General features: G+C 38.4%; 2 long non-coding RNA genes across 2 annotated transcripts; both read left to right on the top strand.

Moving 5' to 3' along the window:
* The first annotated feature begins 8,987 nt into the window (after nt 1-8,987).
* On the top strand, nt 8,988-26,611 carry LOC114710515. The gene is made up of 4 exons (XR_005092449.1): nt 8,988-9,576; nt 15,260-15,355; nt 19,849-22,156; nt 24,246-26,611. It is a non-coding gene; the product is annotated as an uncharacterized LOC114710515 (long non-coding RNA).
* An 8,871-nt stretch (nt 26,612-35,482) lies between these two features.
* On the top strand, nt 35,483-41,127 carry LOC119088740. Its single transcript, XR_005092448.1, has 3 exons — nt 35,483-36,755; nt 38,784-38,993; nt 40,682-41,127. It is a non-coding gene; the product is annotated as an uncharacterized LOC119088740 (long non-coding RNA).
* The last annotated feature ends 21,956 nt before the right edge of the window (nt 41,128-63,083 follow it).

The following is a 63,083-nucleotide window of genomic DNA, read 5'->3' as shown; positions in this document are numbered from 1 at the left end:
GGATGAGTGATTTGAATCTCCACAGTGAATCTAAGCATATCATGGCAGTCGGGATTTAGTGAGAAGCTGTGGTGATCCCCACCAGCTGCTATTGTTGGAGTGTGGGTGCCAGGGATGTGACAATGAGAACTGGCACCTTTGTGAATAAAACAGAACATAGGCAGGTGAGATAAGGGTAAAGGGAACTTCTGTTAAACTTTTCACCCGGTTCTCTCCCAGGACCCAGATGGTGGAAGAAGAGAACTCACCTTCACAAGCATGCTGTGGCTGTGGCTGTGGCTGTGGCTGTGGCTGTGGCTGTGGCTGTGGCTGTGGCTGTGGCTGTGGCTGTGGCTGTGGCTGTGGCTGTGGATGAGGCTTTGGCTGTGGCTGTGGATGAAGCTGTGGCTGTGACTGTGGATAAGGCTGTGGATGAGGCTGTGGCTGTGGATGAGGCTGTGGCTGTGGCTGTGGATGAGGCTGTGGCTGTGGCTGTGGATGAGGCTGAGGCTGTGGATGAGGCTGAGGCTGTGACTGTGGCATGAATATATGTGCATTAGTACAACACACACACACACACACACACACACACACACTTTAAAATTTTTGAATAAAAAGAGAACATTATAAATCAAATGGGTTAGTTGTTCAAAATGTAAACCCATTGAAATAAACTAGTGAGAAGCAAAGCAGGTGAACACTGGCTCCCTGACTCTTTTCTTCACTGGTGGAGAAGTGTAATTCTGGCAAGAAGAGACATGACTGGGGACTGTGGGACCAAGATGGTGGTTCATTCACCACCCCAAAAGATATTCATGTGGAGCTTAGTAGCATAACATGCTTGAAATTTGTCCAGAATAGTGTGATAGATGGCAACTTAGATGCCAGCCATAGGCATGGACAGTCAACTGTAACTAGTGTTTAGCCCATTAAAAATTACTGTTTGAACCATTATTGCATAATACCTGGCCATTTTATGGCATAGAATTTCTTTGATACCCTTGCTCAAATATTGTCCCATAAGAAAATATTCCTGACATATACTATTTGCTAAAGTCTAGATTAGATTGAGTAAAATGTTCATTTGAGAAAACATAAGGTGTGTTGTGATTGAGAGCATTGGATGGCATAGAAAACCAAAATCATAGGAAAGGGTTTTGTTTCTAAACAGAAATAATAGAAATAATAATGTCCATCATTGCTCTTGCTGCCAATTATGAGTAGGGTAATGCTCAGTTCTCTACTGATCATTTCAAAAGAACACAAAGTAATGGCAACACTATTCACATGTGATTAGGAAACAGGCCTTTCACAAACAGTATCTTTTTCATTCTCCCTGCACAGCTAAGCTATGAGCTAGTGTTAATTAGAAACATCATTCTATGGTATGCAGATGGCAAATGATTCTGCACAGAAGAACCAGGTGCTGTAACTTGCCCTTAAGTGTCCGGGTATGTAGGTTATTATTGCTAATATAATAACTGGCATATAAACAAATGTTCTTGGCCTCATTTCTTCAAAAATATAGAATCCACTCTTCCAACCTCATTTTATAGAATCAGACATGAAAGCATAAGGAGACAGGAGCCCATTACTTGTGTTACTCAAAATCATTACAACACACTTGGAAATCATGACAAGAAAACTGAGAAAAATTCTGGAATTGGCTGCAGTTTTATGGTGTTGGAACATTCTTTTTAAGAGAGGAAGCTAACTTTCTGTCACTGGCCTCTTGCTTCCAGTGTGCCTGTTACAAGACTAAGTTTTCTTAATGTCTTAAATTTAGTCCGAGCAGCAAATAATTCACCATTAGCCAGGTGCAGGGGAATGTGCTAACTACAACTTTATCAATACCAGATGTGATGTCTGTGATAGCACCAGACCTTTACCTGGAGAGGTGGAGGAGCACATTCTGATTGAGATACAAATGTAGAAAGCTGCCTTCTCTAGAAATGTGGTGAGTCTCTGTCAATGAAGGAGACCAGAGTGAAGAATTCAGCAGCAAGTGGTCATGGTCTCGGACAGCAGAGAAGGACATCTACCGGGGATTTCTGTGACTTGACAGTTAGTCACCAAGTGTGTAAACTCCATCTCCATTGCGTTTGACACTCATTCAAAGACTAGTTTAGTCCCAAATAGCTTTAATAAGAGCAAGAGAGAGAATCATTCTGGCAGAACTATGTTGTGAACAAAGACAAGAATGGTTGGCCAGACCCAAGAAGCAAAGTAGAAATGACTTGGTTAAGCCAAGGAAAAAGATCAGTGCTAACAGGGGTGAGGGTGACCTTCTGGAGGAGAAAGCTTGAGTTTATTATGTCAAGTCTTCTTTCTACCTTCTGGGCCAGATAGGACCTACAAGTTAGATCAAGAAGGATGGGCACAACCCGGTAACACTTTATCAAGAGAGGAATGATTCAGAAGTTTAACAGTATGTTCCAGCACACACTGCTGGTGGGAAGAGAAAAGTTGTCACCAGCTGACTACCAGAAGGAAACGTGTATCCAGCCGACCGACATTTCTCAGACTATTCAAGTTTTACTTCTTAGGAAGTTTTAATGTCAAACAAGGTCTCCAATAGTTTTCTCAGCACCTACTTTGTCCAAACCAAATTTCTTTAGAAATAAATGGTAATTAAAAGGAAACATAAGTGTAAGGATCCTCATTGTATAGAAACCATGAGCTAGGCCAGGCAGTGGTGGTGCACGCCTTTAATCCCAGCACTTGGGAGGCAGAAGCAGGCAGATCTCTGTGAGTTCGAGGCCAGTCTGGTCTACAGAGAGAGATCCAGGAAAGAAAGAAAAAGAAAGAAAGAAAGAAAGAAAGAAAGAAAGAAAGAAAGAAAGAAAGAAAGAAAGAAGAGAAGAGAGGGAGGGAGGGAGGGAGGGAGGGAGGGAGAAGAGAGAAGAGAGAGAGAGAGAGAGAGAGAGAGAGAGAGAGAGAAAGAAGAAAGAAGAAAGAAAGAAAGGAAGAAAGAAGAAAGAAAGCAGGAGCTAATCAAGCCACGAGCTAATCAGAGACATTACATTTGTAAGCTAAAAGTGTCTGTTATGAGAGACCATTGTGATAACCCAGCTCCATGGTAGAACTTGCCACCATGTCTGATGACTTAAGTTCATTCCCTGGGGTGTGAATGGTGAAATGAGAGAGAACAAATTCCCATCTCTTTCTCTCTCTCTCTCTCTCTTCTCTCTCTCTCTCTCTCACACACACACACAAAAAAAAAAAAAAAAACACACACACACACACACACACACACGCATGTACAAGCAGATAAATAAATAAATGAAAAAGATTTTTTAAATCTCTTACCACCACAAATAATGTTTGCAATTCTGTTACCATGACAACAATCTAATTTAAGATTTGAGAACCACCCCAATGCTTATGTATAATATGCTGTAAACTGTATTTGCTTTTATCTTTTTATTATTATTATTATTATTATTATTATTATTATTATGTGTGTGTGTCTGTGTCTGTGTGTGTCTGTGTGTGTACATGCTAAGGTGCAGGCAGAGGTCAAATGAAAACTTGCAGGAGTCAATGCTTTCTTTTCATCATGTGGGTTTGTGGATGAAACTCAGGTTGTCAGGTCTGGCATCAAGTGTCTTGTCACACTGAGTCATCCCTGGAGCCATATTTTAATACAGCAGTGCTTAACAGTTGCTAAACTATTGTAAAAATAAACAAATAAATAATAATAAATAAATGTAAAGAAAATCAAAAGGAAGAAGCCAGGAGAATTTTAAGACTGGATCAAGGAGCTGTACAGGGAATTTATATGGCTAGCAAAAGACATCTCAGTAGGTAAATTACCATTGGCAGGTCAGGTAACCACCCTGTGCACTCATCTCAGAAAGACAAGCATCCTAAGGGAAGTCCTATTCCAAACCATCACTCTCCAGTCTCAGATTTTCTCCTAGCCACCAAGTGTGTCCGTTGTTTCAACATTTGAGGACAGTAGGTGTAGACCTCTCTGTTTACTGCTTACAATGTTCTCAGTGGTCCAGCATTCATCCAGCAATGGATGTTGCCACAGAACCAGGTGTAGACCTCTCTGTTTACTGCTTACAATGTTCTCAGTGGTCCAGCATTCATCCAGCAATGGATGTTGCCACAGAAGCCCAGGTGTAGACCTCTCTGTTTACTGCTTACAATGTTCTCAGTGGTCCAGCATTCATCCAGCAATGGATGTTGCCACAGAAGCCCAGGTGTAGACCTCTCTGTTTACTGCTTAAAATGTTCTCAGAGGTTCAGCATTTATCTCGCAATGGATGGTGTCACGGAAGCCCATCAACTGTAGTGACTAGAAAAGGAAGTTTCATGGGTGGTTTCATGAGCCATTCAAATGATTCAACAATGGATTCTTATCCAAGGCAAATGGGGATAACATGACCACAGGGCTGGGATTAGTGTCTTCAGTAAAAGTCTGAGGAAGAACTGATTAAAGAATTCATTTATTTAAGAAGTAAAGCTGGAAAGAACTAGTCTCTAAGATCTAAGCCATGATATATCCATATGTTTTACTGACTGGCCAAAGAACAATCACAAAGAGGTTTCAGGGCAGCAAAAATTAATTTCTGCAGATAGAGAAACACAGGGAGTTGAAATGACAACCCAGAGTTGATCTTGAAAACCTTCAGTAATATAATGTGATACATAAGGGAAAATCAGCTGCCACATAAAAGACAATGCATTCATCCATCAAGCAGAAAGCCATGAAGTTCCTGGCATGTGTTCAATGCAGTCTCACGGTCATGGTGTTTACAGTTTCATTTTGGGGCATCTTCTGATGTTTAGGAAAGTGAATATATTGCACTCAGGCTAAGGCTATGAGACACTATCACTGCTAAACTAAGACAGAAACTTGAGTTCACTTTCATCTCTTCTCCTGTAAGAATAGTTCACCAAGATCGGACTCAGCATGTTATACATAGAGATTCTCAGGTCCACAGCTTGCACTGCCATGTCTAATTAAGAAGGACACATACCAAATGGACCAAGAATCTATTCCACTCTGATTACAGTTAGCAAACAATAACAGAGTTTCAGGAAGGAAAATACATTTTATAGACATTTGATCTTTATTCATAATAGGTAAATTTATTGAAAAGAAAGAGGAAACCAGGTACAAAATTTGAGAAGTACATAATTTTACTCTATTATAAAATTTCAGAGAAAAATACTTATATAAAATATCATTAAAATTAACTGGTGACTGATCTTATTCATCTATTTTAAATCATAATTTGCTGACCAAAGGAGAACACTAGTATGGACACTTATTTTTGTCTGTTGCTTGTTTACTTATTGAGATATGAGATATTAAAATCAGGGCTTTGCCCAACCCATATAGTTTATGCTTTTTTTAAGATTTTGAATTTGGATGTATATATATTCATTATGTTTCATATTTTTAGTGTAAATTTGTATGTTTGGAGACCTAACATTTCTCTAACTTTGAGATAACCTAAATTAACATATGATTTATATGTGTTGATTCAGTGTTATCTGAAGTATTAACTATTGTTCAGCATGCTAATCTTGATCACAAACTTTGCTTGTGCATATAAACAAAGAGGATTTATTTTTCACCAGGCCTACATCCAAAGGTAGTATGGCAGTTTACAACAAGCTTCCAAGTTTTGATTCATGCAGAGCTAAAAAAGATGGACTGGGGTCTCAGAACAGATGTTCGATGTATGACGACAGAGCAATGTGTGTGACTAAAATAACTGAATAATAACACACCAATCATCAAAGTCAAATACATTCAATGGTCACCTTGCTGTTCATCACATACTCATTTCAAAGATGCTAATATTGCTCAAACTAGCCTTGGATGTAATCTTTTCTGTCTTCAGAAGCTCCTCCCACTCTTTTGAGCATTTTTATAGTGATAAAAATCTTTGTCAAACAGAGGTAAATCTGATATGGGGAAATATAAAATTTGGTGGACACAGATATTTTGGCTCTAGATGTCAAAAGTATATATGATTACAAAATAGAAATATTATTGAGTAGCTAGTAAACTGACTTTGAAAGCAATTTCAAACTGTTTTGACAACTTTCTTTGAACAATAAAATAAACTCAATAAAACGCACATAGCTTCTCAGAATAGTGACTTTAAAAGCTCACAGAAGTGGGTCAATAATCTGTAAAAGAGACAAAGAAAAGGTGTTGATGACTAGTTTTACTATTAGATTCCTTAGTGGGACCCAGGACTTGAATATATAGAGCTAAAAAGGCTATTTAACTGCTCAAATGCTTCCTTTAAGCAAAAGGCTGCATCTCAGAATTGCCCTAGTGGATGTTTCCAATTTATCTGTGCTGGATGAGGATATTAATACACACACTTTGTAAATATATGTTGATCGCGAAGCAGAAGATCTTACTGGGTCAAAAGAAAGCCTTTAGCTTCTACTCACATAGTTCTTAGCTGTTCTGATGAAACTGCAGAGCCCACTCATAGCTTATTTCCATCCCAGTGAATCTTGCTGCTCATCCAAATATTTTCATCTGGAGACTCCAAAGAGTGAGTAAAACAATCTTCAAATAAAAATGAAACAGACTATTTAATAGTCTTCCCTAGAAATTAAATTTTCTTAAATATTTCAAGGAATAGAATACAGAGAAAAGACAAGTTTGGGAAAGATAACCTTCACGAAGAGAGCTCTATGTTGGGCATTCATTAACTTCAGAAATGACAATTGAAATTTATCACCAAGATTTCTTCCACAAATGAACATTATTATGAATCAAAAACATCTGAAAAGACATGAGTAAAATGTTGTCATCAACTAAAAGAAAATCCAATGTTTATCTCATTTAACAAAAATTTATTTTTGCAACAGTATTACTTCAAATTAAGTGAGAATTAGCTCTCCCCACACTCCAATAACTCAAATATGACAAATATCACTGGGAAAATCATATTTAATCCAACAGAAGCTATTTGTGAACCAGATGCTAATAACATTTAGAGATTTATGATTTTATTATTCAATTTGCAGCAATTATTCAATTTTAATTTGATGTCAGATGCACAGAAGTCTTGGAGGTGATGTTTTCCTAAGAGAGGAGAGCAATGCTTTATAAATACAGTTGCTAGACTCCTACAAGTTGGCCTTTGAAAACAATTAGTGAAATAGAGAAAACCTATTTTCTAGCACTTGGATCAATGAGTCACAGAAGCAGAAATAAACTTCGTATGGCCACGGAAAGAGAAAGAAACGTTATAAAACAGGATGGTCTCTATGTTCGCTTCAGTTTAAAATAGCTGAGTAAAATAGGGATCAGTTTTCTTTTTTTTTCACTGTAGTTCTAATTCAGGCTGGAATAATTTTATGGTATGTTTCAAAGTGAAAAATAAGTTACAGTTTAGGCAGAGTGGCTAGCTGATATGATGTAAGCATACGGATTTAAGCTAGAGAACAGAAGTGGCCAACAGACCTGTTTTGTATTGTATGTAATTTGATCACAAAAGTCTATCCAACACAATGACAAGGCAGAATTAAATTTCAATATTAAGGACGGTAATAGGGACTGAAATTTCCATTATCATTTAATGCTGAAACCAAAATAATTTCCGACGTCACTGAAATTTTTAAACACAATAGTTGAAAATGTATTCAGTTGGGATCTCTCCACGTACACAGTAGCACGAGTACAGGGCACATCCTAAATAAAGTTGATAACTCTCACAAGCAGAGAGGGGACTGAAAGGACTCCTTAAATTGAATTATTTTTATTTAGTGCTCCCAATAAACACAGAAAAATTAAATTTAAAACAATTTTGAAGCAGAAAAATAGGACATGTATTTTAAGGGCATTTAGTTGAAAAACATTCATTTCACGTTAAATTCTTGGTTTATTTTACATTGTAGTTATTTGCCAGAGACAGAACAGTCTAAAAGGGCAATATGATGAGGGATTTAAAAATATATGGTTCTTTTAAAAAGTAGCTGCTGAGTTTCTTTTAGAAACACAAGCCAAAAGAGGAACCAAGTAAATCAGGATGGGTATAACATAAAAGACATTTGAAAGTATTAAACAGAGGGACAATAAGATTAGTAATGCATTTGACACCTAAGTATGTGTAACCTGTATCAAGTAACTTAGGAAAACTTGAGAGATTTTGAACTGGCTGTCAGCATATTAGAAATATATGCAAAGAGTCATACTTTAAAAAATAATTACCATCTAACACATGGCTTGGCAACTGTTGAATATAATAATTGGATAACCTGATTGTAAAGTGGTACCCTTAACTTTAAATGCTTAGTTTTCCATTAGAGTATAGTATTAGGGAGATGTGGTCATCAAAACAGGAAAGTAAGATTTATAAATCATATTATTAATGTCAAAGTTTTAAAGCTGCTGAAGATACGTCATGCTTAACTTCAAAAGTTACACTCACAATTTCAGGAAACCTCATGGTGGAAAATATCGATAAGCAGTAAGATAGTTTTCACTAAGTCCTATGTAATTAAATAATAAAATCTAATACACAAATGCAATTAAAACTTAGTTGAGGAAAATAATATGATGAAAGGAAAGTTTGCCTAAAACAAACTAGTTTTGTACTTTTCTTACTTTCTGTGATTACTGAACTGAACTTAAAAACTTTGATTTTCTATGTATATTTGGGAGAAATTCTGAGATGGATCTTAAGTAAATACAATAAAACTTCAGTGTTTTATAACTTTTCTAGGAAATATTTTCATTAAAAAGGTAGTTACTAATATTTTTTCCACAAAGTGAAAGTCAGTTCACTGAGTTATATTTGATGTTTAAAGTTCTATTTTTATTTCATATAATCTTTATTTCTGTAGTCTCTAGTATAATTAGAGTCACTGCAGATAATAACTGCTGTTTCTTAAGTGCCATGATGCTACTCCCGAAACGATTTTTTGGACTGAATATTATTTATCTTTGGTATTAAACTAATAATGACAATATCTGGCTTTTCACTTAAGGTGGTTTTCAGTTGTGACAGTGCCTTTTTAATTGTCTTGTTTCGGTTTGGTATTTGTTAGCCATGAAATAATGACAATTTCTTGCACAAAAGGTGTTATTTTTTCCCCACCTGAGTATTTTTCTCTCCTTTCCTTTCTTGCCTCTCCTTCCCCCTTTCCCTCATCTGCCAGTTTTTATCTTCTTTGCTTTGGAGAGGAATATAAAATTATTGAATCAAATAGCTACCCAGAGGGAAGGGGCAAATATTCTTACCTGCAGTCAAGAAAAATGAAAACCTTTATCACAAGCAGTCTATTTAAAGTAAACAGTTTTAATCTGGGCAAGGCCTGTCGACAGGGAGCAGAAGTTACAGCCTGGCACAGAAGTTTAATTCTTGTTTGGAAATTTGGGGGGAGAGTGTTTTTCTAAAATGCAGTCTGCTGGCTTATTATTTTTTTAAGGGCTGACAGTTAATTAGCACCAAGGCTTATTACAGAAGTCTCCTCTGAAGCAGACAGATTCAAGTTCTACTGAAGTGATTGTCATCAAGGGGTTGTTTGCCGTGGTGCTCACAGATGGCAGGAAAGACAGCCCAGGAACGCAAACAGCCTGATAATCAAGATAGCCTTAAAATATGGGTAAGTTTTCAACTCTGATTCTGGCAGCAATCGCTTTTCAAATATCTTGGGTTGTTATGTCCAAGTGGTTTACTTTAAAGCAGTCTTGTCATCAAAGGGGTCCCAGAGTCAAGAATAATTATGATAATTACCTAGAATTGCACCCCCCCAAATAATCATCATAATACTGAATCTTAACCAAGTACAATATTGTTTGTGCAATACACTGCTACATTCAAAACGATGAAGTGCTAGACAGCTAAGACCTATTCTTGACTGACAAAGCAACTATAATTGTATGACTTTCTGGGATAATGGTTTAAACAAAAGTAAATAGTAAAAAAAAAAAAAAAGCGCCCCCCCCCCAAAAAAAAAGGATTGGAAAGCTTAGCTGTGTTTAGTGCCCATTGATGACAGCAGTGTTCTCTGATCCATGCTGCTATTGTTGGGTTTAGTTTAGCCCCTCTCAATCAATATCTAACAGGGCATGATTTAATAAGGTTTTATAATCTCCAAAAGTGGGGGGGTAGGGTGGTTGTGGTATTGTCATTCATCAAAGGGGGCCTTTCAGGTTTCTTTGCTTTCACCTGCTGGGACCCATTTGGTCTCTTTCAAAGAGAATGCAACGACAAAATGAATGGGAAATGCTGGAATAAGAGTCCCTTATTCTGCCCAATAGTATAATCAATGGGTACTTGTAATCCCCATTGTACTGCACAGAGGTAGTTGTAAGACAATTAAATCTCGCTTCTCAGGCAAATGATGTTGGTAGTTAACCTGAAACAGCCAACAATATTGAAGGGAATGAATGCATTTGAACCAATGATGTAATGGGATCCCGCCTGGCCAGCAAAGCATGTGCGCAGATTGACATGTGCATGCATGCATGTGTGTGCTGATCACGGTTGCTCCATGTGCACAGCGGTCATGATTCATAGTCCTTTAAACATGATATGGTAAATGGAAACAGTTTTAAACAGTTTCACAGTCTATCTTTTAAATTTCTATTTTCAATAATGTGAAAAATATTATTTTTGTAATATTATACACTTTAAAATGTAGTTTTATAAACAGAAAACATTTACATAGTTAACATCAGTTTGATGTGACAACCAGTTTCGTTTTAATTTTATTTGCATCAGCTAAATTCAATTTCTCTTTCCCTCCATGCAGTTACTGCTTAAATGTCAAAAGGAACCTTGTATTCTGAAGAGATGCTCATTTTGGCCTGCATTATTTGTCTACTTCCAATTGTATGGACTTCATATTTTATCTCCAGCATTACCTATCAAGAAATCTTGTGGTTTAGCCTTTTTAGGAGAAAATAAAAATATGGACCATGATAAAATTGCATAGCACAAACTCTAAAAGATTTGTGAAGAAAATTATCCCATTATTGAGAAATGCAGTGACTATTGAAAAATATCAAATGTAAAATAAAAGATGTAGATATTGCTGTATCAGATATGAAAAGATGAATTTAGTTCAGAATCATTTAAAATATATGTATTTAATCTTTAAAATACATTTAATTTCTCTCATATTTATGTTGAAGATGCTATGTCCATATCCTATTGCCAAAGTTGTCTCAGGGGCCCCAGTTGGCCTTTGTTTACAGGAACAGAAAAGTCATTCCTAGAACAAAGTCCCCATGTGTCACCACACAAACACATGATAAGCGTACTCTTATATGCGGAGGTACATATTTCCTTCTCTAAAAGGGTTTTGATGCTGATCTGTTAATTTAAGATATCTGTAACCCCAAAATATTTTGACCTAGAAACTGAAATGTCACTGATGCATATGTGGACAGATGTGTATGTGCATTTCACTGCCTTATGTAGACATGTAGCTAACTTATATGTAAATAGAATAAGCTCACTATATATACTATTCCATATAATTCCCTCAGTAATCTGGAAACACTGAAAAGCTAGCTCTCAATGAACTAGAAATGTTGCCTCATATGGCTTCTAAGTGGTATTATTTGGTATTTCTAGGTCCCTGTAGATTATTTTTAAGCTGTGTGTGTGTGTGTGTGTGTGTGTGTGTGTGCTCCAACCAGAGAGAAATAAAGAAATCCCCGAGAAAAATAAGATTGACCTGAATAAAACGATGTATTCGTGCATAATGCTGCTTTTAGTGAGTAGTAAAGTGCCTGGCTCCTCTGGATACTTCCAAATGAGTCCAGCTAATTGGGGAAACCCAAGCCAATGGCCATTTGAAAGACTGGAGGTCAGGTGTTTTATTGCAGGGATAGTATTCAAAAACATGACTGTCAGGGGTGAACGAAGAATTATGTCAAGAGCATTCAGCATTACTGCCACTAAAGAGAGAGAAGGGGAAAACATTGTGAAGAAAAACATGTCATTTTCTAAATGAGTGAGGGGAGGGGGGCAATAATGTGGCCTTCAGCTGTTGGTTTATTAGGTTTCCATTCTCATGATCCACATCTGCCTTAGGCAGAAGGAGTTTGACTTTTAATACAGTTGCACTCAACTACATTGCTTTCTTGTGGGATGAAGACCATGCAGATGAGGTTTATTCTTTGAGATTGTTTGTTTCTCTATCTCCTGGGCTATTTTCCTGGTTCTATAGCAAATCTGAGCATTGTTGCCTGATTCGCCATGGAACAGTGAACATTGCTTTTCCTAGCCAAATCATCCAGTGTTAAGTGCTATGTGATACAGATCAATAGGGCACCTACAGCTATACAAAAAGGGCAATGTTGTTTCTATTAACCATTCTCAATAAGAGTGTGGCCTAGTGGTTAAAGGATTAAATTGGGTATTGAGGTTTTTTTTTTTTTTTTTTTTTTTTTTTTTTTAATGTCTTGAATTCTATTTCCACCTAAGCCACTGGACTCTCGATGATGCTGTTAGATTTCTTTTTCTTTCATTTTGCTTCTCCAGAATGCACTCATGAGTTGTGTATTTATGGCATACCTCTCATGTGATCATTCAATCAATAGTGAAATCTGGAAGACTGATAAGAGAATTGGAAACACATTGGATGACATCTAAATTATGTTGTGTCAACTATTCAGTTAATTGCTCTTACTGTAGTTCACATATTGTTTATATTTCATACTGTTCTTCCATCATGATTTCTGAGTCTGAGCCCATTTGTCACACTTTACATTCATATGTGCGTGAGCACACTCGCACGCATGCACTCACGCACTTACACATGCATGAAACCTAGGCAAGGGGTTCTCTTTCCTTCCAGAACACAGCATATTTTGTTTAATGTGAGTCTCCTGTGTGGGGTGTTTTCTAACTGTAAGGCAGGATACAGCCTAAGGAAAGTGGGTGGGGCTTGTTGTCATTACCAGTGCCAGGGGCAAATGGTCCTTCCTAAGCACTAGCCACACACATTAACCTTTCTCTGCAGGTTGGAGAGCAAGCCTGTGTGAGCATATTTGTATGAGCTTACATGTGAACATATGTCCATGTGGGAGAAAGGAAAAGAAATGGCAGCATAGAAAAAAATCACAGAGTTGAATTATTATTATCTCAAGCTGGCTTTCAAGGCTAGGCCAGTCCTTCAGACCATGTATTCTGCCAGATTTCTGTGTTCCAGTTGGTATCTCCTCCTCTCCTCCCCTCTCCTTCCCTCTTTCTTCCTTCCTGTTCCTTTCTGGAGAATGTTACACATTTATAAACCATCACTCAACATGTAATTAGAAAAGCAAAAAGCCTCCTGTGTTTGGAAAACCAAGTAGTGGGGAGGCCGGTACTCTCCTCCAGTGTTTGCGGCCTGCTCAGACACTGGTCTCCACAGGAGCAGAAAGGCAGTCCTGTGTAGCCGCTGGACTGCAGAGGAAGGGCATGTGTGTGCGCTCTCAGCTTGACTTGGTGACCACTCAGTGTGACCGGGATGGTAATGAAATGCCTGGGCAGTGCATTGTGAGGGGACATTTTGTGAGGAAATTTGAAAAGCAAGATTCACATATTGAGGAGCTGATTTTATTAATTTTGGGGGGAAATGACAAGTTTCTGTGAAGGAATTGAATGATGTCACCAACAAAAAGTTAGGATTCCTTCCCTAAGTCAATGATGACATTTTTTTAAAAACGGTTCCTTCTGTGTTTCACACCCTACAGAGGTAAGTATTTCAGTTATCCGAAACAGTCATCAGCATTTCCCATTGCACAAATGTTTTCTATGGCCTCCTTAAAAAATGTATTCTTGGTTTCCTCCAACTGCAGATTCTTATTATAAAAATGTAGTTCAAATTTATGGTGCTCCAGATAACAAAAGGGTAATGTATGGGTTTGTTTTTGTTTTTGAAGAAGAAGAAGCACATTGGTTTTATTAATAGCTCCAAAATTATTGTTAGGTCCCTGCTAGTGAAACTTAACGATCTATAGTGATTTCCTCGGGTCTCCTTCATGGGCTATGACAAAGACCAAGGGTCAGGAGCTTGGGAGTTTATGTCTGTGCAGTCATGACTGTGCTATTTAATATTTACTATTTAACATAATGGAGGTGACTGATATTCACTTTGAAAATTTAATTATTGAAGTGTTTAGAGTAAACTAATTGCTTGCTCAAAAAGCCAAACCCATTTTAGAGAGAGAAAAAAAGCATGTTTCAGAAAAGCAAAATAAGACATATTTTGAAAACCAAACTTTTTTTAATCAACGTAGAGCCTGGTAAATAGATTTTTTAAGAATGTATTTGTATAATCGCCTGTTAACGTTACAGAATATGAATTGATAAATAAGGATATGATGCATTACCAGTCCTTTCAGATACTAGTTAAGTCTGCTCAATGTTCCTACAAAGGGACTTGAACTTTTCTGCATTTAAATATAAAAGCACTTACAATATTGCTTTCACATATTTATATTTGATTGTGTTGCATAAAAATAATATCAGAATTATATCCAACTCTGAATGCCAAAAGAATAAACCAAAATATTAGTCTGCGTCATTGTATCTACTTCTCATCTGCCACAAACACTTAGAAGTGTCCCTATTTTCTAACTTGGGAAATATTTATAATCATTAATTCACATAGGAGTTAAAAAAAACTTCTTTGTTTGGTTTTGCTTTGCAGGGCTGAGATTGAACCAAGAGCCAGAGCTTGCTAAGCAAGGAATTTACCACTGTGCTACATCCCCAGCCAGAGTTTAAGTAGTTTTTGAGATGTTTTCCAAAAGGTCTCTGTTAGAATAATTGTGGTCCATTGTGGATCTATCCCTCTCAAACCCCACAAGAATCTGTTGTTTTTCTGCAAGGGCTCAGACAGAACCGTGTTCGTGCTTCTGCGGGGTTCACGCTCTCCCAGTGCATGACCAGGCAGAGTGACTTCTGCTCATCACCATCTTAGATGTTAAATACTGAGAAGCAAGGCCAAACAAGCAGAAACCCACGGTCTTTTTAAGGAAGCTACAACCACATGTTAAGACGTTGTCTTAGTGTGCTAGAGTATCAGTCTTGTTTTATGTCTCTCAAGTTAACACCGTCAGGAGGGGACGCTCAGTTGGGCATGCATAGGGGTCCTGATTTGTGTCTCATCCTAGCTGTCTTCCATCAATCATGTTGGTATGTTACATGTTACAACAGTCATTGGAATTGGGGGGTTATACCCAGAGTAAAGACAGTGTTATTATCAAATATGAGAAAAATTGAAGATGTAAATTATTAGCCATGCCATATGTTAGCACCACAAATGAACTGATATTTTCTCAATCCAGAGCCATACAGAGTGGAAAATACACATAACGCTGCCTGTAAAGCAAGTTTTGCCACCATGGTGCCCTCTGATTTCCTAACATCTGTATTTTAAAAAGGTACGATTACATCATTGGATCTTTGTTTTACTAAATGTTTTAATTAGATGCCTTGATAGAATCTCCAGTTTTAGTAGATTTATGGATCAGAGCTAAGAAAATATTTCAGATGATACATCTTACTCTTGGACACTCTACAGGCTATACAAGGAATGAAAGCCTTTCAAGGGTGGGTAACAGAATAATATTTTAGAAATCCTTGAGATTTTGAACTGGTATGATTTCATATCTATTGAACTGTAAAGTCCACTAGACATATAGACGTAACTATATCAGCAGCACATGAAATAAATTATGCACTTCAGCTTGCCAACGTATAATACCATTTTTGACCATATGTAAATCTTCTATGAGATTTTTAAAGGAATATTAAAAATATCCCTCATCTACAACAGATTTGTCATTCACACACTGCTGAGCATGGAGGCCTATTTTTCTCCTTTTGCCATTATTTTAAATTAAGGGACTCACCCAAAGATCAAAACACCCTTTTACAATGGACATTTTGTGAAGGCAAACAGTGTTAACATCTGAAGGGATATGGTAATTGTTCCTGTTGTGGAGGTACAGGGAGCGATATGCTTCATAGGTATCTTGGGAAACAGGAAACACACCACATATATAAAAAGAAAAAAAGTATCTGCAGGTGTGGAGGGGCAAATCAGAAAATGCCTAGTGACCAAACAAAAACTTTAAACATTGCACTTGAGAAGTACGAACAAAGACATGCTTTGCCTGGCTGGTAGAGGATGTTCAGAGGGGATTGTCTCCTTTGTGAGAACAGCTTTAAGTCCAGCATTTCACGTTACAGCTCTTAATGAGAGGCCCCCACAACATGAAATAAAGACAAAAAAAAAAAAAAAGAGAATTTTTGATGAAAAGAAAAATCAAGAAAAAGAAAGATGACTGAGAGTACGCAAACTTTGTCTGCAGGTGTTTGAGCGCAGGCACAGCGCTGGGGAGACTTTTCTGTCCACCCATTAAGGAAGGCTACATAACAAATAGCACACTATCCCCCAAAGAGAGGAGAGTAAAGTTCTCAGAAAACCCCAGCAAACACCGACATGATTTTTACTATTCCAAATTTAATCCGACATTTTCTGAATGTGCTTGGAGGGAGGGCAGAATACTCCCTTTGTGTCCTGGAAAAGTGTCATGCGACACAGAAAGATCTTTCTCAAAGAAAAGGCATCTTACGGGACTAACACTGAGCTCCCAGCTTGAGAGAATAAACCCCTCAATGCCCCGCTGGGCAAGGCGGCTGCAGGTCCAGTACGGTGCTTTCATGCCATCTAGTGGCCGTCTGCGAAGTCTCGCCCAGACCCGCGCATCTCAGGGAGCAACCCGGGTTCGGATTTAGATGGTGTCTGGGGCAACGGTAGAGAGGAATAGCCACCTCGACTCAAAAAATGTAGAAACATCATGCTTATTTTGCTGGAAAAACATGAATACTTTTAGAATAAAGTATCTCCTCAGTTTCAGTAGCCTGACTTGAAGTGCTGGGTACCACGTTAGTTTGGGTGGAATTAGTCTTCCTCTGGCCCTCTCTTCCCTTCTTTCAGCCTTTCCCCTCTCTTCTCCTTCCTCAACCCTTCGCAAGTTTCCTTCTGTTTTCTATTTTCTTAGTTTGCACTCCCACTTCTTTCACAAATTCATGTTTTGATTTTCCGTTTTCTGAAAGACTTAAAACGTGGCTTGTTCCCCACACCTTTGTTTTCTTTTGGTATTTTGAGGCTTTCCTCTAAATGCACCATCTCCCCAGGACCCATGGGATGGGATTGTAAGAGGCCAGAGCGTCAAAGAACGGACTTCCTGCTTCCTGGAAGCACACAGAACCTAAGTCGGTTATGTTCTGGATTCTCTTCTTACGTCGGCCTGCGGGCGTGCTTCCCTGTGAGCAGCACTCGGAGTATCGACCTGAAATTGTTTAAAAGCTAAAGTAGTTTTTTTCACTTTGCAAAATAGCTTTAAAGGGTCGTTATGCACCACGTATACAGAGGCGTGCCGCTGATTCTTCGTCTAATAAGTCAGCTTCAACTAGTGTCACACACTGAATTTTTTTTACTAGTTGAGATTTATTTCAAAAGCTTAGGAATCCTTTTTTATTTCATTGATTCATACATTTTTGATACTATATTATTGTTTCTAAGAATATGGCTTTCTTGGACAACTACTTCTATGTTTCATTGAGATGTCTTTTAAGGAGACAAAAAGTTGATTTTTAATTTTTTAAAATAGACCTCTGCATGATTTCGGTCAGCGATTTTATGTCACTGGATAGAGGAGATAATATTGGGAAAAGCTTCAGCTTTTTTTTTTTTCCCATGAAACAGGAATTTTGAAGGCTTCCTGGCATAAAACCCCTACAGATTTTATTGTGGTTGGAGATCAGTAAGAAATGCAAGCTGGAGGGGTACTCAAATGCTCATCCAGGCTTTGAATTTTAAAAAGTTTACTTAAAAGGACTTAATAAACAAACACAGTACTTCAAATATTTCAAGTAATATTGCAACAGGAAATAATTGTAGTGGTTCTTTTCCCTCACTTTTGGCATATTTATATCATATATATCATATGTCATAGACACATGATATATATATAGTAGAACATTCTATTTCAGTGGTTCCATTATAAATAAAAATTTGAAACACGATGTGAACATTGGTCTGATGCATTTGTCTTAGTTGTATTCTTTTTGAAAATTTATATTTTCAACATGTTACTTAGACAAAGGCACACATATTTTAAAATATGGATGCTTTTCAAAAACTGTTTCTTTGATTATCAAACTTTGCACCAAATTTTAGTATAAATATGCATAAATATGCCAAATCTAAATTTTCACCTTTTAAATAACTATAGAAGAAAAAATATGCCATGTAGAATGCCGTTTTCCTCTTTTTATCTACTTCTTGAATGGCAACATAACAATCTTAACCACAAAATGCTTACTGATTATATCTACATCTATCTATCTGTCTGTCTGTCTATCCATCCATCTATCTCTCTATCATCTATCTATCTATCTACATTCAGGAAATGTTGACCTAGTATATCTATATATTCTACTATTTCAAAGTGGTTGATTTTTTTTTAGCTTACCTTTAATTATAACTTTCTCATGGAAATTGAGAATATAATATATTCTGTTTACATATAATATATCTGAGTATAATTAAAAACTATTCATTTTTAATATTTTCTAATAATTGGTACATTATTGGTACTTCTGTTTTATTTCCATATATAAAAAGAACTTACTTCTAACATCAGAAAAACAGCAAGAGATTGAGGAGGAATGTGGGGGGTAGTGGGGTGAGTGATGTCTGTGTGTATGAAAATGTCACAACGAGATGCATTATTTTGTACACTTAAAATTAATTAAAATTGTAAAGTCTATTCCTATGTAATAACTACTGACTTAATGTAAGCATATTTCAGATCTAGCATGTTTTCTCTCCATTTTGGAGAGAATAATATTACAATAATTATATGTAAACCAAACATAGTGAAGTTCTTAAAATAATAACTTAAAAAAAACTTGGAAAGTCAGAAACTTCTTTGTTGAATACAATAGTAGTGTGTTTTTTTTTTTTTTTCCAAGTGGGTTTATATGAACTAAAAGGAAAAATAGTTTCAAGAGCCTTGAAATTTTATCCACATAAAATGCTACTTTCTGATAAAGACAAATTCAGGACAACTATACATATTCATTGATTAGAGAAAAAGCAGCAGAACTTGGGGAGGTTCCCATGCAGAGCAAAAGGCATATGGGCGTCACATCCGTCGCTCGCTGTCTGGAACAGGGCTGAATTTTGATTAGACCAGGAGGCTATAATTGGAGTGATAATCTCTTACACTGTTTTTAATTGTAATCAGTGCAGATGTTTGCAGCTTTCTGGAGTAAAAAATAGTGATAGAGAATACGTATAACTGATAATTCTTAAAGCAATAACTTTCTCCACTTGGCTCATTTTAAAAGGTGTATTTGATACTCAGAATTATTGAAAAGCCAGTAATTCACAAGTATTAAAAAGCAAATGAAAATCAACCATTTATGACAGCTGAAGTGTATACATTTCAAAAGTGCTAAGCTGACATGTAATTCTCTATTTCCCTTTTGTGTTCTTTCTGAATGAAGTGAAATCAACAATCTTATTCTACCAGAGTGGGGAAATGGATACTTTGAACAATGTCTGAAATATTTTTGATAAAGAAACTATTGAATAATTTAATCTTGCTTTTTCACAGATGAGATTTTTTAGTTCATTTTTTAGGTGCTAGACTTAAATCCAGATGAAAACAATTTTATGCAATTGTTACATTTTATATCTCTTGCTTTTTATCCCACTTACAGCAGGCTTATATACAGAAAATAGATAGATGATTGATAGAATTTTTTAATATGGATACAGATTTGTGATTTTTTTATTTTTAATTTGTAGTTTTAAATGTCATTAATTGACTTTTGGCATTCACATTATACACTCCAGGGAGGACTTCCTGTATTTTATGGAAGAATGATTTGCAGTTTCATAAACACAAATCAAGAGTGGCCTTTCCTCCCTTTCTTGAGTAGGAGTGTGTTGGCTGTGCAGAAGTCTCCAAATAAATGACCTTGGTTCGGTGTACTTCAGTTCAAGCTTCACTGAGAGGTAGGCCTTCCGGACCTGGGCCCTTCTCCCCTTTCCTGGGCTGTGTCCCTTTTTAGGCTTCACAGCAAGGCTGCAGCAGTACCTCATTCTCTCTGCTCTGCAGTGAAGCTGACAGTATAGAACTGTGCTACACCCAGCAGCATCCGCTGTCTTACAACAAAACACATCCTCGGGACACAACAAGGCACGGTAGAAAAACAGCAAGGATTCAGAATCAGCAGATTAATTTTCTCTAAGAATCCTAGGGCAAAGTCTCTACATTTTTTCTTTGTATAAACATAGTAATTTAAATTATCGCAAACATTTGTTTATACATACGTACACATACATTTGTTTATATACACACACATACTCACATATATATATATATACTATATCCACACACATTTATATGTAGTGGCAGTTAAGACTCTCAATTGGTCAATGTCTAAATTAATTAATTATTGCTAATTATTAATACTAATGGTGAAGAAATTTGGGAAATAACTCTCTTTTTACGGTTCTAGATCTCAGATTCCTAATAAAGATATTTGGGTTGCATGGGGAACTGATTCATTGGTAGATTGTTTATGAATTTTACAAGGGAAGTTACAATTGTCAGAGGACTGATTATGATTATTTTAATAATAATAGCTACTGCTTAATGCTACCTATTCTCGCTCAAGTTTTGTTATTACGGATCTTTAGAACAAATCCATAAAGTATGAACAATGTATGCTTTACATGGAAAGAAACTGAGACTGATAAGATCTGGACAACTTGCCCATGTCACTTTCCCTGGTTACTCGGCTATCAAATGACAAAATAAATGTGGATCTGTGTCTTCCTGCTTTCTTCACACATCTCTTCTCCATGTCTTGTTGATCACTAATAGTAATCAAAATTTACTCTGTGCTCTCTACTTGAGATGTTTGATTATTGAGCCTGTGATTTTCCTAAATGCTTCTTCTGTTGAATTGTTAACAGTGATATACTTATGACATTTAACCAGGTATCTCAATAAAACACAAGTTTTGGTTAAAATAAGACTGACAATTCTGACAAACCAGATCAAATACAATATTAAAACAGACTCAAATGGACGCTTTCGGTAAGTTTTATTTTTGCCCTACTCTGGATGATTATTCCATTTTCAGAACTGTGAGACCCTCCAAGTCCGTGCTCTCGTTCACATCTGTCATTTACCTTGTTTACCTGAATGTTCTTGGACATCCCTTACTTTCTTCTTCCTGTCTCCAAAACAAGATACAATGGGCTGGCAGAGCTTGTTTATTTCTGCCTTGTCTGGCCTCAGACTTTCTTCAAGGTCTAATACAATGCTGGCATTCACCTCCCAAGTCTGGGATCCTGGGCCTCACTTGACTTGGTCCTATCCTGTGTTAGCACTGCTCAGCATGAATTCCTACACACCAGTCTTCACAAACAGCTTCTTTCACTTGCATGCTCCTTATCTTCACTCAGATCTGAAGGCTTTGAAGTGGAAGCTTTCTGTTTCTTTGTGTGTTTCTATAGTACCCTTCCATATCTACTAACATTACATAAAGTCCTTTCAGGGCATTTAGTGGATTCTCCTAAACCAGAGATCCCCTGTTCAAGAGGGAAGAATGAACCAGGTTATTGACAACTTATCAAGTCTGTTTTCCACTCTTAGAATGGGAACCCTAACACTCCGCTCTGTTACTAATCCCCATGTCATTGCTGAAGATGATCACTAAACTTTTACAAAATACTGTGTGTTTAACATTTTCTGGATTGGTCCAGAGTCTGGGACTCTCATCTCTAATTATAACTTTATATCCATGTGGATATTCTATTACATGACTCAGATACTGAAATATGGAATGTTCAGTCCACAGTAGAAAATGACAGTTTCTAGGCAAGTTCTCATACTCCACAGGTTAGTCCTTTACAGTTTTAAAAAAATAGTTAAAAATATATGCATATTAAGGTTTTTTGATTGTTCATTTGTTTGTTTTTAACATGGTATCTTATTTCTTGCATTCTAAATTCACCTGGGACTGACCAACGGCTTTTCTCTTCAGACAGGGCACATTTTCTCCAATTTGGTCTGCTATCCAAGTACTTGGTACTTCTCAGAGAGATTTCCACCAACCGCACTTCATACATCAGTACCTGCCTTCAATCGGTGAGTATTTAAGTGTTCTCGAGTTAACCTAAGCCTTGCATTTTAAGTTATTAAAAGGAAAGCTGAGTCATGTAGAGTCATGCGTCTATGTTCTGGGCATTATCACTGAGTGACGAGATGCTCTGAAGTATGTCACTGTTAGACATTTCAAAGCAGGTTTTGTGATAGTAAAAGCATTCTCTTGTAGGCACATACACACATAAGATAATTATTCAGAATGGCTATAGCCTGAATTGTTAAACAAAATACCTTCCATATCACATTTGTACAATGTTTGGATAACTAGGTAGATAATGTGTGTTGTTATTAGGTACATGAGGTGTTCTGTGCATATGAGAGAAAAAATAGAGTTTCCATGAGGAAGGTTCTGCCTGGCAGAGAGGACTGGCTTTTCAAGCATGTTCAAGAGCTCTTCTGTCTCTTGTTACCTTTTGTCTGATGGTAGTGGGGTACATGATGGAAAAGAATGCAAATGGGGCCATCAGACAGGATCCCAAACAACTAGGGCCTAAAGAAGGCCGAAAAAGATCTTACTATTTCCAAGAACGGCCACATGACTTGGAGCCTAGAGCCTCTGAGCCTACTTCAAACAAAGTTTTGGCTCTGAATCAGGAAGTATCTCTTCAATAAGTAGATCCTTTTCTTGAGAATAAACTGGGAGGGTGGCCAGGCATGGAGGCATGGGCCTTTAATAGTAGCACTGAGGTGGCAAAGGCAGGTAGACCTCTGTGAGTTCCTGGTCAACTTGGTCTACATAATGAGTTCCAGACATCCAGGACTATGTAGTGAAACCACATCTCAAACAAACAAATAAAAATGTTGAGTTGGGGCTTGGGAGAAGACTCAGTCTGTCAAGTGATAGCCTTGTAAGCTTGAGGAAAAACCAGATTTATGTAGCCAGAGTGATGGATCAGTGGTGAAAACACTTGCTTCTCTAGCAGAGGACCTGGGTTCAGATCCAAGTACCCACACACGGTGGTTCACAACTCAAGATCAGGGAAATTGTAGTGACTCCCTTTTCTGGCTTCCATGGCCACCAGACACACGGGTGGAACATATACATAACATGCAGGCAATCACTCAAGCACATAAAACAAAAATAAAAAATCAATAGTTTTGTAAAAGCCAGATGGAGAAGAGATTAGAAAGTCAGAAACAGAAGGATCCCTAGGGATTGTTGAGCAGTGAGTCTAGTCAATTGTGAGCTTCATATTCAGCAAGAGGCCTTGTCTTAAGATACAAGGTAGAGAGTGATTGAGGAAGACACCTACTTCTACCTTTGACCTACTCTCTCTCTCTCTCTCTCTCTCTCTCTCTCTCTCTCTCTCACACACACACACACACACACACACACACACACACATCTAGTCTAGTTGTACTGAAATTTATTTAAGAGAATGGCAATAGGTTTTTAAAAATCTTTCAAAACAGTATTTTTAGCTAGACACAGACTCATTCTCTCTCTGTCTCTGTTTCTCTCTCTCTCTCCATATATATATATATATATATATATATATATATACATATACATGTATTTTATATGTTTATATAAATATACACACAATACACAACACACATACAGAGTTTCTTGCTGTCTGTCAGATTTACCTCTGGCAAAGTGAAAAAACAGAGAGCCAGTTTCAGTAAGGGCGCAGTATCTCATAAGCCCACCCGCCACCATCTACAGGAGCTTTTATCAAGACATAATAGAACGCTAGAGAACTAATTATAGTATCACTTTTCAAACATGACACTCTGTAGAGTTCATGCTAATTTATTCCCTCAATAAGTATTTTATGAATGCAAACTCAATGAAAGTCACTGAACTCTGTGTTAAAGACGAGAAAACCAAAGAGGAAGATCGAAGCCCTGCCCACCAGTGTCTTCCTGTCCAATTAGAGAAAACTCATAACACAAAGTTGTATCTGAGTAACACATGGGATGTGATGGAGTGGATGTTGCAGGTCTTAGTGTTCCAAAACAGAAGAGCTAATGAACGTATTACAAAAGGGGAGATTTCAGTCAGCCTAGAAGTGGGGAGAACAGAATATGAACGAAGCTTGGGCTCACAAATGTGCTCTGTTTCAAGGGGAATACCCAGCCATCTACAGAAGAATGACTGTATCGATGTTTTCAGAAGGCAGGAGGCAACGTCACTGCTGGAGGCGCTTGCAGGGGTAAGTTGCATGGGGCTGAGTTCTAAGCTGACATTTAGAGGCTTTGCACATGGAGGCAGATATTCTACTCCTGAAGTCTCCATACAATACATCTGGGTTATGATGGTAACAGGACAGATCTTACAGGGCCATTTGGTAGAGTATGTGAGTCCATTTTTTTTTTATTTAAAGAACACAACAGAGTCCCTGGCATATTATGTTACTCTATAAATGTCAGGTACTATCAGCCAAGGTGGTAAAGAATCCAGGAATATGCATTTCAGTGCTAAAACATGAAGTCTGAGCTTGACCCTGAAATGAAAATTATCAGGTTAGTTTTTGTTAGTGGTTTTAAAATATGATAAGGAATTTTTCATGGCTATTCTAACAACTGCTACTATTTGCTGTGGAGAACAGGTTGGAGGATGGAAAGAAAGACAGCTGGGTGGTGACTAGTACAGTCAAAGTCTGAAGCACTGATTGTTTTTATGGAGAAAACTGTAAAAGGAAAATCTCCTTGGGAAGTTGTTATCAATTTGCTACAAGATAGTGAATGGTAACCCCAAGGGTCATAAGCGCCTTTGTTTGCCTGATAGAAGTTATAGACCATCTCAAAGATATACATGTTCAGTTGCAAAACTAAAGGCATTTTTAGGGGATCCTAGAAGCCTTGCTTTAGAAAGGCAGGGGATACACACATAATGAAACCAACAGAATGCATAAAAAGTGAGTGGATCATTTTTCCATATACAATATTGCAATTTTGTTTTATTTATACTTTGTATAATCTGCTATTTTAGTTTGCCCTATAGAGTACTGAAATGTTTTTGTACCTCAACTAGTAGGAGTCATATGTCTTTTGATCTACATTTTTTTCCTCAAAAAAAAAAAATCTTACTTCATTTAACTAGTCTGGCCACGCTCCATTCATGGCTGGTAAGTGCAGGACATCATATTCAGCTCCACACTGCCAGACCACCATCTTCTATCCTGTTTTGAAACTTGATGTGTGGGCCTCCTGTAGTACATTTAAAGATCACTTAATAAAAACTGCTTAAGATTTTTTTTTTCCAGTTTGAAAATTTAAAATAAATTGGCTTGGAAATTTCCCCCTTCTCCATTTCTTACATCACTTAAATCTAAAGACTGAGTAGAGGAGCAAAGGGTCTATGTCATCAATATCACCTTTACAAGTCAATCACTTCAGTCCAACTATTTCACATCATCATAGAGCAAGCTGCTAAGTAAGAGTCCAGGTACCCCACATTGACCTTTCCATCCTTTACATAAGAGGCAATGAGAAATTAGAGGCAGAAGGTCTGTGTTCTCTTTCTACCAGCCTTCGCATTCCCAATAGTTGCTCCAAATAACTCCCTGTGGTTTGCCTATCACACCCTGTATGTTTATGCAAGCTGCTTTATACTTAATTCTGTGGCAGACACCAAGCATATGTTGGTTGTATATTTGTTTAAAACTTTTTATGTATAACAGAGGATATGAATCTAGGTTTTTGCTAGTAATGAAACCATTCTCTCTGCATCTGATTAGTCCTTAGGGGACCGCAAATAACATTTTGTGACTATTTACCAAATTTTCACTATCAGTTCTGAAAAGCAACAGTATAATAGTGTCACTTGTTTTTGTGATTCCTAATGGTATGGATGTGCCTTTTAAGTTGTGGCAATCCTCACTATGAATATAATTCTTCTGAAGATAAATGGACATAAGCATTAGAAAGTGGTAATGCGGTATCTTAGAGCCCCCCAAATCCTATTCTTATCACAAGAATAATGCAATTACTCTGAGTCTCAATATCGATTTTACGTGCTGCTGTAGTAATTTGTCTATGATTTGTATAGACAGTATTGACAGTTTCCATAATGTCTATAGAGACTTTAATTGGAATATTTTAAAATGTTTTTCCTTTGTGGATACAGTTTTGTTTCAGTAATGATTGATACATGATATGCTCGTCTAAGTTCAAAGATAACGAACAATTTGAGCAAAACACAGTTTAACTGAACAACACAGTTTAAGTTTGAAAACAACAATTGAGATTAAAACAGACCAAGGCTAATGAAAGCAGCCAAGCTTTTTTGTGTCTCACTGGCCCAGGAAAAAAGTGAACACCATGCACAGCCAGGAGGGACCAATAGACTCTGGCTGACCTGGAAGTCTAAGGATTGTGCTATGGGGATTCTATACTCTCTCACTCAGCACCATTGATGTCATTTAATTTCGTGAAATTAGGATTAAAGCATCTTCCTAGTTTTCAGGGTGATTGCAAAGACCAAATAAAATAAAGAGTAAAAACTGTTTCTAATGAAAAAGGAATTATTATTATTAATATTAAGTAATTAGTATCATTTAATTGTTAGTATTATAAAATAGAATTTTCTTTATAATTGATCAAGCTCAATTTCACTTACTCGCTTTCCATACAATGGTTATTTTCCCTTAGATTTTCACTGATGTTTTCTGTCATCTTTTCTGGATGAAGCTTTGAAACTATTCCTTTTTTGAAACTGGTTAAAATTAGACAGAATTCTATATCAAATAGCAAGAAGCCTTAACGATTACATATAAAATTCTAAAGAAACCCCTTTAGGCATGTGGGCTCCACCCAGGACTTGTGTTTTATAAATGGTGTTGATGGAAGCCTGTGAATAGAAGTATATGAATTAACATTTAACATTTACACAAACTAAGCAAATACAGTGGTGTTAAAAGAAGCCCAAGCCTGCCTTTCCCTTCCCCTTCCCATGCTTACACAGGAGGCTTCACTCTGCTAAAATCCTAATGTCACAATAGCAGCCATGTAAACCTTGTGCATCTTTTAACTCCTAGGCCTGGGCGTGAACTTGGCATCTAGAGGCTGGGGAGCCAGGGGGTTCGGAAGACCATATGATGAGGCTCTTCCCTGAGTTAGAGACAAGGCGTAGGGGGTGGGGCACCACCGAGCTTCCCTTCCAAGTGTTTCCTGTGTTGCTCTGCTTTGTTTTAGTAATCATATGAGCTAATTACAATGCTAATTAGGCCAGTTTACCTGACTCCTGTGTGTCCTTACACTAGGGTTCTTTGTTTGATCTGCTACTTCTTAAGCTTAGTTATCTGCTCACCAGCATGGAGGGATAGATAGCACGGATAATTGAATGTGGAAGAACACACCTTCGTCTGTATTAATGAAGATAACTATTGCAAACCAACACACTAATTAAGGATAATGATGAACACTTTTGATCAGCCATTATTTTTTAATATGGAAGTTGGTTACCAGCAAGCGTGGTCTAGAGGAAACAAACCATCTTCCAGCTTTCTCCGAAGGACTGCAGAGACATTTATTCCATATATTCTCTCACATGCTGTTTTTAAAATATAATTGAGTTGATGGCTTCATTTCAAAAGAAAAAAAATAATTAAAGAGTTTGTTGGGATCATTTTCTGCAGAAAAGACATTCTGTGTGCATGAGTTTCATCTATGTCTGAGGAGGAAAAGACTGCTTGGATCATTGGCCATCATTGTTGAACAGCAGAGTAATTAACTGGGCAAACACATTTAGATCTGGTGAACCCATATGCACAGTAACTGGGCAATAGAAACACTCTTTTCTTGAAAATAAAAACACCTCTAGTTTGTTGTACTTGTGTGCTATGCTATATAAGATAGCATTTTGCCCCTTGGCTTTACCCATTCCAGATAGATTTGCTAATCTTTATGAACTCATTTGAAAAGAAGTTGCCTATCACAAAAGATTCAGAGATTGTCAAGTTTGGTCTTTGTGTCTACTTTTAAAGTAATAAATTTCCTTCTTATCCCTTTCAATAACTGGTTTTTGAAACAATTTAATAATTGTACTAAAATAGTTTAAATTATCATAAGGAAAGTATCCTTTATAAAAATATAACATCTAAGGGGCTTATTTATTAAATAGTTACCAATGTTCTCTAATCCTTGCATAATATTAATGACATAATTTAAATTTGCATTTAAATGTAACAAATGGAATCAAAGCAGGACAGCACTTGCTTCTGACAAAGTGATGGATATTTGGTCACCATCCTCTTATAATAGTTCATTATAAAATACAGAAAATCAAAAGCTTAAAACTGTTTATTTAAACATCAAAGAAGAGATGTGTATTAAAGGGTGTAAGTATTTGTTATAATTACTGTTTTTAAGGCAGCCATTCTGGCAGCTAAATACATACACAATAAGAGCTTAGATTTTAATTCAAACAGAACTCAATTTCCCAGTATCCCCACTTCTCGAGAGACTAAATGATTATTACTATTTTTTTTTTTTTTTGGTTCTGATCACATTTTAATCCAGATAAGAGGACTCACTCTCCTAATTCAGACTTTCTGGTAAGGCTCAGCTTGTCACAATGTATAGCTTTCTTTCCTTTGATAAGGTCAGTTTGCCAAAAAGAACAAAGTACATATGAGTAATACATTACTCAACCACTTGTATACATACATCTATTTTTCTTACAGGTCTCACTATTCAGAAAGGTACAGACATGGCACCATGATAAAAAGGGTCATTTAAAAAACTTCACAGAGGCTCTGTACTGTGAAGGATTGAATTTTCACTTGAATGCCTACATTTTCACATCTTTTTCTTTGCAGAAATATTCCTTTTGAATGGCAGACTGCAATTGGATAGGCTTTTTATTTTTTTAAGTCACTGACCAGGAATATATAAAATATTAGAAGGCATTTGTCCCGGTGGAAGAACACAGCTCACTGAAAAGGAAGAGGTGGTTATTAAAGAAGTTATACAACTTTGTCTCTTCACATTGGAGAGCTGCTTTTGACAAGAGCCTCAAGTTCAGTCAAGGTGGAACATGAAGGTGTATGGCTTGCAAAGGATAGACAATGTAACTAACTTGTTAAACCACTGGCCCCAAAGCCCTCCGCTTGGCACATTTTCCCAATCATTTTGAGTGTGTACTTTTATGAGCACAGGATGCTGACTCTAGCTTCATCTGTCTGACACCTTCAACATTCGATCACAATTATTTGAAATATGTTCATGGTTAATTTTTAAAACTTCTCAATTTCTCTTAGTAGTTTTGTGTTCCTCAAATACACTTCAAAGAAAGGAAGAAAACAGAAGTCTATTAAATCAATACAGTAAAACATTTAACTTTGGTTATTAGATTCCCTGTGGAGTTAATGTTAATTCAATTCAGTTGAATGCACCAAATATTTCTTGATCTCCTACAAGTCAGTAAGGAATTATGCCAGGATTATGAAAATATATAAAAGTAAAAAAAGATAAACACCTCTTTATCTTTACAATTTCTACCATTTCAGGAAATACGTAAGAATCTCAGCCATAATAAAAGGTAGGAAGGGGTGATTAGATCAGGAAGCTACAAACTTTTTGTCAAATGTATTAGTGAGATTTCCTTGGCTTAATTAAGGAAGACATTACAGAAGAACATGATTGAACACCCCTTAAAAAGGATGTATTCATTGGGGATAGCAGTTAAAGATGGGGAGGAATAATCTGATAGAAATGATTCATCCTAAACGGAAAGAAGGGAAGAGAAAAAACTTAAGGTAGGAAAACAGACTTTTGTCAGTGATAAAGGATGGCTGGACTGGGTGTAACCTAGCATGCTTGAGAAAGACAAGGGAATCAAAAGTGTGCACCAATGCCAACACATGATGGTTTTGCTAGTAGTTTGGTTGTGGTTCTACAGGATACAAGGGAATTTCTAAGCAAGAGAGTGTCTATCAGAATTGTGATTTGTATGGCTTATAAAATATCGCTCCTTTCTTCTGATGTATAATTTATCTGGTTTTTCCTATACTACTACAGTTTTTTTCTACTTTAATTCTGTTTTTTTTTTCTCTCCTGTCAGAACTAAATCAGAATACAGAAATCACTGACAACACATTGTACACACAAATATTCATGTCCACTTGGGAACTGGACTCAATTGTTAAGAAACTCCATAGTAACAATAATGATTCTGTGACTCTAAGTCTAGTGGAAATTGCATAATGTTATTTTATAAAAATACTTTGAATGACTTCTGAGATGTACAGGAATCCAGGGGAAATTTGCCTTCACTTGAAAGCAGAAGGAGGTCTTGTTCATATTCTATAGCAAAAATGATGGAAAGGTATTTCTTGGGCTTTTGCAAGCCTACCTAAAGTGAAAACAATTCATTTCTAAATGTTGATATTTGGGCATGCTATCAGGACTAGAATATTTGTTTTAGTTCATGAAGAATGAATAGTCCTCAAATGAAGCGTTCTGTAAGTTCCACTGACCAATTCAGATTTATCCCCTCTCTCACATATTCACAGCTAACTGAAAAGGCACCTGCATCTTGCAAACTTAAGTTGTGGTTAATGAAAAAGATAAATGTGACCCCTTCTAAATCTTATATCATTATTTGTTATGGAAAATAAGACAAAAGTATTTTTTAATGAAACTTTTGGGACAGAGGAAATGAACAATACCAACAGTGAATTTCAGCTCTAAGTGTGTTTTTGATAAAACAGATTATTGTGCATAAGATTAATACAATTGGAAAATGAGCCCATGTTATTCTGATGGAAAATCAGGTCAGTTGTGGTAGTGTATAGGTGAATAACAGATCTAATCCATTCTATTCATTTAATACCACATATATTTTATTTAGTAAGTTGCCAAGCATTTAACTATTATAACAGTTACAACAAATGATTTGACATGAAATAATTGAATTACATCCATGCTCAAATTTAGAGTAAGTGGATACAATGGAGAAAAGGGAAGAAAACAGGATGATAAATTTATATCGACATATTAAATTTATAGCCATATATAAATTTATGTCAATATATTTCCTTCATATCTAGTAGTAGAGATGCTTCCATATATAAGCTTTGCACATGGCACCATCTTGGTCATTTCAAAACTAGGAAAGCATTTTATTTTTCTTAAAGCTGAGAGTAATGTCATTAATTTAGATGTTACACTTTGGCTTGGGACTACTGACTTCAGCACACAAAAATTTAGTTTCTATTGTATTAAAACTGTTATAACAAGAAATACAATCTGACAAGGGAAAATATTTGAGATCCTAGTGAATGTAATATAATAACATATATTACAACCAGTAGAAAGGTTATGTATCTCATTGTATGCTTTAGTCTGGTATTCATTATTTTTAAACCTAGATAAAAATCTAAATTAGTTTTGCTTTCTAAGAAATATAGTTCTACTAATTTTTTTAATGTTTACTTAAATCTCCAAAACATCTAATCAGACTGGGAATACCTAGTTTGTAGTCATGCTTCTTAAAAATTTTGTGACTTAAAAACTTTCTTGTTACCATAAACTCATTGAATATTTCTATCCAAAATGTAGATATATTCGTGTTCTAGTGTATTCTCCCACTAGATGATGGTTGACTCATTGTTGTGGTGTCTTCTGCAATCTCTCTCTCTCTCTTTCTCTCTCTCTCTCTCTCTCTCTCTCTCTCTCTCTCTCTCTCTCTCTCTCTCTCTTAAATTCCCTGCCTCCTGCTATTTTCTGGCTTTAGGTTTTTGTTTTGTTTTGTTTGCTTTGTTTTCTATTGTTTTCCATTTCTTTCTGTCTCTTTGAGTAGGTTGTTGCCTTATTGGAATTCTGCCATAGAAATCCTACTTTCTGGTATGATGTGTGTTTGTGTTTGTGTGTGTGTGTGTGTGTGTGTGTGTGTGTGTGTGTGTGTGTGTGTGATAGAACTCACTGAGTACCATGACAATGTTGGAGTTCTGATTGGTGAGTATTTTTAGTCCTTTGTTGACTTGCAGTATGTTCCTTTCCTCATTCCTTAGGTATCCACAGCTTTATTCTTGATCTCTGAAAATAAATGTTAGGGTATGGGCTGCCTTGCCAAAAGTTTGTATATAACCTTCAAGTTTAAGAAAATCATTTCTAGCTCCAAAAGATATGGTCTGGAATATGCCAATGCAATAACAAATAGTAATTACTGATTAAATTGCTATTATAAACAATATTCTGTGTCTGACAACATATGAAATATAAATCAGAATGCTACTGCCATTTATGTAGGTGCTGAGGTTTGTATGAATAAAACGAAATGATATAAAGTTATATATATATTGAAAGTATCGTAATGGAGCCCATTATTTTGTATATTAATTTTTAAAATACTTGTAAAATGATGGTATTGTATGCAAGGCATTCTTTATAAATAGTTAACTTTAATTAAGCATTAAGACATATTGCAAGAGTTCACAGGTACAATGGTATGAATTCGAAGGTCAGCTGAGTATCTACAGAAAACTGCCTTGGAGAAACTTCAGTTCCTAAGAAACAAGGTCAATAAGAAAAATATGCTTCCCATAGCAGGAAGCCATCAGGTTCTTAGAGGGCAAAGAGAGGAGGTCTCGAGAAGAGTTTAGGTTCTAACAGAAGGGGAAGCTGCAAATCCCAGGCTCAGGAGTGAGCGGGGGCAGCCTTTTCCACTCTGCATGCTGTAACCTGAGGTTTTGCAGAAGCAATACAAGAGGGTGTAGCGTGAACACCTAACTTGAAAACGTATGCGGAAGTAAGAAGTCAAGTGCATCAGTAGAATAGGAACGTACAGCTGAATGAAGGAGCTTTCCAGTTTTCCAGTGAGGGAAGCATGCAGGGGCTCAGGTTCACTTCACCTGAACTGGTTTTGCTACTGCTGTCGTAGATCATGGTCCTTGATTTCATCTCTTTGACCACAGGAAACCTGAGATAAACATAGGACATACAACCTGAACAAGTTGACATATAACTTCCAATCTACGATGTAGACTGTGCATTGAAAGATGAAACACATTATAGAGGAAAGAACGTTTTAGTCCATGTAACATCACTACATTGTAGCATCCTGATTGAATTCAGTTTGATGAGATAATTAGTGGAATAATTTGTCCTAGTCTTAATTATGCACCAATTTCCCATTCACACATTCCATGGAAACTGCCAACTCCCTTCTTTACCCAGAAACTTGTCAAATTTCTAGTAATCCAAAAGAAAATTCTTCCTCAGTGCTTGAGCCCAGAAAATCTCAGCCTTTTGGGAGTGATAAATTTGCTAATAAGGAGAAGATCCCTCAAGGACTAGAAGGCTCTGAATCATGCCCTTCAGAAAAGTGACAGAGATCTGGAGAGGTTGGGAGCAATATTGGGAAGTAAGAGGACTGGGCTTCACAGAAGACAGGGCTAGCACTTTGGTGGCAGCACCACAGAGGTGGATTACATCAGGAGCAGCTGGGACATTACCCAGAATGCGTGGACACAAGGACCTTGCTGTCTCAGGCAATGAGAGTGACATTCTCCTGGGTGAAGACGGGAGGGTACTCCATCTGATGGTATTGAATAGGTAAGAAGTTCTTACGCAGATTGAAAAGGAGATATTTCTAAACCGCCAGTGTTGATTTGCTCTCCACCCAATCAAGAAGTACCTAGAAGCAGTCTTTTCTGTTTCAGAAAATAAAAAAAAAAAAAATTTTGCAGTTGCAAGTTACAGCATGGCAATATGGCTCAGTGGGTAAGGATACTTGCTGCCACGCCTGACTACCTGCTTGATTCCCTCAAACCCACGCTGTAGAAAGACAAGTGGCCACCTCAACCTGGCCCCTGCCATTGCTCAGTTGCACGTGTGCAAGAGCACATACAGGTATGTGTGTGTACACACACTCACAAGTGTAAAACTGAAATGAGTTCCCGTACTTTAGGAGTTAGAGGATTAATGCCATAAGGGGTTTGAATAGTTGAGTACCTACCTAGAATATAGCAGCTATGTGGTAGGCTATGTGGTAGGCAAGGGCTTTAAAAACTTCAATAAGATGGGTAGCTCAATAATGATGTTTCAGATAAGAAGCTTATCTGTCTTATCTACCTGGCTTTAAGCATCATGACACATAAACCATGGAATCATGATCTAAACTTCAGTTTCATGTTAAAATGTGCACATAAGAACACGGGTTCTTATTAACTGTACTCCTCTGAAAAGTACAGTTTTAGGAGAAAGGGTCAAAAGAGAAGCCAGTCATTCATTCATTCCCTCACTCATCTACCCACTCATTCAACAGATATGTTTTGAGGGCCCACTAAGATGACTGGAGTATTTATTTGGAGGCTAAAGAAATAGCATCAAGCAAAACTAGCCCACACCGGTCTCACATTTAAGTGCTGGTTGATAGAAGGACACTTTTTTTTTTTTTTTTTTTTTTTTTGGTTTTCCGAGACAGGGTTTCTCTGTGTAGCTTTGCGCCTTTCCTGGGACTCACTTGGTAGCCCAGGCTGGCCTCGAACTCACAGAGATCCGCCTGGCTCTGCCTCCCAGTGCTGGGATTAAAGGTGTGCGCCACCACCGCCTGACTTAAGGACACAATTTTTTAAAAATCATGGTAGAGAAGTGGTAGAAAGAAAGACAAAGCAGGTGTATCGGGGACTACGGGGGTCCAGCCCCTCGAGAGTCCCCTCCCAGGGTTCGGGAAGAATCTACAGCCAGCTGATAATTTAATCTTTGATGAAAGGAAATGAATCTATGTACACGAAACTCCTTAGTCCATACACTTTATTATTCTGTGTCAGTTCTCTCTCTACAAGCTTCTATTCTGCTCTTGTGCCCTTCTTGCCTGAATTCTCTCTACATTTATCTACTGTCTCCTCTAAATTCTAACTTAATTCTCTCATCTTGGTTCTGCCTCATCTAGGTCCTTCTCATCTCATTCTTACTCATCTAGTACTTTCCCGTTGGGCTCTTCCTCATCTTCCATCCTGACCTCCAGTTTTCTAGTCAAAAATCCTCTCCAGCCAAAATCCTCGATACCCTCTCTTAGTTCTCCTTATACATTAGTTCCCCTCAGTCTCTGAGGTGTTCAGTTATAAACCCAAGCCATAGCGATCCTTTGGCAGAGCAAGGTAACCAGGCTTGAATTCTTATGGAGTCATAAAGGCAGGTAAGAATTTTCTCCAGGTAGTGGCCCCCAGGCTTTCTTTTACAACCCAAATGAGTGCTAATGATTGGTTAGTCAAGAAGAGAATTTATGTGCTCAATCTAAATTCCTAGAAGTGGTTAGGTAAGAAATTAGGAGTCTATTAGTAAGGCTGTAAGGAAGGAGGGTCTTATCCTAAATAGCACAAGAAATAAAGCTATCCTCCTGACCTAGGAGACAGGTTGTTTTGTTTGACCTTGGATGCTTGATAGGTATTTTAGATAAATACACTGTTAGGTGTTCTTTTAAGTATGCATAGCATTACATGAAAGTCACTGTAGGAACCAGCTAATATATATATAAAAGCTAAACTATCACCAAGACTTCTTAAGCCATAGCTTGACCTTCGGAAAAGTCCTTGACTTTTCCAAGCAGTAGCTTTCGTAATAGTCGCTGAATTCCATTACATTTTCCTGCAGCTTGCAGCAGGGGTAGGCAGAGAGTGGTATGGGTACTCTTTTACAAGTGACCAGGAAAGACAATTGTGATAAAATGACATTTATGCAAAGACACTCATGGCAGGAACCATGGAGACACATGTTGGGCTGCACAAAAACACAGGCCCTGGACAAGAGCTAATGTGCTTGAAGGCTGAGAAGGATAGGAAGAGCTGAAGGGAAGAGAAATGTACACAAGAGGCTAGCGGAGGGGGCGGGGCAGCCCTGTCAGGGCTTTCCAGGCTGCAGCCAAGCCTGGGATAAAATTCAGACACTAAGGCCTCTGACTTGAACAGAAGGCTTCAGATCTTTGTAAAAGTAGTTCATAATGTTCTCAGGCAATTTTAGCTCTGATTAACTGCGTGCAAAGGCCTTGATGCGTTTTTTATAATTACATTGTAGGTATTGTCTATGAGGCATATTTTCTGTTAAAGAGCCAAGAAGAATCACTGTACAATGATTTTTTTTATGTCTCCATATAAAATAAAATTAATGGCCCCTCCAGCCTAGTGTTTGTTTGCGGGGGTCATTATCTTAGAAGGAGGAGAATTCTCGTTCATGGTGACTAAGCATATTGATTAAGAATAAATTGCAGGTAAGTTGAAATATGATTTTTAAATGAAATAAATCCAAGCATGCATGGCTTGGCCTCCTGATTTTAAACTTAAAAATCTGGAGATTTTGAAAAGTTAGTCTTCTTTTATTCTTATCTGGTGCAAAGGTATGACCCTTAAGTTCGTAAGTACCTGGAACTATCATGTTTTATGGGGGCAGAGCAAATTTCCAAAGGGGTGAAAAAGATTTAAATAATATTCCATTTGGGTAGTATAATGTTAATTAGGAAGATGACAAATAGAAATTAATTTCAATTTTACATGACCTGCTGTGTGTCTCAGCTTCTAGTTCATCCAGAGTTTGTCTTCTGCTTCTCCAGCAGAACAGGTACTCCACTTGGGGATGCCAACTGAATAGAAATTAAATGAACTGCTCGACCACAAGTGCCTGAGGAATTGCAGAGGTAACTTTCATTAACCTTGATCTTAGAGTAGAAAGCTCTTGAATGTCAATGGGGGAACTAGACTCTGTTGAGCTGATATTCTTTAATATTCCATGCTTAATCAAAAATGGCAATAAAACATTTATCATCAGAGATTTACACAGATGTATCTTAAAACTTTGAATGGGATAAACAAATTGAGTCACTGAAAAGGGTCAAAAATTATTGCTACTAGCGTCTTTGAAATTAACTGGCTTTTAAAAAGGAAATTTCCACACAGCAATGTTTTTGATATCTCTGCTCACAGATTATCAGCATTAAGGTATTTCCCAATGTTGACATTTCTTTTTTTTTTTTTTTAAGTTTTTGAGAATTTTTGTACAGATACGCAATGAAATGTGATCATATCTACCCCATTTTCCCTCAGGCCCTTCTGTCCCTACTCATCATGCTGCATTCCAATGTCTTTTTATTTATTTGTTTTTTTAAACAATCCACCAAATTCAGTTAGTGCTGCCCATATGTGCGCGGGTAGCATCATCCTTTGGTAGCATCCAACGGAAAACCTACCAGTTGCCATTTTCTTTATAGGACTCCTCTGTGGTAATGCAGGGTCACCTGACTCTAACCTCTGTATAGTTCCTAACTCTTGTTTCCCTTGCGCCATTAGTATGTGTCTGAAAGCAAGCAAAAAGTTCTGTCCTTCACGTTAAGTTCTGTCTGCACAAAATGTACCACACAGGCTTCCTGAGAGCCCTCACGCTGTGCCCACTGCAGCACTAGGAAGGTTAGATATGTTAAGAGTTCCAGAACACCCTGCTCTCTCATCCACTCTCCTCTCCACTTACGCACTCTTCAAGTGCATTCTGACAGGAATGGATGTCTGAGAAAGGACTGGGCAGGAGTGAGCAAAAAAGGAAAAGTCTCAGAATTGGTCAGGGGTAGCTTAAATCATCTCCAACCCAGATAGTTTTAGTATATAACTAGTGACTTTACTGTAAAAGGTCAGTCAGTCAGTGGATTTGGCCAATTTGGGTTGTGAGAAGGCACGTGAAAAAAAAAAAGGTAGATGTGAGAGTAGACAAAATTATTCATTCAACGATTACCACTTCTTCAGTATTCGGCAGAAAGCTGTGATTTATAGATATGGCTTCTACAGGTGACTCTGTGTACATATGTGTGCACATATGTACTTTGGTGTACTTTGGAGGAGGAGGAGGGAGGCAATGAGCAGCAAGCAGTTCTCAGTTGATGAAACCTTGGCCTTTAATTTGCCATCTCTAACCAGAGGTTAGGATCTTTACCCAAAAAGCAATAATTGGACATCAAAGGAAGTTAAATTGTTTTAGATCATGATGCCTTATTTCTCAACTATGGTTTTCTCATGTGTGTTATGTTTTGATATTGGAAAAGATTCCATATGTTTTCCATGTCCATTTCAATCTATTCCATGTCCATTTACATAGAAAGATATCAAAACCACCATGTTGTCCTTGTGCACATCATGTGTAAAACCCTACGCCGGCAGATTACTGGATCTTTGCCATCAATATTTAACAGTAGCCATGGGAAATATTTTCAGAATAAATTTGGAAAGGTCTTGAGGAAAACTGTCCTAGTATTAACCCTTCCCCTTTTATTACTTTATAATCCATGGGGAGGGAGGAACTGAAGTTGACTGCCTAACCCATAAGAAGCAGAGATGGCGACGTAGCCATTTATTCTTCCAAGACTGATAACTGGGGAATCTTGACGATTGCTTCAAAGCACAGCCATGTTACAAATCAGCTGGTGTCAACAGTGATTCTTTATAACATCCACAAACATGTTGAGATTAGCAATTGCAGTAAAATATTGTGCTACCAATTCTGGTTCATTCAAAATCATATGGAATTCAAAGTCACTGCTAGTCTTAACTGGTTAGATGTTATGTATTCTTTAACAAGATACAGAACAATTGGGAGGACTTTAACTTCAAGTTAATTAATGTTGATGGATTCTGATTTGTTGTTGGTTGATTCAAGAAGCACTTTCTGTAATTAATCCTAGCTTCATTTTGGGGCTGAAAGGATGGCAGATATGTACTTTGGTGGCCTCAAATGGATGACAGGCTTCTGTGAAGCATCCTGGCTGTCAGACATACAGTTCCTTATTGGACAGACTGTTTCATGAGTGCAGAGGGGGTGCCGATACTGGAGCAGAACTGTTTGGAATTACAGCACCCCTCAGTTGCTGCCCACCTGGGAGACTCTAGGCAAGGTATTGAAATATTTAGTGCCTCTGTTCAGGTATCTGCAAAATGGAGATGAAAATAACAATATGGGATTCATGGGTCTCTTTAAAAAAAATAAAATTATCTGCTATAAGATGATTAGGGAGGTGATGGCATATAGTTCTCCATATTAGTATTTCTAATAGGTGTCCTCAGCAGACACTGATGTTAAAAGAAACTGTAATTCCCGTAGACAACTGCAGAAGCAGCAGTGGACAGAATCAAGTCCAGATTCATTGTCTCTGGCCTTCTTCTGACCAGTTTCTATCTGAATCCATAAGCACAGAGAAAGTGATTTCCCTAGCACATCTCCAAACTGGAAATGAACAGCTCTGTCTCATCATAAACTATCTCTTCAATTAACACTAAAATTGTCATTTCAGCAGATCTACACAGCTAGACATCTTATATGTTCTAAATTTAAAAAAAAAAAAAAAAGAAGGAAAGAAAAAAGGAGAAGAAAAACAAGCATGCAGTCATTCATGCCCAAAGTTTTGCTTCCCCTTATCCTGGTACTGTCTGTTTGGCCTGTGTCCACAGAGAGCAGAGCTCCTTCAGGCTGAGGGACTTTCTTTAAAATGTAGCAACAGAACTGTGCGGTGGTGGGGCACGCCTTTAATCCCAGCACTCAGGAGGCAGAGGCAGGCGGATCTCTGTGAATTCGAGGCCAGCCTGGTCTACAAAGTGAGTTCCAGGAAAGGTGCAAAACTACACAGAGAAACAAAACAAAACAAAACAAAACAAAACAAAACAAAACAAAACAAAACCCCAAAATGTAGCAAAATGTGAAGGACAAGAGATGTGTTGTTTTCTCACAAAAGAAGGACAGTCTTCCTCTTCATTTTCCTATGGAGCTGACTTTAGTTGCCACAGCCCAAGTGGTGGATGAAGAACACAGAGACTAACCTCATTCCCATAAGAAGTTCAAGCTCAGCCATATTTTAATATATTTAATTTCATAATAAAGTCATCCTAAAAGTTCCTATGATGGGTAGAAATAAATGTTATGTAAAACCCTCTTAAGACAGCAAAATTCAAATATGATATAAATAGAGCTATAGGGAAAATTAATTCATGGAAACATCAACACATCTACTACTGACAAAAAATATTCTCAGTGAAAAACAATTTGTATGATATTATAACTAATTTTTCATGTTTCAGGGAATTATTGTATGAACACTGTTTCAAACTATCTATTATTTCAAAGGAGATTTTGAAAAATAATCATGAGGGAAGGTCGGTAAAAAGGATGCTTATAAAATGGAAATGTTTTCCAAGAAATTCCTAGTAAGAGAAAAATGTATATTTATAGGGAGATGTATTTCCGTTAACATTTAAATTTAAAATTTTGAAATCTGTACTTACTAAAAGTCACCATTTGGGCCCTTTCTAATGAAGCTAGTTGGAGGTATCGGCTTTCCCTGACTGCTCACGAGAGTATAAACAAGGGGAAGAATGCAGGGACCCTGGGGGCTCAATGGACCCTTTGCCTCTTCAGCTTCCCAGAGCACTAGTGTGTTGGACATCCCTCTCTTTCCTAGGGGAAAAGAAGGCAGCCTTGCTGCTGGGCTGGACGGAAGGACCCTCCCTCTGTCTTTTCACACAGTCGTTTTTCTACAGGCCGCGTGTTGTCAAATGTCCCACGCTCATCATCTCATTCGTCCTTTTACAGTCATCTCCCATTAGACAAAAAGGGAAACCGAGTCTTTTTGCCGTTAAATAATTTCCTCAAGGTCACGTGATGGTCGAACAGGCTGGAAAGGGAGACTCGCTAAGCTGCTCTTCTTTAAACACCAACGTGAAAGACACACACTTAGGGAGCAGCAGGGAGGGTCGGACTGAGCCTTCAAATTCTACATCTCCTCCACTTCCCCAAACTAAGCATTTTATTGATATATTTCAGAAATGATTAAAACATAAAAATTACATTGTGGTTTTTATAACGTTTGTGATTTCTGGGCTGTAAAAGACAATAAATGATAATAATAACACATCTAACTCTACTCTCAAGAATGATTTTCTACTGTCATTTATTAGGCATTCACTTCAGTACTTTGCTAAGCACTTTTCACATATTATTTTATGTTTTAAAAAAAGTAGCCATAAATTTTACTATGTAGAACTCAGATAAAATTGAAACACATGCTCTATTTTTAAAGTGACGATATGGACACTATTTTCTGTTTCTTTCATTCTGTGCTTTATTTCAAGAAGACAGATTTCCTATTGTCCAGAGCCTGGTTGTCCCAGGTCTAATGTGAACCTGCAACAAAGAACATGTAGAAGGTGATGGAATCCGTGCGAAAGGCTCAGCAAAGTGAAAAGCACAAAGAACATCTGAGAACTAACTGAAATCCAATTCACTCCTGTGATTTTGTTTTTCACCTGCTTGCAGTAGGTGGCAAAAGCTGGGTGCAGGGTACCTCACAGTATTTCTCTCAGCACTCACAAGCTGGCGAGCCGGCGTAAAGTAATCCTAACAGGGAACGTAATTCTGCCATTCCCATTGGTACAGCATTAAGGGAAATGAATCTCATTCTGCTCATATTGGGGAAGTAATTTATCAGATGATTTATTTACAGTGCAGTCTGCATGACAAGTAAACAAATATGTTATTTTTGCCCACTGTAGTTGGATTTTTAAACAAGAGAAAGAGACGGAGTGTCTTTCTAAGATATGGGAGTCACTCTGACAACAGCTTTGAAAAATAAAGGGACTCCATTACAAGGAGTTTAGCAAGAACTGATTTACATACTAGAGTAGATCTTTCATGAATGCTGTCAGCGCAGAGTGGAGAAGGGGAGGGGAAGAAAAAGGCTCCAATTGCTCCAATTGCGCGCTAGCACAGTGCATGTTGATGAATCCCCAAGCACATGTTAATTAATGCCCTATTGTGTCTGGCAGACTACCAGGGACTGTGATTGTACACAGGCTGCTCCTTTAAATGGAGAGTGGCTTACTCTATATTGAAAAGAAAAAAAAATTGTATTTGTGTAAGCCACAGCTATTCCTTAGGAGTAAGTGTTTTGCTTTTAGTGCAGTTAGGAGAAAGGAGCTGCCACCTATCACAATATTTTATCATTACACTTTAAAAAAATACTCAACTCTGGAAAAGTAAGGAAGCACAGAAACTCCATTGTTTGTGAGGACACAATATAATGGCTCCCATTGTCTTATATGAATCATGGTCTAGATTTCACTCAGAAATACTGATAACTAATACTGGTGTCTGCCATCTTCTTCTGTGGCTGAAGCAGCGATTAAAAGGAAAACCTCATAATAAACACATGGAATGAGTAGGGGAAATGTCATCCGGCTACAGAGGTAAATGGAATGTTGGGTGGAGGGCAGAGATTCTTACAAATCCCCTGGAATTAAAAGCTACGGAAAACTAATGTTAAACCGGAGTCTTAATTTTGATCAAAGATGGAAAAAGGACTTATTTTCTCAGCTCTCACTTACTTGTTTTAATGTGCTTTTTACTACTCATAATGTAAAGGGCTGATAAATATTGGATGTCTTAAAGCTAAGTGGCTTGAAAAATAAATTGCCTTGTATTATTGCTTCTTATGAATAAAATTGACATATCTGAAAGGCTGCTGCTGCAGTCTCATCTAAAAAGATACTGTAGCCAAACAATTAATTGTCTGCATCACTTTAAATAATAATAAATTTGCCTCCAGCTGATTAAGGACCCACCTTTTCCCTAACCTGCACTGCTTTTGCCAAAATGGGCTGGTGTCCTCTTTCCACTGATGTTCTTGCCTTGATGATTTCAGTCTTTGGGGCTTCCTCCTAAGTGGAACTCCCACCGGATTTCCTCGGCACATGCAAGCTTCATTTAAACTAGTCATCCTTGGCCTACAAGGACAGCCTACATCAAAATCGTGGGGGCAGCTCTCCTGTACCAGTGAAAGGCTTAGGCTTAGTGCCTCGCTGCTTACCTGACTTGGAATTCGTCCAGTCTAGGCTAGTCTCATTCCTGTGCTTTACCCAGGAGGCAAGCCTGCCTCTAATCTTAAACGGGCTTCCCTTTCTTTTCTAATCAGTTAGTCTTTGTGCCCCTAGTCTTTGAAATAAAGCTTCAACTCTCGAAGCGTTTGCCGTCATCGGGAGAGCTTTCAGCTACTATTACTGTGCTATACGTTCTTCCAGAGGAGAACAAATGGATGGAGCCCCACCTGTGGCTTTCCCTGCCGTTGCTGTCAGAACTGCTACACAATGGTGACATTCTCGGGGCTAAGTAAGGGAGGTCCTGCCGGCCTATTTTAGAGCTCAGTTCGGATGGAAGCTTACTGTTACATTATCGCACAACACGGTTACAATAGATGAAGTCACTTTCAAGAGAAGCCAGAGCCTGTACCCTGCCAGTACTTTGTTTAATGAGCCCAAGACAAAAATAACCACATCTAATGGGCAGGGAGGCTAAGAGAAGGACAGAAAACAGTCTTTACAAAGTGCAACTCTGAAATACAACTTGAGTCACACTGCAAACTGAGCTTTAAATTCTCCTTTTGATTCAAATCGACTGCTTTGCACAAAGGATTTACTTTCTTGCCCAAATCCCAAATTTCTTCAAAAGAGGAAGAGCATTTTTCTGTCATACTTTTCCACCTCTGGGGCCTCTCTCATGTAGTCTCATGGGGACTCCGCCCCAAACACTACAGCGGGGTGAAGGCAGAGAGTTGAGGTAAGAGTACTGTGCCTGTCAAGTTCACCCTGGCCCTTTGAGGAGTACAGGGAGGCAAGGACACACAGGCCTAAACCTAGGTCCTTTTCTTTAAAAGCATACCTCTTGACATCTTAACTTGCTTCCGACAGCTCCTCATCAGACTTCATGTGTTAGCTTTGATTCTTTCAATCCACTGAAACTCCTTATTTTCTGATGCCTCGGTGCTTCCCTAGATTTCCACAGCTCCGCTCCTGGACTGGGTAGCTGCCATTACTGTAGCCTCACCCTATAACCTCCAGATTTACTTTTACTGACACTCGGCTTGGGGCTATTATTTAAGTGGAGAACTATGAATGAAGAGTGCAACTCAACCCAAACTTTACCTCCTTGCTTAGGGACTTCCTCCTCCCCTGTCCTTGACATGGATTGCTTTTCGGTACTTACACTGCTCAATATAGCTATATGTATGCATTTCTCCAAGGAGGCATATGTTTCTTGATGTTAGGGAACAGGTCTCCTTAATTTTTTTTCTTTTGTCCACAATGCTTTGTTTTAATATATAAGTAGTAGTAGTAGTAGTAGTAGTAGTAGTAGTAGTAGTAGTATAGTTAACGTTTAGTGAAATGCATGTGTTTCAGGCTCTGTGCTGCAAGGTTTTCACAGTGTTTATCTTAATCCTTTCAGGAATCCTGTGAAGTGGGCATTATTATTCATGTGTAATCCATGAAGATGCTAAATCTTCGAAGAGTCAGAAATTTGCCTAAATTTGCATAGTTCACATTCGTGAAAACAAGATTCTAAATCAGGGCTGTCCGACTTCTGAACTTCTTAATCACTGCGTAGAGCTTTGAGTGATTTGGTTGAATGACTAAATTAGAGTAAATTGCTAAAATATTAAGCCATATTCAATAACTGAAATAAAAGTATTACATATCCAATGTTTTTAAATATCAAAGTTATCATGGAAAAGACCTTTTTCTCTTCTTGTTAGGGATTTCCTTGGCATATAAACAGCCTCAAATTAAAGATGAAAATAAAATTAGGTTCCATCACCCAAGTTGGACAGAAAATGGAAAACGTAATACGAGAAATATATGGTGCCTTATACAGAGTAAACATTCACAATCACCCAGTGAAGGAGACTGAGTTGACAAAGCAGCCAATCCATGAACACTGAAAGTCAGCTTTTATAGTAGCTACTTTAGAATAATATACAGGGACTCTTACAAAATATTTGGAATTTTTTTTCTAGCAGAATATAAACCATTGCAAACATGCAAATGTACACAGAAAACAAATTCCTGCAATGGAATCAAGCTTGATAGACATCTGAGAACCAATAGTCAAGTAGGTAATCTGTTTATGCTGGAGATGTTAATTCTCCTGCACTGTCATTGTGAGGCTGAGTGAAAAGTGGCTTGTGCGTATAGGTAACTTGACATATATTGATTTCTCCTGTGGGTACCTCCCTAATTTATTCCTTGAAGAAATGTCTTCTGCAAATAAAACCTTTTTGAGGCTACTCTTTCTCTAAGGTCTTCAGTTCTTGTTAATAGCTCACAAACATTTGGAATTACACGTCATTTCCTAAGAAGTCCTCAGTTTCATTATAGAGAATAATGAAGAGTTACAATGTTTATGGGAATTTTTGCCTTATCACCAGAGAAATCTTTGTTATATAATACCAGATGTAAGGTATTACTCAAGAAGAGTTTTATTTGGCTTATCATTTTGAAGGTCCAAGAACTTCACACCACTCCAGCACTGTGCGTCCTATCATAGCATGGTAGAGCAGCAGAAGAAATAGATGACTGCAGAAGCTAGCTTTGCTCTGCACACACCTGCTCTTTCGAGAATTAATTCACTCCTTGATACTACCATAAACCCCATACAAAACAATGTTGCCTTGTCCAACTACCTCCCACTAAGACCTACGTCTTAAAGTTCAATTGCCTTTCAATATTGTCACAGCAGGGAACAACGTTCTATCACAGGAACCTTGGAGGGCCATACTCAAACTGTATTCAAATCATACAAAGATATTTCCAAAGTCGGGCAATGGGTATGCTTCTTCCAGGTTCCATAATTCTCAGGGTTGAAAAGGGTATTGTAGATTCTAGTGACACTTAGAAGTCTGAACTTGACCTACAGATATATAAACTTGTCAAGATCTGGTTCATGACTTTGAACTGTGACCATCCTTAGGGAACAAAGGAGGCCTAGACACTCAATCTCTAGATCTTCAATCCTCTCTCTCAGCACTCTTTTCACCTTCTTACTGTGATAGAAGCCTGACTCTTCCTGATAGGGATGCTGCTGTGGGATATTCTGTATGCTGTGAATGTGTTGCTCTGATTGGTTGATAAATAAAATGCTGATTGGCCAGTAGTCAGGAGGGAAGTATAGGTGGAATAAGCAGACAAGGAGAATTCTGGGAAAGAAAAACAGAACTGAGGAAGAAGGCTGAGTGGGGAGATGCCAGCCCTCCATCCATGGAACAACGTGTAATGGCACACAGGTAAAGCCACAAAAAGTGTGGTGACATATAGATTAACAGAAATGGGCTGAGTTTAAGTGTAAGAGCTAGTCAGTGGTAGGCCTGAGCTAATGGCCAAACAGTTTTAATTAATATAAGCTTCTTTGTGTTTACTTGGGCCTGAGCAGCTGCAGACTGGGCAGGACACAGGAAAACTTCACCTACAGGATGCTTCTTCCCAGTGTCTCTCTGGTAGTCACTGGGTTTCCTTGCTATTTGATTGCTTTTTCCTCTATAGTTTTTATATTTTGGGGCCTGGGGTAAGTCGCTGTCTTGATCTTTCATTGCCCCTATAGATTACCCTGTTACTTGCCGTGATCACCTTGTTACTAAATCCACTAGCCAGTTTTTTCTTTTTGTTTATTTTTTCTCTCATACAATGCATCCTGACCACATCCTCCCATCCATCTACTCCTCTCAGTTCCCCCACTTCTCTCCCTCCTGGATTCACCCCTCCTCTGTTTCCCTTCAAAACAGAACAGGCTTCCCAGGGATATCAACTGAAACATGGGATAGCAAGATGCAACAAGACTAGGCACAAACCCTCATATCAAGGCTGTACAAGGCAACCCAGTAGAAGGAACAGGGTTCCACAAGCAGGCAAAAGAGTCATAGACACCCTCACTTATTGTTCAGCTTTCTACAGGCCCACACTGGAACACCAAAATGTTATTGGTTGTTTTTGTTCTTTACTCTTCTGGGGGGTCTACCACCCAGCTCCCAAATAAAACACACATGAAGCCTTATTCTTAATTATAAATGTCTGACATTAGCTTGGCTTGTTTCTTGCCAGCTTTTCTTAACCTAAATTAGCCCATCTACCTTTTGCCTTGGGTTTTTCCTTTTTTTTACTTCTGTATATCTTGCTTTCATTCTTACTCCATAGCTGGCTGTGTGGCTGGCCCCTTTTATCCTCTTCCTTCTCTCACTGCTTCTTTTTTTTCTTCTCAGATTTCTCCTATTTTTCTCTCCTCCCAGCCATGCCTATCTTTTCTCCTGCCTCCCTATTGGCCATTTAGCTCTTTATTAGACCAATCAGGTGTTTTAGACAGGCACAGTAACACAGCTTCACAGAGTTAAACAAATGCAACATAAAAAAAATGCAATATACCTTTGCATCATTAAACAAATGCTCCAGAGCATAAACAAATGTAACACATCTTTAAAAAATATTCTACAACACTCACCCCCCCCCAATTAGGAGTCCTACAAGAACAACAAGCTAAACAACACAGCTATTTGCAGACCCATGCCAGCTCAGTGACTGCCGCTTCGGTCTCTGTGAGCCCCTATGAGCCTTGCTTAGCTGATTCTGTGTGTTGTGTTCTCCTGGTGTCCTTGACCCCTCTGGCTCCTACAATCCTTCCTCCCTCTCTTCTTCTGGGTTCTCTGAGCTCCAACTAATGTTTGACTGTAGTTCTCTGCATCTGTTCCTATCAGCTGCCACAGGAAGTCTCTCAGATGATGACTGGGCTCCACTAGCCACTTCTGATTCTTATCTTATTATTAATATTTAACAAGATGTTTTTAAGCTTGTTCTTCTTTGACTTCTGGAATGCAACCATTTACTGATTTTCTTTTATGTCAGTGGTTTTTCTTTCTTCATATTTCTGTTGGCTCCTCAGCAACTCCAGCAAACAACTATCAGTACTATCCATGGGTCAGTTTCTTATTTAAGTCTATGAGATCTATCTTTTCTAGTCTCATGCATTTAAGTGCTATTGATATGTTGGTCCTCCAAGTTTAAATTCCTAGACACATAGTTAATTGCCTATTCAGCATTTCTAATTGAAGGTATAGTAGAGAGCTTAAATTTAGTACATGCAAACTCGCCTTCCATGACCCAAATCCACACTCTTTCTCAATAAATCAAGCCCTTAAACCATCAAGCTTTCTTGGTTTCTCTTTTGTTGTTCACCTTCCAACACACCAGAAAAATCCTGTTGACTGTACTATCTGATACACCTAGAAAATAATTAATTACCTGTATTGCTGTTATTATGGACCAAGTTACAGTTCTCTGTAAGATTACAATAAGCATCTTCTGCCTGGTTCCATTTTGTGTATTCATTGCCATTTCACTATATTTTTAGAGCAACAGTTTTAAAAGTTTTTAAAATAACAATTAAAGCATGTAACTCCTATGTCTAAGCTCTGTTGTGTGTTTCTGTCTTAGGACTGTTCCTTAGTCCTGCAGTACTCTCCTTGGGGTATCTTTGTGGCCTCTCAGTCATCATTCAAGAATCACCCCTCACAAAGAGACCAACCCTAACCTGGCATCCCTGGTTAACTTTTCAATGCTCTTGCTGTCCTGCAGTTTCACACAGTCCTCCTTTCTTTATCACCTCTGTCCCTTCCAGCGTGTGGTGGGCGTTTACACTTTCCTCTTGCTGTCTGTTGCTTGTTGTCATCTCCCCAGCTGAGAGGAGGGTTTTGTAAGAACACAGCACATTTGTTTGTTTAGTTTAAACACTGCTTTAGACTTAGTTTTCATTATTTTGTCTTATGTGCATGTGTGTGTCCTGCGTGCAACTCTATGTGTGACATGGGCACAGGAACCAGCAGAGGTCAGACGATGTCAGATCTTTTAGAACTGGAGTTACAGTTTTGGTAGGTCCCAGGAGTGTTCTGGGAACTGAATCTGGATCCTGTGCAAGAATGTGTGTTTGCTTAACGATTGAGTCATTTTTACAGCCTCAAGAACACATTCCTTTTCTCCCTTCTGATTTTTCCAAGGAGCCCCAAAAGTGCTTGTTACATTGTGTGCTTATAATAATAATTGTTCAATAAATGTTTGATTTGTATAGTGGTTTACAGAATGCATCATATATGAGGCAATTTATGCCCTTAAAGCTATCCTCTGCTATCAACTGGATAACAATTTTTAACATTTTAGATACAAGTATGAGGCAGATAATTTTTGATACCTCTTGAATTAATGTATTACTACTACTACTATTATTATATTTGTACTGATTCTTTGCAAATTTCATATTATGCACTCCAATCCCATCTACTCATCCCTCCTTATCTGCCTTCTGCTTTTGTAACTTCCCCCACAGAATAAAACAAACAATAAAAATAATAAAAAAATAAACTACAGAAAAACAAACAAACAAACAAAAAGCATCTTGCAGTGGAAGCTGCAGTGTGTCACCCAGGCTACCCTTTTGCCCAAACAGCTTTGCTTGCAAATGTTCATTGCAGTGAGTTGTTGGTCTGCTTCAAGGAGTCTGGCTTCTGCTACACTATCAATACTGGAGCCACAGTTGGACTCCTCTCAGACAGTCTGTTGTGGCCACCTATCATGGAGACCCTACAGCTCTGGTTCTGCAGGACCAGCACTTTCATGCACTCCAGCAGATCATGGTTGGTGTAGAAGTTGGGGTGGGCCAACTCAAAGACCTAGATCTGGGCCTGGGTGACAGCTGAGTTGGTCAGTGTGCCCATTCTCCTGTGCCCATGCCACCAGGGCCAACTCTTCCACTTTGCTTAGGTGAGGGGTGGGGTCAGCTCATCCACTCTCACACCTTCAGGGCCGCTCTCCCACACTGCCCAGGTGGTGGGCAGCTCTTCCATGTCTGCAGAGCTGGCTCACCCACACCTGTGCTACCAGGGCCAGCTAGTATATTGCCCTGGTGACGTGCATGGGCACTCTCCTGAGTGCTGCCACCAGCTAGTGGCAGGGCTATTATTACTATTATTATTATTATTATTATTATTATTATTATTATTATTATACTTCATCTTGGTTCCCTGATCAGTGTTCTCAAAGATTGTGCTTAAACTGTAGCCTAACACATTTGCTGGGTTGTCACTACTGTCTATTGATGATTGTGTTTAATAAGCACCAAACATAGACCAGAGTCTTGGAGACCAGTTACTACACAAGAAGATATGCCCCCAGTCTTGACTTATAAAAGGCAAAAATCCTTGTTTCCTTTGGCAGCCAAGTTCCATAGTCTTATCCCATCAGTTCTTTTTGACTCACAGCTGCTTGCATCTTGCAATTGGTTTGATACATTCAGATTGGGACTTTGATCTCATTGTAACTCTGAGATGACACCTTGCCAGGTGACTAATAAATTTTATTAAGTTCGGATTTTGGTAATTTGCCAGGATTTACTCACTTGACTGAGACAGCAAAGGTCTATTCTGATCATGAAATTTAATACTGTGATGATCACTGATGGCAATTAAATGTGTTAATCATATTTTAGGTCTAGCTCTGTGGTTGGTGACCAATGGCAACCTTACAGTTAGTTGCCAAGCCTATCTTGGAAAAACTCCCTCATTAAAAATTCTAGCTTCCCTTCTCTAAGCTGTAGCCAGACCCTCCTTTGCCTTCCTTCAGGAAAGCATTAGTGCTCTATAGAGCTTGCTTACCCGCTACCAAGAAGTACTGAGCAGATCACATATCGTTGTCACATCTTTTGTTCCATTTTTTTTCTCAAAAAATGGAACAAAAGATATGAAAAAACAAAATAGAACAAAAGATGTGACAACAATATGTGATCTGCTCAATACTTTCCCTGTGTAGCCTTGGCTGTCCTGGAGCTCACTCTGTAGACCAGGTTGGCCTCACACTTACAGAGATCCACCTGACTCTGACTTCTGAGTGCCAGGATTAAAGGTGTGTACCACCATGCCTGGCTTAGCTTTCACATTCTTGTTATTCATGTTCCTGACTAGCTATGGATTTCTCAAATTCTTATGGGTCATTGACTTAAATACTGTCTTGCCCCACCAGGAACTTAGGTCGCCTCTGAAGAGGTGGCCTGGAACCAAGGAAAGGTAAGTGTGCTGCTCCTGTGATTCCCAGCATTCCTCTTACCGGGAGACAATCAGAGGCAATAGGGAGTCAAGTCAAGCAAGAACTCATTTATTGTTAGGCAGTAAGCCTCTTTTATAGCAAAATCCTCAGAACCCTAGGAGGGGGGTCAAGGAACCAACCAATCATTTTAAAGATCACCCTATACTCATTTTCTTGTTTACATGTTGTTTATGCACTGACTTCTCCTGATCTTTGTACCTTGGTGTAAACAACTTGGGCTAACTTCCTCTGGGCGCCACCTTTGTAGCTCATGTGTGCCCCACAAAATACTATTGGTTAATAGTATTAAACTAGTAAAAAACAAAGGTTTTTATTTCTGACCAGAGAGAACAGTTGGATTGATTCCAGTAATCATAGAAATTATGGTGAGAGTATTAAAGACCATTGTGATTGTGAGTAGTTGGCGGGAGGAATGTGCAAAGGCCTGTGCACATACGTCAGTGGTCTCACTACTCTACGGGCCACAGTTTTTTCAGGTCTTAGTGGAATCTCAATACCCAAAGAGAATTGTGTTCAAGGACATTTTGCAGATCAAGAGATTACAACTCAGAGTGTTCAAGTAAGTCTCCTAAGGTTCCCTCAGCTAGAGAAAGGCGAGGCAGGATCTGAACCTTGTGCATCATGGGAATTTTCATCAAGAAGAAACTCAAAAATAACTAATTCACCTCCCTCAGTTATAAATGAGAAATTTAAAGGCAGCAGGCCAAGCACTTTTCACAGAGGGATAGTTGTGAAATTGGAGTAGAGTTCTACTGTTTTACAGGCATTGTGGAGGGCAAATGGGGGAAAGGGAAAACAGGCTGAGAGAGCCTGAATCGATCACAGGGGGATTGGAGTATTGATAAGGTTAAGGAAACAGATTTCAAACTAGGTCCGTTTGATTGTGGTTGACCTTCAAAGGGCTAGTAACATTTCCGGCTTTCCCATGAGGCTTAGGAAAGAGAAATCACTAGACTATGGCCTCTTCCTTTGGCTGAGGAATCTGGAACTTTTTATATTTAGTTGTGTCCTGCAAGTGAAATGTACATTTTATCAGGCAAAGTGGAGAGGGAAACGGCTGTGGGCTAAAGAACTCGTCACCAGTTGCTTTTCCTTTTCCTTCTCTGTGAATCTTTTCACTCAATTATTTTAGGAGAAACTGTTTAAGCAAACAGACAGGCATTTGCAGCGTATTTAGCCATTTTCACATATCAAGTTTAACTTATTTTCCTGGAGAGAATGAGTGGCTATAAATACTTTTACCACTTGATCCTGTAACCTTAAATGAGGGCAAAACTCCCCTTGGCACTAACAAGAATTTTGCCTATGAATAGTTACAGAATTGAGTCCTGGACGATTAAGAAGCAATTTGATTCTTTCCCATGAGATAGAAAATCCTGCACAATTTTCAGATGGAATACACACACTAGCATCTTGTCCATATTCCTAATAATAACAAGAATGAAAGGGGAGAAAAGCCAGGAATTCTTGCAGGCTTTAGCAGACTTGCTTCAAAAGCCTGTCAGCTAAACAAATAAAGTGAAGGGCTGGGAGGGAGAAGCAGAAAATTAACTGCTGTGGGCTATAGCTAATGAGTGGTCTGTTGCAAAGGAAGGTACAGTCGTGGAACTGTATACATAGAATGGAAAAATTAACACTATCAAAAAGAGTTAGCCCACACAAATTAGATTCTTATGTAATTCTGAAGTTTATTGCTTTCTGTAGGATCTGCCTCCAACCAGTGACTGAAGTTCCCCCCCATACCTCTACACCCCAAACAAGACGAGTGAGATCAATCAACAGATGGAAACTTTGAAGCATGGTTAGGCTGCTGGGTAAAGGCATGCAAAATATGTCTGAGACTTCATTAAAAAGTGCCTACATGGCACCTTGGGTAAAATCCACAGTAGCTTGGCATTGCCGCCTCATTAGTAGCAAAATGAAGTGGTCATTCCCTGAAGAGTGCCCCTGCTACACTCTGGCCATTCCCATGAGTGGCTTTCTCACATTCAGTGATTTAAAGACTAAGCAGCTATGGAAACTCTCCGCTCCAACTATGCCAGGGTCTACTTGCTTTAGGCAGTGTGGCTCAAACCCGGGCAATATGTCAATCCAAGACTCGCTTTCAGTCGACAGCCCTAATTATAGGTTTCCTACGAATAACTTCTTGCTCTTTTTCAAAAACTTGAAATTATTTGCAACTTATCTGAAAAAAAAAGAAAAAGAAACAAACACAAAACTGCTTTTCCAAAAAACAAAAAACAAAAAACAAAAAAACCAAAAAAAAACAAACAAAAAAAATGCCCCTCTAGCTGTGTTTAGAGATGAGGACAACCCTCAGAATAAGACATTCTTGACAGAAATCTCTTATCCCTGTACCAGACACCACAGTGAGCTAAAAAATAGTAAGCTCTCAGGACTGGCAAGACTGGACTGTGCACTCTTGATAATTGCTCTGATCAGAAATGTAGAATTTGATGCTCATCCCCAAACTTCTGAATCAGAACATGCCTTTTAGCAAATTTTAACAAAAATGTCATGGGTGAAAACCCAGGAAAGTTTGAGGTCTGCTCTTGGTGAACGTTCACGATGGAGGACAGCAGCAAAGTGGTGATAAAAACTCATAAATTTCATTCTATTTGAACATTTACCCTTAAGCCCTCTCTTTGTCATTATGGTCCTAAGTAGGTAATGATGAAGTTTCAAAATTACTCTAAGCAAAGAGTGTAGACACTGTGAGACTTGCACTACAGAAAGTAGTGCAAAGTTATCTTAGTTACAATCCTGACAGCCCTATCGTGAAATAATTGAAATACATCTATTCATGAAATATTTGATGTTGGACATGGACAACATGCTATAAATAAGCATGCTTGTGATTGTTTGTTGCCTAAAAGTAAGCCTTTAGAAAATACAATTTATCCTGAAAAAGACCGAGTGGGCATAGACAAAAATGCCTCAGTTTATACCATTGATTTTGCATAAAATCTTCTCACAATAAGCACTGAGCTCTCAAGGACAAATTCAAAATCAGGACTGTGTTAGTGCAGGGGATTAGCAGATTATATGCTGCTGAAGGATGTGCATTTATTTCCTGAAGATATTATTAATAGTTATATATTTATAATAATTTCTTCCCTTATTGCTGCGACCCGCGCAGCTGGAGCACAAAATCTGGCAAGGGATGCCGAGGTTAAACAGCACTCTAGACACCCAGTTTCAGTTCATCAGGGAAGCAGCTGTCTTTATTCGTACCAACTTGGGTTTATATACCCCTCCAACAGCAGGAGTCAAGGAATGGTTACTCTGTATCTGGAGGCAAGCTGGACACTGTTTTCCAAACAGGAAAAACCACAGGGAAACTGATTCCCAGCACCCTCTGGAACTCAACTGCACATTTTTCACACAAACAACTTAACTGGGACAGGACAAAAAAGGGCATTTAAAATTAAGGCAGCAAACTTACTGCTGCCGACATGTCCTCCCTTTTTATTTTTTAAAAGGAACACATTGGCTAGAACAGCCTGTGGAAGATCAGATAGCCCCTGCCTTAGGTCACCTGTTGCAATCCCCAAACTTAACCATCACTTGGGCTGCCCTTATGCCCCCTGCCTTAGGTCTCATGAGGACCACAGGAGTTGCCCGTCTCTGGGTACTATCTGTCCAACATTTGTAAGCACACTTGTGCAGATTCAGAGGGTGACATGGCCAGAAGGGCTTGCTTGGTTACCTGTTGGTGTCGAGTGAACTGGCGTTGCCATCGGCATAGTAGAAATAACCCAATTCCCATACCGCCTGCACAGATTAATAAGAGGAAAACAGACCCTGCCCATCTAGTAATCCACCAGTAGCTTTAGACATTAATTACCATCAGGTCTGCTCATTTACAGGAACAACTCTAGTTTCGTTAATCCTTACAATGGCATGTGCTAACTGAATTGTATAGTTCAAAATGTTCCATTCCAAGGCCTTCACAAACAAGTATTTAATTCTGCAACATTGGCCGATGCATTAAAAGCTGCATGAGGGGTTATACAAACTTCTGACATTCCATAAGCACATAACATATGTTGGTGTATCCACAACATATCTATTTGTTCTTGTAACAGTGCTGTTTGCTGATTAAGCATCAGAATTCCAAAGTGTAATTGTCCATTCAATGTTTGCTGAATGTCCAAGGTACCAGCCACCCTCTCAGATAATGTGTTGATAATGGCAGCCTGTTGAACAGTCTGAGATAAGGCAAGCAAGTCCAGCAGCTGCAGCAGCAACAGCAGATGCAGCCACAGCCGCAACAATTGCGGCAGTAATGCCAAAGTCTCTTCTTGTCCTCTTCAGTTGCAGTGGAAACTGATCAGAAGGACTCTCCAGAGGCATCACTGCAAATGCAGGTATTCTCACAATCATTGTATGGGACCAATTTGCACTCCATCAATCATTCAAGCTACAATTTAGAACTGAACAGTTTAGTAGTCCCTTCTCTCCCACATCACCATTCCACACAACAAAAAGGGAAGGGAGCACTTGGAGACCCACAGCATGGGACATGCTGGAACTACCTACAAAGTCTACCAAAGAAGAATTACTCAGGACTAAGCAATCATGAAAGCTGCCTTTCAGATTCAAGGAGATATCATTGGTATTATTCTTGCCAGCTGTACTATTTTTCTCAAGACAAAGAGCATTTTTTTAACTACAAAGTAATATTTACAAAACCCTCTTGGAGTTTTACATTGCTGGCAGCAGTACCAATTGTCCAATTAGAAGAAAATACAGCAGGAAAAACAGGGCTATCAATACTCACAGGCAGTAACACAGGTGGATTTCTTACTAAACTCCATAATGGTTCAGCTTCTCCCTGAGACATCATCTTTTAAAGTTTAAGGAACATGCTCCTGGACCACCTGTCCAGCTTGATTCTGAGTTTCAATGACTGGATATGTTTCATGCCACACCACCTCCCCCCCCCTTTTTTTGCCTATATCTGTCCTCTGATTCTTTTTCCTCCCCTATCCAATGAGGATTTCTTGGCGGGGGGTCAAGACAATAGAGGCACAGAAGGTGCTGACTGTGCTTTGACTTTCGCAGGGCACAATTTCTGTTGTAGTCCCTCTATCTCTTTTTCTAGCTGCTCTTCCTCCTCTACTAAATCTGAGACAGAGGCAAGATCATTGTCTTCTTCCTCATCTATTAAATCTTTCACAAATATCCTTATACACTCTTTACAGGGGACCTTGACCTCTTCCTTTTTGCCTTTCAAAGATTCATTCATCTCCACCTCCTGAGCGGTAGCAAATGCTTGCTCGCACTCTGAAAGTTGCTCTTTCACTTTCACTTTATCGGTCAGAAGAGCATCTTTCACAAGTCTCCATAGAGAATATGCAGCTGTAGGAAATTTATCTGCGCCCTCCTCTTGCAACATCTTTTGTAAATCTCTTTTTACTTGTAATATTCAGATGTCCTCCCGTCAGAAACCAAGGACTTGCTTCACCTATGGTGTCCACAAATGTGAGTGTGGTGCTAGACTTAATTCCTGTTCCTTGCTTACTTCACTTAATTCCTGTTCCTTGCTTACTTAATTCCTGTTCCTCAGTGGCCAACTGAGCTTTTGCATAGTCCATACCAATGTTTCAATCCTCCACCCCTCCTTTTAGGGTGAGCCTTGTTCACTTACCCCTCTTTCCAGGTCTTGGTGAGACCTCCACTTGCTGCGACCTGTACAGCTGGAGCACAAAATCTGGTGAGGGACGCCGAGGTTAAACAGCACTCTAGACACCCAGTTTCAGTTCATCAGGGAAGCAGCTCTCTTTATTTGTACCAACATGGGTTTATATACCCCTCCAACAGCAGGAGTCAAGGAATAGTTACTCTGTATCCGGAGGCAAGCTGGACACTGTTTTCCAAACAGGAAAAACCACAGGGGAACTGATTCCCAGCACCCTCTGGAACCCAACTGCACATTTTTCACACAAACAACTTAACTGAGACAGGACAAAAAAGGGCATTTAAAATTAAGGCAGCAAACTTAATGCTGCCGACACCTTATATATGTCTGTTGTGATTTTATAAAAAGTATAATAAAATTATCAGGGTAGGTGAAATGCCTAAGAAGACAGTCATTACTAAAAGCCATGCATAGACAAGTTAGATGGGCCAACTACATTTTTGGTTGTCATTCAGAAATTTATATTTCCCAAACAGACCAATTCATGGCTTTTTAAGCCTCAGTTGCTATTTCATAGTAATCCTATGATTTATGTCTGTTTTTAAAATCCAGAGTTTTCCAAATGGAAAAAAATACAATTTCTAAGATACAATAAAAGACTTATGTTTAATTAAATATGTAAAATCAACCACTGAACAAAAAATTATGTAATTTTCTGCATGACTCCTTAGAACTTTCCGTATGTTAAAATGTGTGAATACCTAATACTAGGAACATGAGACCTAACATCAGGCACAGTATCTTGTCCTAAGAGGAAAAGGCCTATCGAATTCTCTGTGGTTAGTACCTTGGGAAACATGTTCAGACAGCTTAATCTGACCCCAGTTTTAGTACTGTTTAGATTGTTTTTCTTCTGAGTGCCACATCATGTCCTTCAGAGTGAAAACAGTGAAGTAGGATGTCTTTAGTCTGCACTACGGAAGTTTTTCACGAACCTAAGTTCTTCTGTATTAATTGTTGTTCTGTCTGTTGCTTGCCTCCTAGCTGGGCTATTGTACTCAGCTCCGTGAATCACGCCTTGCACAGTCTTATGTGATACACCATTTAGAACTTTGCTGGAGACAGTGGACAATATCATCCTGAATGCTGACCCTGCCAAAAATTAAGTTCTTCACGTTTTAATGATATTGAGTTGTTCTGTTATGCTAGAATCTGAGGAGATAATCGGTTTACATTCACTCAAACTTCCTCTACATCAAATATATCTTTATTTCTATGAATGATTAATATAAATATTTCATAGATATAATTATTATGGTGACACTGAGATTTGAATGTTTCAAAAATTTAAAAAATCTGTATTATCTATGCCTTATATTGTTCTTTCAAATCCCAGAAGCCAGAATGCAAAAAAAAAGCCCAAATGCAGATTGACCATTAATTTGGTCCTATCTTATTTACGCCATCGCCAATGAGGTTCTTAACAAGGCTCACCAATTGTTTGGTTTTGACCGTGCAAGAAATGTTAAAACTGTTAATTTATAAAGTATCCAAACCCCTGAGAGGAGCGCTAGCAGCTGCCCTGCTCCGTGGACTATGCTTTCTTAGCACGCCACCCTTACAAGGGCCGCTTCCGGTGTTTTCACTAAAGCATACTGATCACACGCTCGTGTTTAATGTGCAGTTAATTGTTGTTCCTCTTCATTTTTACCCAAATAATGACTGCCTACTTGAATTTAGGGTTTTTGTATAGATATTCAAAATTAAGAAAAGAAAAAACACACCTTTTTAATTTTGGAAATTCCATTTCACATACCATGGGGTGGTAAATGGGGGGAGCTGGTGATAGACACACCCCCACCAGGACGTTTAAGCTACTTAAAATTTCCTTCACGGAGTTTGCTGCTTGTGTCTATAGTTGCAATATAGTCCATATTACTCAGAATGCTGAGGCAGGAGGACCACTTGAGTCTAAGTGCTTGAAGCAATCCTGAGCAACACAGCTAGGTTGCCCAGACAACAGCAACACCTTCTTGTCTCCAAACAACAAGAAAAACCTCTTAGTGCTGTACCTCCTGTTTGCCATCCAGACACAAGCAACAGGTCTTAAGAAAACACAGACCTGTCACATTCCTAGAGAAAAATGTGACTTTCAATAGGTTGTATTTTGTTATCTTGGAGTCTACCACCATACAGTCATAGATTCCTAGAATCAAACTGATTTATTTAGGAAGTAGGGAAATACCTCAGGACCTTAAATGGACAGATAAATGAGCAGGAAAAGCACATAACCATGTCTATCCAGAGGACAGTAACTTAGGTTGTTATGAACAACTGCCTTAGGGAATTTGGTTAAGTACTCACCCAAGGACAGGAAACAGATAAAAGTATGTACCAATATCCTTTATTATGTTAATTTAATTATATTAGTTTATCTGAGTACATTTTTAAAAAATCTGTATATTAAAAAAAACAAGAAAAAGTCACCTTTCCCTACAGGATTTATGTCCCCAGAGATACGTTTTGTTCTTAGGCAGAAAGGTCAAAAACAGTAGGAAACAGATTTCAAAGTCAAAGCCTGAAGACACCTATCAAGGTTTCAACTCCCGTCCTGTCCTCTCCTGGACACCATTAGGAGACCCATCCAATCAAATTCAACTGCTATGTATTATGCATGACTGTGCTGTTCCCTGTACTGCATCCTCCGGGCCATTCAGTTCACCTGAGATGAAATCAGACAGAGGAGGTAAATTAAGTCTACCTTCAGAAGGCCAGACTGCTGACTCTTATAAAAATTGATTTACTAGTTTATCTAATGTTTTAAAAACTCATTTTATTAAGTTGTAAATCATATCATTCAGTACCACGACATCAGAAGGCAAAATTAATGATAGAGATAAGGACATTAGAAAAAGTCACAGCATGGTTACATGACAACATGAAAAAATTGATGAATAGCAGCTTACGAGCAGTGACCCAGGGTTCGGGTTTAATTTGAATGGTGAAGGGCATCATCTCATAGAGCAGACTGGATAAAGGTAAGTTCATATTGGCACATGGTTTGATGTCATCATGGGTGATGTGGAAAAAAGATACAGTGAGAAAATGGCATGTGGAATTTCCAAGACCAGAGAAATGAGAATTTGAGGTCAACCCTGAAAAAAAAAAAGTTCATTATTTTTACCAGATAAAAAAACAAAAGAAGACACGGTTTAGTAATTCTTTAATGTAAAGTTGTTTTTCTTTCTTTCTTTCTCCTAGAAGTAACTTAATAGGAAACAAATCTGATAGCAAGGATATGGGGTCATTTTAATTATAGAAATTAGGTGACAAGTTCACTGTCTAGAAATTTACTGTCAATGAAATGTTACCAGAAGGAAGAAAAGCCATTATAAAGACAGGAGGTCTTCATTGGGAATTGCAGTTCCTTTCAAATTGCAAATGCTTCCCACATTTCCTTTTACCAATGCTCAGGCATCTCAAGAAAGGAATGGCTTAGACAGAAGACAAAAGGATCTTTAACTTTATGTGATGGGAGAGTTGAGGAACAGAAGGCAGTGCATCTTTGTGAAACCCTAAGAGGGGAGCGATGAAACCACCGCAACAGGTTGACTAGAGCGTATCATTAGTTCTCAGAACCATGCACTGATTCCATCCAGTCTAAGACAGCAGCTTCCAGCCACCGTGTCCTTTGACCACTGGCTTGCTGTACCTGTGCTAGGAGAGGAGTGCCGCCGCCAACAGTGGAGCACGGGTCCCTCCACTCCAGAGCCCGAAGCCAAAGCTCACAAAGGAAAGCCCCAGGCTGTAGCTGGTGCCAGTTTGAAAGCCTTGTTTCTGGTGCCCCGAGTCCAAGTGTGCGGATGAAGATCATAGCACGTAATTCTGCAAGTGAGAAAAATAACACAGGAAGAGGATCGTCCCTCTCTAACGACAGACCTAGGAAGTGAACTCTGGCTTTCTCTGTTTTAATAAGCCTGATCACAACACACGACAGCCAGCTGCCTTCTTCCCCTTTCAAAGAAGGAACAGTGTCTTTATTTCAAGAAAGGAGAATATCTCTTGTCATGGGGGAAGGTGATGCGGTATAAATTTGTGTTTTATTAGGTCACTAAACTAAAATTCCAAAGATATGAAAATCAGCAAAAACAAACAAATCCTTAAAAGGGACATAATATTGAAATCATCGCAGTGTCTGAAACTGAACCAATCTACATGTCCAGCAATAAAGATGTAGAGATGCTAATCTTGAGACTTGTGTGTGTGAGTCAGGCCTCCTGCTTGATTTGAAATGAACACATTTAAAACCCAGTGCATGTGACTGTCTCCTGGTTTATGAGTGAGATTAAGGCAAGTGTACACTTGCCCAAGAAAAGTAGACCTCTCCAGAACTCTCCTTCTGACCATTGAAGAATCGCACTCACAGCATGAAATAATCAGGTCTCTGCTCATAAAATAACCACACTCTTACTTCTTTATTTCCTTAGAATTAAAAACTGATTTTTAATGATGAACGAGCATTTTTACCTTCAAAATGGAAATGCAGTTGATACGCCTTCGGTTTCTATGCACAGTATATCCTGGCTCCTCGTGACCATTTCTGTCATTATGTGTGAGGCACTTAGTACTCCAGCACCTCTTTGTTTAGTATAAGACAAAGGAGCATGCTCAAATCTTGCCACTGTCTCCAGAGGGGTAGGCAATGGCAAACATGCTTCAATCATTGCTTAACTCTTCTTCATTACTAGGACACACACTAGAAGCAGAAATGTGAAAAGGAGAACTTGAAGATGATACAGGGGTGTGGCATCAGGAGCTCCCATACGCAATTCTCATGCTTGGGAGGCTGGGACAGGCAGGAAGACGCAAGTTTCAAGTTAAAGGCACCTTGTCTCAAAAAGGAAAAAAAAAAAACTAATAGATGCTAAAAGAAATTTCAAATCACAATAAAGTATATATAAAAAGAATGCCTCTCCAGGGACAGGGACCTGGGACAGATAGGCCAGCTGCACTGACCTTGTACATATCCTGACTTCTGCTTTAAGATTTGTGCTCGTTAAATACTTCTGAGTTTGTGCTGAGTCTCATTATTTACAGGTTTGACTTAGAGAATAAACGCACATATCTGGATAAATTTAAAGCTCTTATTTCATCTTTAAAAACTTAAAAAGTGACGAAACACAAAGTTAAAGCCTTTCATTCTCCCTTACTCGTTCTCAACAAATACTTATTGCTCCCTGCCATGCAGAAACAGAAACAAGTGACTCTGAGTAGGAAATAAGAACGCACTACTTCCAGGGGCATAGAGAGAGGTGAACTCAGAAACAGTGATAAAGCATCAATAAACACAGTGGGACTAGAGCTGGTTTCTCACCTGAAGACCAGGGTCACTGACGAGTTCATCATTGAAATGATGCTGATGATGCGTACAGTGAGTTGTGAGGAAGATTTAAGAGAATTCACAGGACTCTGAGTTGTAGGAGCATGGACTCTTAACAGGAGCGGACCCACTAGTATGCCTTTTATTATAAAGAAGATGAACAAAAATAACGAGTGCTTTTCATAGCTTTATCAATAAAAATAAATAAATATTTAACAAAAAAATACTCAATAAAGGAAAACTGCTTATTGATGCAGAATTTCTTCATTCTGCTTTTTTCTTCCTGTTAGGACACAGTGTTACTCTATAGTTAGTCTAGCTTGGAATATGTGATCACCCTGCTTCGGTCAGTACATGGCTATCTTCTTTCTGTGCAAAATACCTTCCTGACGGAGTGACAGGACGCTCTCCTAACTACTCTTTCAGCTACATATTTGCCTAAATATACACAAACTGATATGAGTTGTTTATAATTATTTGTCATAATTTGGCTCTATGAACAGGAAAGGTAATTGTTACATGCAGAAGACATGCTTCAGAAGGGATGCTGTTTGCACAGCAGCTGCTGCTCACTCCTTATTCCTCAGTTTCCAGTTATCTCACAGATAGTCCACTCACAAAAGTGCCGGGCCACTCAGCATTCCTTCACAGACTAGAAGATGCTAAGGGGAAATGCACAAGGTCAGAAGAACTTGGGCACCAGAATACAAGGCTGTATGCAAAGCTGCCCATTAGCACAGACAAAGGCCTTCAGTTCTCACCCTGCAGGACCAGGCAGCCCGAGTACCTTCAGCCCCTTCTCACATAATATGTTAGTGAATGAATTCCTAAAGACAAAGGACATCCCTGCAATCTTTAATAAAGGCAGGATTCTCAGTAAGTGTATGAAAGCAGGATAATGAATGAGTGAGCTTTTATAAAAAGAAATCTAAGTACCTTCAGTTGTTCTGAAATGCAGCATAAATAGTCTGTTTGGCTTTATGCTATGGTAAATGTTGTACTAAGTCC

This window comes from Peromyscus leucopus, chromosome 11 (genome assembly GCF_004664715.2).
Source record: "Peromyscus leucopus breed LL Stock chromosome 11, UCI_PerLeu_2.1, whole genome shotgun sequence".
Classification (NCBI taxonomy): Eukaryota; Metazoa; Chordata; class Mammalia; order Rodentia; family Cricetidae; genus Peromyscus; species Peromyscus leucopus.
This window is presented reverse-complemented; position numbering and strand designations above follow the sequence as displayed.